The 72089-nt window shown below is 32.9% G+C and overlaps 1 protein-coding gene across 2 annotated transcripts; it reads left to right on the top strand.

The window, feature by feature from the left end:
• Positions 1-27627: 27627 nt before the first annotated feature.
• Positions 27628-63704, top strand: LOC118179831 (uncharacterized). 2 transcript variants are annotated; one of them, XR_004756524.2, is made up of 2 exons: positions 27628-30630; positions 62984-63702. XR_004756524.2 is itself a non-coding variant. In XM_035348994.2 (2 exons), exons 1-2 carry the CDS (start codon positions 27664-27666, stop codon positions 63020-63022), a joined length of 2016 nt encoding a protein of 671 aa, XP_035204885.1. In that variant the 5' UTR covers positions 27628-27663; the 3' UTR covers positions 63023-63704. The 2 variants fall into 2 exon arrangements, 1 of the variants encoding a protein (XP_035204885.1); XM_035348994.2 differs by having other exon boundaries at positions 27628-29640; positions 62984-63704.
• The last annotated feature ends 8385 nt before the right edge of the window (positions 63705-72089 follow it).

Raw genomic sequence — 72089 nt, 5'->3', positions numbered from 1 at the left:
TCGTTGCCGAATAACGTATAAGCAATTTTTTCTTACGATTCTTCAGCTTTATTTTACTAGGTAGTGGCGAAAGAAGGAACTCAAGGAGAAACTCATCGGAAAAATCCAAAAAACAAGGAAGAAAATATACAGCCTGTCAGTAATCAAAGAGATATAAACATTGCATTTAATGACTGTGCTAAGGAAACAAAAACAGAGCAAGGGATTAAGGAATTAAGCAACAAATTTAGCCCAAAATAAGCGTAACGTTCATAACAAATCCATAAATTTATCCATTCCATAACATCCATAATTCACAAGCTCCTAAAACGTAATAAACGCAAGACGCACAGACACTAGTAGGTAAGTACATTAAAGTGTTCCTATGTCCGAGAGTAACAATAGACGAGAAAGACAGTGTTTTTGAAAACTAGCTAGTCTTAATTATAGGGAAATTATCTTGTACTAATTATAACAGATTAATTAACTTGTGTCAATAATTCCTTGAAAGAAAAAATATCTTGTATAAATCCTGCTGCTTTTTATAAATACTATCTAATGTTTATTCCTTCACCAAAGTCGTTCCAAGTATTAGGCAGAGAGCTTTCTCTGAATTAACTTTTATTACTCATTTCTTGGAATTGAAGATTAGTCCTACTAGCTTGTATCTCTTATAAATGATATTCAATGTACGCCTTCGCTTCCATAAAAGCATTCTTTCATTAAGTAAACAGATCTCTATGAATTAATTTACATAAATTACCCCCTTGTACAAAGTTTTCTCCCTCCTTTCCGCGTCCCTTCGAGATGTATCTGAACAGCACATCCAACCAGCAGTCGGGGGGTCAAGTGTTCGAGTCTCGGGAAGAACATTGCACACTTTTCATGTTCCAGCCTCGATATCATCAAATGACTCTACAACAGGGCAGTAAAATATTTCTTATAAGTTAGACTGAATGTATGTCTTCTCTTCTAAAGGCATTCCTGCCATTAAGCAGAGAATCCTTTTTTACTTTCTCGTAACTAATTTACCAACCAATTAAAGTCTAGACAATTTGACGAAGAATTAATGGTTTATTTTTATGATAATAGGAATTAGAAAATAATTCGATTAAGATTCTAGATTTTGATATTAGTATTGCTTCAAAGACGAAAGTTTCGGGAGAGTAAATGTTATAAATTTATAGATTCCACATTTTAAAATAAACATGTTTCTACAGATAACTAATTTACTAAAAGGATTTTTTTGAGAGAAAGGTATTAAAACAACCTTTGATTTTTGAATAAATAATTTTAGTACGTGAAAATGATAAACTTCAAATGGACTTTCTGGTGCCAACGAATATACGAAAAAAGTTTGAAGTTTCAGAAAGGCAAATTACAATTTTCTTGAATTGGATTTTAGAAAGGTCATTCTGGTAATACGGAGCTAAAGTAAAAATACATCCATTAAACAAGAAAGTCTTTCTTACAATATAAATACAGTTTAAGTTCTTTTCCTCGCGAACTTTTCTAGTAGTAAGGTATGCATGAGAATTGAGGAACATGTAGGTAAGCTATACGTTCTTAGTTAAATAAATCAACAATTTAACATTGATGCAATTTGTCCAACGTTTTCTTAAAACGAAGTACGTAAAAATAGGCCCTCAGGGGCTCACTTTTGTGAGTACGGGTGTGGCAATCCCGAGGTACCCTAGCCCTTCAGGGGATCATCTTCTTGGTGAGACGGGTGTCACGATCCTGGAGCCCCAGTGATCTATCCTCTTTTCCGTCTCCTCTCCTCTTGGCTGGATCTTTTTCCCTTCCCTTCTCCCTTGTGGTTTCTCTCTACGGAGTTTGGGGCTTGTCACGAGAGGCTGGAACAGACCTTGTCTCTAGTTCTCGAGTGGCGAGAAAACTGCCCACGTGTTTGCCGTGCGTGGAGACCCGTGTCGCTGGAAAGGAGGGTCCTGGTAGTTGAGGGGCGAGGTACTGTCCCCAACACACTGCTTTGGCCTCTGCTTCAGCTAAACGGGAGGCACCTTAGTCGTCCTCACGGGTGTCAATCGGCTGGTCACTAGTCCTTGTGTCAGTGGCTTGGGGTCAAGCTCTCGGGAGTACCTGCTTTCGGGAAAGCCGACTGTGGGGCTTCAGTTTGCGTATAGGTCCGGCTAGCCCTAACACAGGAATCTGTGTTCCCTTGTTGGGCTCCGTGGTGGGCGGGGCCGTCGGACCCGAATCTTTTCTTATTTCAATATGGCTAATTCTCAAATTTTTCTGATCAAAGACTTCGAAGTCACTCCAGTCTCTCAACCTAGTTCTGAAACGTCCACTACTAAACCAGTCACTCAACCTAGCTCTGAACCACCTACTAATAAACCAATCATTCAACCTAGTTCTGAAAAGTCTACTACTAAACCAGTCACTCAATCTAGTTCTGAAAATTCTGCAAAAAAATTACGGACAGATGCAAATAAAAAAAATCATAACAATAGTCCCCGTTTCCTAGTCATCTCTAGTCCTTCTGGCGAAATGCATAAGATGTCTCCTTTCGTGATTAACAAATACAACCAGTCTTGTATTGGTGAGCCGAGAAATATAAAGCGTCTCCGCTCCGGAGACTTCCTTATTGATACAATCTCAGCCACCCAGTCTGCTTCTTTACTTCAAATAACTAAACTTGGGCAAGCGAATGTCAATGTAACAGCACATAAGACACTGAATTATTGTCGTGGCGTTATATCGGAATTCGACCTTCTGTATGTTCCTGAAGAAGAGATCGCTTCCGAGCTATCCGACCAAAATGTCTGCGGTGCTAGGCGGATCAAGATGCGTAAGGAAGGTAAGTTGATCGATACGAAACACGTGATCCTTACCTTCAACACGCCTGATCTGCCTAAGAATATTAAGGCCGGATATTTAAATTGTCCCGTAAGACCCTATATTCCCAACCCTATGCGATGCTTCCAATGCCAGCGTTTCGGCCATTCTAAGACGTCTTGTCGTGGCAGCCTCACATGCGCCCGATGCTCACAGATTGGCCACGATTCTGAAAATTGTACCGCTGCGCCTCTTTGTATAAATTGCAAGGGTGAGCACCCAGCATTTTCACGCCTCTGTCCAAAATGGAAATTGGAAAAAGAAGTGCAGACTGCAAAGGTTACGAGGAACATCTCATATGCCGAAGCCAGAAGATTAGTCCAAAGCACACAGCTACGACCAAATACATCTTACGCTAATGCTCTTAAAAAATCTCGCTCAGTTGCTACCCAAACATCAGTTAGTATGCAGACGCCACCAAACAAAACTCAACAGACTACAAACAACAAGAAGAAAGAAAACCCAACCCATACAGTACAAAATAAAGAAATAGTAATTCAAAGCAAACCCAAAACTACCACACGAAAAGAAACAAATAAAAATAGAAGTTCTAGCAATAGCTCTCTTGATGGAATGGTTTCTGAATCTGCGGATTCAGACGGTATGGAAGTAGAAGAGGGTCTGGAAGTTCCCAAGCATCTACTTCCACGAAAAACCAAACAAGAGCACAGAAAGAACAAAAACTATTCATAATGGCCACCCTCGTATCATGGAACTGTCGTGGTTTCCACCGAAATCTGCTCGACATCAAAGCTATAATCAATGTTCATCAACCTTTATGCTTCGCAATACAGGAAACAAATCTAAAACCGGAACAACAAGCAAAACTTCGGAGGTTTTCTTTCGTCAGGAAAGACAACATTGCAGGTGAGCGTGCCAGTGGAGGTGTAGGTCTCCTCACCTCACTGGATTATCCCTCAAATGTGCTTTCTTTGACAACATCCCTCCAAGTTGTCGCTACTCAAACAAATTTTGATTTTGTTGCTACAGTCGTTTCTCTGTATTTGCCTCCAAATGAGCATATTGATCAGCAAGATTTAAATGGTCTTTTAGAGCAGCTGCCTGAGCCTTTCATCATAATAGGAGATTTTAACGGCCATAGTCCGCTCTGGGGTAGTAAGGATACTAATTGCCGAGGAAGACAAATTGAGCAGATGATCGAAGATCATAGCCTTTGTCTCCTCAATAATGGGCAAGATACTTACTTCCATGAGCCTTCAAAAACATTCCATGCTCTCGACCTTGCCATCTGTTCACCATCTCTGTTGCCTTTTTGCACTTTTAATGTGGGTAAAGATCTTTACAACAGTGATCATTATCCCATTCTTGTGTCTCTTGCACGAAGAGGAGCAAACCCCATGTCGAGATCCCCTCGATTCATACTGGACAGGGCAGACTGGGAACTCTTCTCTTCCATTGCAGAGCTCACAGATGAAATGGTAGAAGATGCGCATATCGATGACGCTGTTGAAGCTGTTACTAATACTATTATTCAGGCAGCTATGCTCTCCATTCCTAGAACATCAGGAAAACTACTAAAATATTCAAAACCATGGTGGAATAGCGACTGTCATGAAGCACTGAAAAAACAGAAAAAAGCATGGGGTATTTTTCGTAGATATCCTACTCTGCGAAACCTCATAGCCTTTAAAAGAGCCAAAGCAAATGCACAAAAAGTAAGAAGGCAGAGCCAGAGGGATTCCTGGATTTCATATGTGTCGTCAATAACATCCTCCACGCCTAGCAAGCGGGTTTGGGAAAGAGTTCGAAAAGCATGCGGCATATATAAAGACCACTCACTTTCCTTTTTGGAAAAAGATGGCCGAGTGATTAGCTCCATAGAAGAAATTGCGAATACTATCGGTGAGACATTTGCTTCCGTTTCTTCCAGCAGAAACTATACACCTGCATTTCTTTCTATGAAGCAGCACTCTGAAATAAATCCCATCGCATTCAACTCTTCCAAATCTGAGCCTTACAATAGAGCCTTTACTATGCTTGAATTAAGGAGTGCTTTATTGCAGACACATAGGTCTTCTCCGGGTCTTGATGGAGTGAATTATGAAATGCTAAAGCATCTGTCCTGTAAGTCACTGAATGCCCTTCTCACTCTTTACAATAGGGTGTGGAAGGAGCATGCCTTTCCCAGTGCATGGAGGAGAGCTATTGTCATTCCTATTCCTAAGCCAGGGAAAGATCCAAGGAATCCCTCCAACTATCGGCCAATTGCCCTTACGAGTTGCCTCTGCAAACTGTTTGAAAAGATGGTAAACAGCCGCCTAGTCTACTTCTTGGAAAAGAATGATGTTATATCGCCTTATCAGAGTGGTTTTCGAAAGGGAAGAACAACTGTAGATAACATGCTCCTCTTAGAGACATCTATTCGAAAAGCATTTGTAAGAAGAAGCCACCTTGTCTCGATATTCTTCGACATTGAAAAAGCTTATGATAAGGCATGGATGGAGATACGGTATACTCCGGGATCTTCACGAGAGTGGCTTGCGCGGCAACCTACCAATTTTCATTCAAAATTTCTTGAACACTAGAACTTTTCAAGTAAGAATTGGCTCTGTTTTTTCGGATGTTTTTAAACAGGAAGAGGGTGTGCCTCAAGGCTGTGTGCTCAGTGTAACCCTGTTTAGTTTAAAAATAAATTCTGTACTAAAAGAACTTCCTCCCACCATCTTGGGATCTCTATATGTTGATGATCTGCAGATTAGCTGTCGAGGAGCAGACATGAGATATGTAGAGAGGCAACTGCAGATGGCTCTGAATAAGATCCAAGAATGGTCAGACAAACAGGGATTTACATTTTCGAAACAGAAAACTGTGTGCGTGCACTTTTGTAGGAAGCGAGGTCTCCATCCTGAACCTGAGTTATATTTGAATGGTACAATTATTCCAGTTGCGCCTGAAGTAAAATTTTTAGGAGTGACTTTCGACCGAAAATTGACTTTCCTTTCTCATGTTTTAAACCTGAGAAAGAAGTGTCTAAAAACACTAAATATTTTAAAAGTGTTGGCGAACACCTCCTGGGGTGCAGAGCGTTGCTCCATGCTTCGCATTTACAGAGCGCTCGTCCGCTCTAAACTGGACTATGGCTCAGTTGTGTATGGATCCGCTCGGTCATCTGTTTTGTTAAAACTGGATCCTGTTCACCATCAAGGTCTGCGGATTTGTTCAGGAGCATTCAGGACTTCTCCTGTGCAGAGCCTATATGTTGACTGTAACGAACCATCACTTTATCTGAGGCGTGAGCAATTGTCCCTTTTACAATATTTTAATATCTTATCCCAACCTGAACATCCCAATAAGCTGTGCTTACTTGATAATGAGTGTAACACTTTATTTGAAACACGTCCATCCTGCGTTCCTACCTTTCCTTTAAGACTTCGCCCTATCATTGAGGAACTTTCCCTCTCTGATATGCGCCCCCAAGCAGTACAGAACTTTGAAATCCCACCTTGGGAAAATTCACGGATTGAGCTTCTTGATGTTTTCAAACATCACGTGAAGGCAAGCACTAACGAGATCGTTTATAGACAACTCTTTGCTGAGCACAGGCACAAATATAGCAGTTATTATCCGATATACACAGATGGATCAAAGACAAATGATCATGTTGGGATGGCTTTTGTATTTGAAAATTACATAGAGGGCAGATGCCTGCACCATGCTTTCTCAGTCCTAACATCTGAACTGACTGCTATATATTATGGTCTTTTGTATATCTCAAAGCTCTGCCACAAAAAGTTCATAGTTTACACAGACTCGTATAGTGCTCTTAAATCCTTGGAAGCTTTTCCCAACACGCAGAATCCTGTGGTAGTTGATGTTCTCAAAATTCATATAAATTTAACGATTCGAGGTTATGAAGTCCTGTACTGCTGGGTTCCTGGACATGTTGGAATAAAAGGAAATGAGCTTGCAGATATCGCAGCCAAATCTGCTGTTGAACTGTCCAGTCGCCTTATCCCTTTTAGAGATATCTGCAATGTCATCAAGGGAAAGGTCCGAAAAAAATGGCAGCAATTTTGGGATGTTCAGCATCACAACAAGTTGAGAAACGTCAAGCCTAGAATTGAGCATTGGGATATTGTTGGAAATCGTAAGGAGGACGTTCTTTTGACTCGCCTCAGAATTGGTCACACTCGAGTCACACATAACTATCTTCTCAAAGCTGAAAATGAGCCTGTTTGTTTTAATTGTAATGTTTGTTTATCTGTTCGTCATATTTTAATTGAGTGTCCATGTTTTAATAGTCTTCGCCAGAAATATTTTAATAGCTGTGACTTACCTCTCGACCGTTTAATCGGAAGAGAGGTGAATTATAATTTATTTTATTATTTAAAAGAGATTGGCTTTTATTACCAAATGTAATTTGTTTTGAAGACTGTGTCTTGAATTTTAACATGTGCTTTTTAACTTGTGTTTATATGACTTCATCCTCTGGATTTGGTACATTTATCTACTTGTTTTTATTGATTGAATTTTAATGTCATCAATTGTAATCATCCCATCTTGTGTTTGGCGCGTCATAACCATCTCTGGTTTTTGCGCCATAATCACTCACTCACTCACTCACGTAAAAATAGTTTCTTGAGGATCGCTATAGAATAAGTTTCTCCCTCTTCACAGAGCTGTTCTTTTTTAGGATGCTATCCCAACAAACATACGGCGTAGTCTCTTAACTTAATGAATGAGATCTTCTAGGAGTAACGTTAACAAATGAGTCAGTATGTTTATCTTAACGGCGTACTTTTACCGGTGGCAAAACAGCAGTAAATTTAGATTGCCAATAGATCTCAGACTAAGCATTTAACTCCCGTCTTTTTAGCAAGGACCATGCAAACATGTATAAGGGAAATTACTGCAATCGTGCCATTTTTATATGCTGTGCATACTGTTAAGTCTTGTTTTTAACTAATCACTTATTGTGAATTAAATATATTACAAATTTGTCAAAAATTAAAAGAGTAGATTAATTAAAGCGCTTAAACAAAAATGTAAGACTGTGATTACATGACTTCTTAAGCGCACATTTATTGTGAATAAAATATATTGTAAATTTGTCAGATATTAAATGATATACTTACATTATTATTCCTATCGTTTCTTTTATCATGTAAACCTAAATAATTTGTTTCCCATCTTTTTAACTGCTTGACAATAAGCGTATATCACTAATCTTAAAAGTATTGAATATTCCTAATTAATTATGAAGATTGCTTTATATCTGAAGTTATTATTCTGATGACACCTTTCAGAAGTGTTTCTCTTCCCATCATCAAAGACTTTTAGATATTAAAAACAATCCTAACAATCTTGTCGTCATAACGATTCTCCACAAATTCAATATTCATGTTATTTTTGCAACTATCAATCTAAATTCCTTGTTCAGTTCTTAAAGATCTCGTGTCTAATTTTACTTCATGTGGAATTTAGCTTACATCAATATGGTTTCACACATACCGGCCAAACGAAAAGAACTTTGAAATTTCTTGTCAGATAATATGAATCGTATGCTCGAAAAAGATAAATAAATAAACTTTTGATAGATGCACATTTAATCATAGTTTGAATTTGGTTTCACAAAATATTATCCGTAAAGCTTCTTCAGTTAGTAAATTAGACTTCTTGGAACCCTTCCACTTTAACAAAAATTTCTCTTTTTTAGTTAATGGCATTAAATTTTCAATGTTTTCAGATTTCTGATAGCTTAGGTTTCTCCGTTTCATTACAATATTGTGTTCTACAGATCACGTTACATTTGATTTCGCTTTGCTCCACTCATTTTTTCCATATAAAATCGTTTCGCTCTTCAGTGCTGAAATTTTCTTTCCCACTTCTGAAATAATAATAAAAAAAAAAAAACGTATGTATCATTATTTTCGAATTTGATTTCAAAGTTTACGACAAATAAGGTTAATTTTATGTCTAGTTTTGAAAACCATAGTTTCTTTAATATTAAATAAAGTAAACAATACGGTACTTATTCGTAAACCTTCTCCTTGGGTACTCTCGAAATACCTTTTTTTCTAGATAAATATGAATAAATTTTACTAAAACATTGTTGCAAGTTTTTTATCTATATGTACATGTTATCAACTAAACATGCTGTGGGCTAAATGTCCCTGTCGGCTAAATGTCCCTGTCGACTAAGTGTTCTTATCGGCTAAATGCCTGGTCGACTAAGTGTTTGCCGGCTAAGTGTCCGAAATCAAAGACGTCAAAGGATAGGGGTTTGTGGAGAATGGTGGTGTTTGAAATATCCCGATAAATCCATATATCCGGAAACTTCTTGTTCAGATCTCGCAAATGTTTAGTCCAATAAGTGTTGTCTATTCTGATGCCAAATACAGTTTGGATTTAAATGAGTAATTTATGTTGAGGTACGGCATTTAATCATACCCAAATTAATTTTGTAATAAAAAGTTTCGAGAAAAAGAAATGTAGAATAATAAATGTTTCATTATTCTAGCAATGTCTATAATCTATTTATTCCTATCTTTCATAATTATAACTTTTGGCCTATCCTTTACTATTTATACTTTATACTGATACTTTTCTAAGGTGACATTTAGATTTGGATGAAATTCCATTGAACTTCATTTACCTTTTGCCTATTTTTTTTGGGGGGGAAAGGAATATTGAAATTCCTCCGAGCAATAACTTATGTTCAAGACCTACTTTGATCTGAATTACATGGTGTCAATCAGATCCAGCCGATGTACTTTAGACGGACTAGTAACGTGAAAGAAAACACAAGGATAACGCATAAGGAACAAAATTTGAGAACTGACATCAGTCTGAAAGAAATCCAATTCCGTTTTCCAGAATTTTCCAATTCCAGGGCGAATAAACTGATTTCGTCGAAAAGTTAAAGTTTACTTAAAGGAAACTATCGTTCGTCACCTCATTTCGAAACTTTAGATGAGTGCTAGGATTAGCATGTCCGCCAAGATCAATATGAAGTTATTTTGAGAAGAGCTTCCGTTGTCTACTGCGCAGAACAAATAGCAGAAGGGATAGATTAAGACCTGCCAAATTTAGTTTCTAGATGGTTATTTTCAGCAAAAACAAATACATTTCCCCCTTATTTGAAATGATTTTAAACTGGATTGTAAAATTCCAATTTGAGATGGTTTTAACTGATAAGAGGAAGATAGGTTTTGATAAATCACTTAGGCTTTGCTTCTGAACGCAGTAAGAAAATTTTTGCCATTTGAAGGAATTCGAAATCTAAAATTACTTTATCTTCACTAAATAGTTATAAGAGAAATGTAAAAAGAAACATATAAGTTAAATACATGTCATTCTAATTAAGAAGATTATGCTACTGTCATACGATAGCTGGTTAAAATTTTCAAGTATTCCCTGCTGAAGTCATCTTAAGATTAACAAAATTCCTAATATATGTTTATAACTTAAAATTTGTCTATGCTTTAAAAAATAAAAATGTTTTCTTTAATTTTAACTTAAATGTTTTTTAATTGTGATATCTTTCCTGTTCTAATTAACAAATTATTCTTACTTAAGTTCTCTCATAAATCTATAAAAGGGAATTTTTACAATCCTCAAAACATTTTCGAAAATATTGTTTAGCGTCAGCCCAAAGGTAAGACGACTCTACATTTCTAAGGTATTTCACATGAAAAATTGGAGTCTGTATATAAGACAGATTATCCATGAGAATATTAACGATATAAATAATGACGGATAATTAAATAGTATGAAAGAGACGTTAGAATGTCTGTCTTTTAGTCTTTCTAATTTTCGCATCATAACTTGTTAACGTTTTGTTTCAGATCTTCTTTCACTTGCTTAATAAACAGTACGAACTGATGGACTTCCAAACATGTTATTGCCATATAAAGCAGCTTAAGATTTATAAGGTATTTTCTCGCTTATCGTCTGCCTTCGTGGTGTGAATGGATAGAATGTCAGAAGGCCCGGAGTTCGAATGCCGACGAAGGCATTGCACAATTCTTTGGTTCACTGCTTAGAAAAAAATAGATGACTGTACAGATTTACTTTTTATCTTTCAAATTTTAAGAGTCCGTAAACTGAGAAAACATAAGGCTGAAAAAGCTGCTGTGATTTATTTAAGCTTAATATTTTTATTTCAGCAGCTTAAACACAAAAAAGACGTAAAGGAATTGTTTTAGTTATTATAAACTTAAAATTTTACTCTCAATACCTCCCTATCTTCTTTTATATGACATTGAGCTTGTTAGTTTAATCTCCATATCATCTTATCTCTATACAACAACATGAGAAAAATCGTGAGCTTTTACCTAAATCACAAAACCTTTCAATATTTCTAAAATTTTGTAAATAGTATAAAAGTTTTTTTTTCCTAAAATTTTTAGAATAATTTTAACACAAAAGTTAAAATACCTCTCTTCAGATTTCGCGATAAAAATAATGTTCTGCTTCCTAATTTAACACATTTTTTTTATTATTTAACACAGTTTTTTAATTTTTTTACAAAATATTAGTTAATTTTTAAATATTCCGGATATGAATGCCTGGGGTATTTATAGGATTCCTCGCCAGTGTGGTTTAATTTACATTGGCCAAACTAAAAGAGCCTTAAAATTTCGCGTCAAGGAACATGAGGCACAGAAGTCTTCTGTTGCCCAAAATTGTTGGTCCGAAAATCACACTTTCAATTTTTCTGCTGCCAAAATTATTCAAAAAAACATCTTCCATTGGAGAAGTGGAATTTCTAGAGCCATTTCACATTCAAAAAAATCTTTCTGTTCTAGTTAACAATCCTAATTCCAATCCATCTTTGCCTTCGGCCTTTAAAGAATTTATGTTTTAGTTCTGGTTTCATCAACAGATGGCGCCACTTGCTTATTCTTGTGCAGGCTTTCTTAGCTTATCTAATCATTATATCCTATCTCGTTCATTTGCGCTTTTGCTACTGAGGATGGTGGTTCGTTAAAACCATCGAAACTAGTCCTGTGAAAATTTGAAAATCTAACGCTGATTTTTGTTGTTTGACTTCTGAATTAGTAACTTAATTCTTGCTTTTTCATCAATAGTTTTTCCAAGACGTACTTGATCCTTAATTCATATTTTATAGGGAGAGGTGCCATATTTGAATGTTTTTCTTGACAAAGTGAATGTCTTATATACATTTATTATTATTATTATTTAAAGTTTTCTGAAGCTTCTTTTGCCACTAACAACAGTACCTGGCAACGTTAAAAACAGCCTTAGTTCTCTGCTTCCAAATTCAGATAAATATGAACTAATTTTAATTCGTGAATTACTTTTAAAAGATTTAAGTTAGCAGCTGCTTTAGTGCTTGGAATTATAGCATTATTTTTAAAACTAGATATTTATAATTGTGATTCTGTGTCATTTATATCATTGGGATAATTAAGTGCTAACTTCTAAGCTGTTATTTTAAATTACTTAAATCCATTGCGATTAAATTTCAGTAGTTAGCAACTAAAAATTACAGCATATTTCGCTTAAATTTTCCTCACTTCAGCTGCGAGGCTAAAATATTCAAAATTTCTTTAATTTCATCTACTGCGAAAAAAATGCCTTTCTGAAATTTGTTTCTCACATGCATTGATTCTTGATAATCTGATTCATTAACTTTTTTTTTTCGTTTATGTAAAGGTCTTTGAACTGATCACTAAAGAAAAATTTTTGTAATTCGTGAGAATACTTCTGAAATATTTTGTCTCAACTGTTGTACCGAAAGACATAATTCTACTTAAGCGTGAGGCTTTGTAAATAGTCAGTTTTTGATTGCAAGGCTTTATTCTGCTTCTTGCAGCTTTAAATTCCGTGTATATATAACAAACGTAACAATTTAAAAAATAATTTGCTTAAAAACTCTATTATTTTCATCCCACTGCAATGATTTAACATTTGATGCCAAATGTGTTAATAACTGGTGTTCTTTGGTTATTTGTAGATACAATTATTTAATAACGTTTGTGTGTTATTTAACATAAAACATCCGTGTTATTTAACATAAAACATCCGTGTTATTTAACATAAAAATAAAAACGCTGTTATAAGAAACAGGAATAATATATTCAATTTAACGATGGCCAATAGTCAAAAACACATAGACGTATCTTTACAAAATTGTTTATAGTGTGTTTTCCTATAACGGAAAGATCCCCTTCTTTAACACAAACTGTAGTTTCGATATAAGAAATTAGGAATAAATTTCTGTCACATTTACGTTTTTAACGAACAATATCCAAACCAACACTTCATTACTATTGTGAACTGAGCACGATTTTCATGTTGAAACTATTTGGCTTTCTTATAATTACCTTGACATGTTTCCATCTCTGATTCGAACTGCGCTAAGTGCAAGGAATTTTATATCGTCTTCATTTTATATTTCTTTAACTGTAACATAGATCAACAAGTAATACTTTCAATACATTTAGTAAAATTTGCAGCTTAAGTAAAATTTAATTGGTGAAGTAAACATGTAACCAATATGTCGTGTAAAACTTGCATTTTAAGTAATTTTTTCTGAATGCAAAAATTTTTCTCAGCAACTACTAAATAGTCTACACTTATCCTAGATTTTCCATTAATATTCGTGTCCAAAAGTGACAGAGTGGAAAACACTGGCAGTACGTTCTGGTAGGACTTATGGTGAATAGGCTGGTTAAGTACAGGTTTTAGTCTTTTCGCGCATGAGTAACTTGAAACGACAGAATTCCCTTAGAGCAGAGTTTCTTAAACTGTGGGTAACGACTCCTGTTGGGGTCCCGGGATCTGTAGTAGGGCGGTCGCCAAAACGTTTAGCAATTCTGATATTTCTTTAACTTATTATAATAATTTTACAATTAACAAATATGTTTGCATAATATATCTGAAATATATAAAGATAAGACAGTACAGACAAAGAAAAACGAAAACGTTCCGACGCATTTTTTATAATAGAAACGTTCATTTTAATTTAAAAATCAAAGTTAATGACCTAAAACTCCAATAGTATATTACAATACAAGTGAAGAAACTGACAGTTTCACTCACGCATGTGTCGGATTTGAACAATACTCATGAGATCTCCCCAAAATTTCGTAAATATTATGGGGTCCCAACACCAAAAATTTTAAGAAACCCTGCCTTAGATATTCCTCCACGAAAATATCCCTAATAAATAAGATTAGCCTCGTGGACTTTACTGTAATCAATTAATCAATGAACCAAAGACTTTAATATTCGCACACCGTTCTTCAGTTAAGTTCATTTTTACTGTAAGAAGGTTTTGAGCTTGAAGAGAATGGCAAGCTCAAATAATCCAGCTAATATATTATATGCTCACTAATTCTATAATTTAAGTATGGGAATAGAAACAACTGTCAGATAATATTGTTATAAGTTTTCTTCTACATGTTATTCTTACACTACAAGCACAATTAAAAAATTAATAAGCGTTAATAATGCTTCGTGCTTTATTTTTCCTTTAATATCACGTCATTCAGTTAGCCCAGGGGTATGTGCTGTAATATACGCATGTGCTGCAACCTTTCTGGCCGATCGGCCTCATGGTTAAAGCAGCCCATCCAACACAGATTAAAACAAAAATACAGTTAAAAACATCAAATTAAAATTCCCAATATTATTCTGCTGCCATTTATAAACTTCATCAAATCCTTTGCAAATCCAAACTTTTTCCTGGCGGCAGAATTCTTTTATGTTACCATGTTTTTACATGTCGCAATCATTTTTACATTAGACGAAATATCGTGAATTCCCCTCAAGACTGCAAAAATTACAAAGAATATTATTTTGCAAACGAATCTTTTCAGGTACGCCGGGAAGCGCCTGTGTCTAGTAATTATTTGGTTGCAATCAAAATCATATATCATTCTCATAGTTTAGAAATTCCAAGCAAAATTCAACAAATAATCTTTATTTTTTCCCGAAATGCTTCATTTTTCTTTCCAGCAATCATAATAAAGATCCTTGATTTTCCTGGTAATAATTAATTTTGATGCCTGAATATCGAGCGCATCTCCGGCACTATCCATAGCAACTTCTGTGGGCCAGTATGTCCTCCCTCTCATTGCCTATAACACCAATATGAGCTTTGGACACCAGTGCTGAAATATCCTCAGAGATATTCTAACAATATCGCTGTATCTCACAGTAGTTCACATTTCAAAAGAACTCAATTCAAAACAGAGAAAGCTAATCCGATTTCACAGCGAATTCGCTACAATCAACAACCAGAACTAAGTAAACAACAGAATTGAGGTGTTTTCCCCCCACTTTTATGAGCTTTTTAATCCTGCACGAGAACATTCTCGTATTTTCTTGGTTTTTCGGGATAGCCAAAGCGCACAATTACGAGATCTCTATTTATTAAAATCTTAAATGCACGTGCTCATGTGTTTTAATTTTTCCGGCGTAACTTTCCCTTTTTCTACAATCTTGTGCTGCAATGCACGAGGACATAAAACAACTTTAATTACAAATTCTGCTAAAATAACCAAATAAATACAAAAGCCGTAACAGTATGTTAAATTCTGAGCGTACTGTAGGCTTTTAAGACGAATTTCTGTTCGCAGCAATAAACAAGTTTGCAACATGGTCTAACTGTTTTGATGATTAAGTTCAGATTTGATTTTTAAATCTGTAAATCAGTATCATTATTACATTATTTTTTTTCACTCTCTTTGCACTTCAAATGTTTCAAAACTGTATTTTTAAGCATTTGTTAAAGGGAAAATATATTATTTAAAAAATATTTTTATATCGGTTACATTAGAATCAACGACACGAAGTTAAAAGTTTGAAGGCATGTTCTATTACATGGATATCAGTTGTATTAGAATATTAAACAAACGGCCTTTCTTCCATACGGGTTAAAAATTTTGAAATTTGTTTTATTTCTTGGATATTAATTCATTTTTATTAATTCATTAAGAAGATTAGGTCATCCTTGAAGAAAAGGTCATAACTTATCTTAAGTATTTACATTTCAATCTTTTTCTTGACAAAGAATAAAGAGACTAATACTTCGATTTCTTTAGTGCGTCTAGCAATATGCATAACTGCTTCAGAAAAGAAGAAATCAATTTTATATTTCTGAGGGATATTAAATATGAATTTAAACCAAAAATCCGAATCATTCATCTTGTTCAAAGCAAATTTTATACAAAAAATGAATCAAAAGTTTTCTAACACTTTATACTTCACTGTGAAACGCCCTTGCTTAGACTACCGAAGCTAGCTCAATAAATCTTAATACATTAGGTCTGCTGCAACAAGCTGAAGGCATTTGCGTCAGCGTCAATACTCAGTAGACATTGGAAAGCTTTTCTAAGAACACCAATTCAATACGTAGTATCTGTTTTAACCATAGGTTATATGATGGTCTTCTTTGAATAGCTGAACCCTAGCTGGGTATTTTTAACAGCTGAAGCAGAGGCTGGTCGCCTACAGTCGTCTTTATTTTTCAAAGAATGTCGCTCCTTCACGAACTCATTGAAGCATATTTAAACTGCGGTTTAAGCAGAAAAAGATTTACCAAAAGCGCTGCACATAGTCCAACCTTAACGTCACAACGATTATGACATTTAAATGATTAGAATTAAGGACTATATTAAATTAAGTGTCAATTAGACATTAAAATAGTATGCTCTCAAACCCACAGCTAGGTTTTGTAAACGGCATTTTTTTAAAAACCTTTTTAACAGCTTTTTTCAAATGTTGCTTCTACATAAACAAGCAAGTGCTGTAGTAAGAAAATGTTTCATGTAAAAGATTCTCAAAACATTTAAAATGACCAACGTATTTTACTTTACCGAATATTAGGTACTTACGTATTAATGCAACCACCTTAGCGCAATTTGGCGTTTTTTTTTTACAGATGAAATGGTAAAAGTTACTTACCGGGTCTAAACTGATAGTTTTCACGCTCGTTTTATATTCTTGTACGAAATAAAGGAAGTACAGTAATCACGAAAACTTTCGGGCATCATTTTTCAACGAAAATATCCATTTTGATCACTATCGAATGGAATCTAACGATATTTTTGCATGAAATCTGCACGTAAGGACAGAATAAAGGATTCTTTTTCCCAAAACGAGTTGCAAAGAGGATTTAAAAAGGATTCAGAAGTGTTTTTTTTTTTTTTTTCGTACGTGTACATATGTATGTGTGCATCTCGCATAACTCAAAAACGAGTAGTCTCAGAATATTGAAATTTTTCATATAGGACTGCTATGACATGTAGTTATGCGCCTCCCTTTTTGGTTGCAATCGGCTGCACCTAAAGTATATATATATATATATGAAATGTTGTATGATCTTAAATTCACTTAGTGCGAAATCTAGTTATTCTAATACTTGCGCAATTGTTGCAAAGTAAGTTAATAATACTTTATTTACGAAAGAAATATTGATTATATATATATATATATATATATATATATATACCCGCTCTAATACCCGGTTCCGTGAGTTAATTTGTTTTATTCTTATATGCTGGTAAATGCGTTTTTTGCTTTAAAAATGATTGAATTACGTTGTTCTTATCTTCCGGTTACGGTTTTTACGCCTTTAGTTAATCTGCATGCAAGAGTTCTACAATTAGTAACGATTTAAAAGTTGTTTAAGTGCGGTTAAGCCTAATGTTTTTACCATAGCAGCCATATATGTTTACATTTGAAACTTAGCAGACTAGTGAATTAAATCAGTTTCTGCACCTTCAGTGACTTTTTGCCAAATGGGATGAAAAGTAAACTTTCAGTTTTGTCCACCAAAATATCTGCCTTCTTTCACGCTGACCGAATTGCTTGTTTTTTGTAGAGATTCTAATTTTAATTGCAAAAACTGTTTTAATTGCTTTAACTATATTCGGTGTTTTATATTTTTAAATTTTTAATAAAGATATTTTGAGGTTTTGCGTACTTTTGCCTTGCCGCGAAGTGAGAACAGAATTAATTGAATCAAAAATATATCTCTAACGAATTTCGAGGAATAAATGAATATTATACCATATTTATAGTAAGTCGATAAATATATCAACATATGAAACTACATTAGCAGATTAGAATACATATTTTAATTATTGAACAAAGATTACATGATACATTAAAAAAAATGAAACACTTACTTCATATCATTTTGTAATTTTTTTGCGCTACTATTCTTCTCTTAAAGTATACAGCAACCTGTTTTGGCTTAAAAAAACATCAGCGAACTGCGAAGACTTCGCCTTCGTGCAACCATCGGCAAAAGCGGGTATCGACGAAACGCATTTCCTCCCTTTATCCTCTTCAGAGGAATTTCAGCAAAGGTCTGAATTTCTGAAGACATTTTACCCCAGTTTCTTCCATTGCTCGAAAATTCCACAAGCTCATAATTTAAAATTAAGTTTAAGCCAAAAATATCACGATTTGTTTATAAAAACCGTTAAAGAAAAACCGTTGGAACTTGGATTACAACAAAAACGAAGGCATACGAAAATAGCGAGGTTGCTTTGATTGAAGAACTGTTATGAGCATGGTTGCCGGAAAAATAATTATGCGCATGATTGCTAGAGTTTGGCACATTCTGAAAATTTGGCGTCTTTTACTAGGGTGGTAGCTAATACATAAGTACTGAATATTATTACATACAATTCCTGAATATATTTCATTGCACTGTTGATACTGCATGAATTTATTATAAGTTCATTATTAGAAATGCAGATTAATTCATAGCTTCACAATTGCAAAGTTGGGTCTCAAATACAAATCTTTTACCTGTCACATTAAGGTCTAAGAGCTATTCAGGAATAAAGCGTCCGCAAAGCACGAATGGACATCGTTTATCAACCGTTTTGAGCACGTTGAGCCCGATGATCAGGATATCAGAAACTGTATTCTCTTTTCCTTTCAAATAAATTAAGAAAATTGTTGTTAGAATTAAATAAAGAATTTGGTAACAAGACAGAGTGACAGAGATCGCGTACTGGCTGCGGAAAGGCTGAATGTTCTTCTGCGCACGAGAATGTAGGGTATTAACAATAAGTAACTAAAAAGTCGTATACTCTTTGTTCTGGTAATTTTTGCATAATACGAAGCTATTTCCCAAACTTAATTTCTTCCGACGACTACTTTATTCTTTCATGTCAGCGTTATGCGCACTTGAAAATGCTGAAACACTCGAAAATGCTGAAAAATGCATTATGTATTTTTTCCAAACACCTTTAGCAACATATCCTTCGAAATCTCTTTGTTAAAATATTATGCCTTATGTACCATATTCTGCATATTTTTTTGTAAATTACTAAATGGATAAAGAACAGGGACAACAATGATGGTCAATGATATTGCAGATAGTAATACTGAAATTTGCAGATAGCAACAAAATACTTCACTGAAAATTGCTATCCTTTTAGCCCAAAGACACAATTTGCCCAGAATGGATATTAATTTCGTTTTGGCATTTTGCATTGGTTCCCTATAAACGGCAATTCACTTGTCAAATTGTTGCCACCAAATAGTAGAGCCCTGCATTATATTTAAAGAAATTAAATAAGGAAGAATCTGCATGAATGTATGTATGTTTCTCGCACTCTGAAAAAGCAACGGTACCTAGAGACATCAAATTTTCAATAACGTAGTCCTCCACTCGAATATGGGCATCTGAAAGCCCAGATTTGGAATCTGGAATTTGTTTTACTATCTATTTCATATTTTGTAAACCTTTAACGAATTTTTTATTAACATACTCAACGATTTCAAAGCGAGCAATTGCAATGCTGTAGGGGATTTTTTTTTCTTTTTTTTTTTAATCTCTAGCGGCAAGACTGTGTATCGCAAATTCTATAGATATGCTCTTTTAAAGTTATTTGTGATATTGCTGTTGAATTGAATGTTACGCTTTGAGTGCGAAGAACATGATATTTAATAAATAAAGTTAACACACAAAACGTTAAAAAAATGCCCTTTTGGTCGTAATATAAAGCTTTCATATTTTGTTTTTCCTAGCAATTGTATTCCATTAAGAACATCTTATTTCAATCAAATTTCAGAAGAACTCTTAACACAAATTAAGGAAATTTTCCTGCAGTTTTTATTATTATTTTCGAATTCAAGCTGTCAAACAAGCTACGCATCAAGGTTACTTACATGCACGGTATTGTTACTGAAATAACCTTGACTGGGACTGTTCACAGCGCTTACTTAACCTTTTGTGTGATATTTATGTTTTCTTTCTTTATTTATTTTTTGAACTTCGGGAATCATAGTAAAATTGCATATTGGAAAGGATTGTAACGGAGATCGGTAATCGAAACCAATGTATCTTCATTTAATTAAATATATTGATAACGTTTTTTATTTGCAGTTTTACACCATACACGAATAATGTACATAAAATGTTAAGACAGGTTGCAATAATGTCACAAATGTTAATTATATTGAAATGAAAAATAATCTTTCATATGCAAAAAAGATCTTAATTTTTTGTGCTATTTTAGTTTTTGGAAAAAAAAAAAAAAACAGATCTGATATTATAGAAAAAATAAGAAATTTTTTATTGACTCGCCATTTCATTATTCAAATTTAAATAGAAAATACGCTTTGAAATGCAATAAATTTTTTCCAAAAATAAATTAGAAATATATACTGATTCAGATGCAATTAATAATGAAATAAGATAATAATATAAAAAAACTAATTAATGCATGAACGCCAGTGGAGGAAAATGAAAATACAATCAATTGTAAAAAAATAGTGTAAAGCAAATTATCAAAGAAAGCCCATAAAAACGGTACAAAATTATAAAATCTGTCCCACAAAAAACACCAAAAATTGAAATTTTTCGGAAGGCGCTTTTTATAGGGCTTTACTTTCTGTTTCATTTACATGTATTAATTAAGTTTTCATTACATTCTTATTTAGTACACTTATTTAGTGCAGGCACGTCTTTATTTGCGAGAGTTTATCGGCGTGCTACGAAAAGTTATTATAATTATCATTTTTAATAACGAATTACTTTTTTTCGCTACTGAATATGACTTTTTTTCAAATGACCAAACAATTGCTTCTCCAGCATTTGTAAGAAATGGCCGAACTCATTGGCCATTTAGCCGTCTCATCGGGGAGACCATTACCAAGGATGCATCACAAGAGTAAACCGATAGTGCAGTCACAAGCATATGGAAAGACATACACTCAAACAATCAAGCGTTACGTATAATTCGCACCTTGACCCCGGAATCTGAATCAGCAGCCATAATTCTATAATCATTACAATATTCAGGGCAACTTAGCATTAAATATAAATTTCTATATGCGCTTAGCAAAAACTATCGAAGCACCATGAAGGAAGTGGTTGTTTTGATGAAATTGAATATGTGTATGCGCTCATACACAGATAATAAAATGATTAAAAAAATCAAGGTCACAGTACCTGTTCACGGTTCACAATCATCCATATATTTTGTGGTGCCCGAATCTGGCTGCCTACCATGCCCCAGACATGCTCGATTGGTGAAAGATCTGGTCACCGTGCTGCTCAAGGAAGAGTATCAATCGCACGAAGAGAGTCCAGAGATATGCAACCAGTATGTGGCCTGGCATTATCTTGTTGGAAAATGGCCCCAGGATGACGTACCATGAAGGGGAATGCAACCGGCCACAGGATGGTATCAACATATCGTTGAGCTGTTAAAGATGTACGGAGGATGACTAAAGATCACCTGCTGTCGTAAGAAATAGCGCCCCACACCACCACACCAGGGATTATGGATGTATGCCTTTGTAAAACAAAGGCTGATTGGAACCGCTGGCCCCGTCCTCTCCAGACACGGACACGCTTCAAGAGTGAAGCGGAAATCATCGCTGAACAGTATAGGATGTCAGTCTGATGGTAGCCATGATGATCGATTGCGAACCACTGATTCAGCCGATGTTGCGGGGTCAAAGGCAAACGTCTGAAAGGCCTCTGTGAGCGTAACCCAGCCTCAGACAAGTGCAATGATACTGCTGGGGTAGTTGACAATGATGCTGCTGGGGCGGTTCGGGCCTAGCGAACAATCATCCTATCTTGCGTCACATTTGCGCTCCTTGGCCTTCCAGAGCCTTCATTTCGTCGGCAATTTTTTTGTAGCAAACATTGTTGCCAACATCTTCGCACGGCAGTGTCTGTACGCTGCAGGTGGCGGCCTATTGCTGGATATGACCACACAGCTTCACGCAACCCTACAATTCGAGCACGCTCGAAGTCGTTTAGTTGTCTGTAAGGTCTCCGATATCGTCGTAATGTCATCTTGAATTGCTTGTTTAGGGAATTACAATGGCAGTAACAAAAAAAGATAAATTTTCAGCCTCTTTTACTGGTTTCATACTTTGCGAATTGCGCACTAGCAATGAGCGCTATGATCGCAGTTCCTGTTCATTTGCCTTGAAAGTTTGATCATTTGCATGTTCGATCAAGATGTTTTTGCATATCAAATTTCGTCACGATCGCAAAAGACCTTCTTGGTGCTTCGAATTTTTTGCAAGAGAGTATATGTTATCTTTCCAAAAAGTGTGAATTAAGTGGCTATTGACTTCTAGTTCATTGAATATTGCACAGATCTACCAAATAAAATAAAATTTTTATTTTATAAAAGTGAATATTATAAAAAGCTTCTTGAAGCATTTAGTCTGGTATCCGGTTTTTTCAAACATGCGATTCCTCTTTATTACTAGATGACAATTTCGACTTCAAGGATTTCAGTGCGTCTTTGTAATTCTTATTATCCCCAGTTTGACATTTTTGAGATAGAAGTTTCATCTTGTCTTTTGAATTTAGTCGATTCTCTCTAACAAGGTCTTAGAGAACGAAACCAACAAATCCTTGTATCAGCTTACTGTCATTCATTTTAAATAAATCTTTTGTTATTCTATCTGCAGTCTCTCATATCCGACAGTTTTTTCTTTCAAATGTTTCGGTTATAACATGAATTACAAGAAATAATCGTATTTTGTTTTCTTTATTTTATCATTCAAAGTTCTTGTGCATAGCAGAAATAAAAGCAATAAAAATTTGCATTATTTTTATTGGCTATCCTATTTAAAAACTGTGCTTTTGATATTGGTGAAACTTAAACTACAGAACAAAGCATGGTTAAAAATTAATAATTACTTCAGTTAAAAACTATTTATTTCTTATTTCAGTTTTTCATTTAATTATAACTTAATTAGGAGATAATTGCAAAAATTATGAGGAAACATTTCTGGACATTTTTTCTCGAAAAACCCTTAATTAGATACTCTCACATTTAATTCTCATATACCGTTTCATTTATGAATGTATTAATACTTTATAATTTGTATATTTTCTATAAGGAGAAAGTCTCCGAATGTCCCAAATTATCTATAAAAAGAATAATAAATATTTTTTCAGTTAAATAATTATTTATCATTATTTTAAAGTAAATTAAAATAATTATTACGTTGAACCTAGAAAATAATTAATATATTTATTTATTTATTTATTTACCATCAGATGAGCAGCTGCACCGCCTTTAAGACATTCAACTTTTACGCTCAACTGATGGAATCATATACCAATTGTGTTGTTATGTAAAATACAATAAAATTTTAGAATTTTGATAATTACATAATAAAAATAAAATATCAAGAAATAAATATATAAATAATACAATAAATAATAAACATAAATAGATACAATAAATAAAAGTTAAAAATTTAGAATAAGATAAATACAATGTTGTTATATATGAAGTCAAATAAAGTATCAGAATTTTGAGAATTATATAATAAAAATTGAAGAAATTAAATATATAAAAACATAATACCTAAAGAAATATGAAAGTAAATGAAACGTAAATAGATAGGTAAATACTTAAGAAGATCATTACAAATTTTGAAAATGAACAACATAATGTATAAGAATAGTAGAGGCTGAGAATGTAAGATATGTAAAGAGTAAAGTATTTCATTATGGAGAATGAAGAGCAGTAATTGAATAAAAGTTGATGAGAAATAGTATTTGAATGAATTAGGATGACCTGAATGAAAAGTTCGTGGAAATTCTTGATAGAGAGTCATTCTTGAGTAAAAGACTTGACTAAAAATCTTGAGTTGAGACTTTATTAATATATTAAGGAGATGGAGTTAGAAAATATCCTTAAATTCTTGATCGAGCTTGAGAGATCTTGAAGGTTTAAATAAAGATAGTCTTGAGTGAAAGCATTAAAATGAGGTAGTAGAAAGAATGGCTTATTAAGTAAGGTAAATGAACAAAGAATAATGATTTCAAGTTCCTTTAAGATTATCGATGTTTGCGGAGATATAATTTATTATATTATGAAGATTATTTCTGAGAATATTACTTTTTAATAACTGTTGAAATCATAACTGAGCAGAAGTTAAATTGTATGCTTTAAGGTGATAATCTTTAGTAAGGTTGCAGTGAAAGAGATAATGATCTATTGTGCCTTCATTACCACAGGTACAGAGATTTGTATGCTGAAGTCCGAATCTATGAAGGTATTCTGGAAATGGACCATGAGCTGTTAGGAAAAATGTAATTGAACGGTTGGTAGATATTAATGATCTTGAAGGTTTTGATATGAAAGTAAAAGTTCTTCTGCCGGTAGTTGCTTCAGTCCAGGTTTGCTTCCATAAGTGCATTAATTCTGTTTCTAATTTTGTTTTTAGTAATGATATTGAACATGGAATTGAGTAATTTGGAAGGGAAGAATTGTTTGCAGCCCCTTTTGCTAGTTCGTCTGCGAGCTCGTTACCACTATTACCGATGTGTGCTTTAATCCATTTGAAATGTGGTCTATTATTGTTTTGAAATTGAGAAAGTAGAAAATGGATTTCTTGTACAATAGGCGATCGACTGTGTCCAATTATAGCTTGAATACCAGATGCACTATCAGAGAGAATTCAGGATGGTAAAGAAAGTTCTTTTGCGAAGCATATGGCTTCTTTGATTGCAAAAAGTTCTGCTTGAAAAACTGAGTTGTTATTGTTTAAACGAATATTCCAGTTTTTAATATTTGAATTTTTTCGTAATGCGCAATATGCACTACCAACGCCTGCTTCAGATTTCAAACCATCAGTATATATGGTGAGTTCATATTTATTGAGTTCAAAGGTTCCCAATAGGGATTTTGTGTAAAAATATGTAGGATGTAGCTCTAAGTTGTGTTTAAGATATTCAAAATCTGTGGGTTGAAATACATTATTATTCATTATGCTTTGAATTCTTAGTTTTGATATTCTTACTTTATTTGCTTCTTTTATTAGGGATAAAGTAATTGGAGGGATGGCGGTTATTATTTGTAGCGCACTAGTTGGAGTATACCTGGGAATTAATATATTAGAGAACAGATCACATTTAATATGATTCTGAGTTTTTAAAGATATTTTACCTCCTTTACAAATAAGGATTGAGCGATTAAGACAGCCTTATATGTAAGGCCTTGATATGTGCATTATATTCTGAAAGAAACGAAATACTTGATCTAAGTACACACACCAAGTACCACACTTAAAATGAGCAAATATGTTTTCTTTTTAAGGCAATAATTGAGAGTTAAGTAATAAATTACCTTAAAATGTCTATAAATGTTATGTTGAGCACGTAAGGTGCTCTGTGTTTTACAACAATAAATCAGATTAGGTTATTTGAATGCGTCAAAGCACACATCAGCTACCTGCCTAAGGGTAGGGATGCCTTCATGGAAGACTATGTAAGGGAAATTAGCTCATATGCACATTACATATGGAGAAATCTACGAAAATAGCAGACCCGCTCGCCGGCTTTCAAAGAACAAACGAAATACCAGCGTTCAGTGGCCTTGTGGGCTCAGAATCACAGATAATATTTGCTAAGAAAAACCTTTCTTATAGTTAGAACAGCATATTAATTTGAATAATTCCTTTTAATGCGGGAATTTAAACAGTTACATTTAATTAAATAATTTCTGTGAATGCTGACAGTTGGAGTATTTATTATAAGTGTTATTTAAATAGAAAAAACAATTCTTAGATAAATGGTGAATATGCAAAATTATACAAAAAAGGTAACCTAAGGCTGGCTTGGATTTTTCATAAAACTGTATCCATTTTTTAATCGATCTGATTTACAAACTTCTTTTTCAGAAGCAATATTTGTTCCTTCTAATTACATTTCTAGTTATATTGACATGTTTATTCAATTAATTTTGCTCCATTTTGACTATTAATAAAGGCAAAAATTCTGCTTTTTGTGGACTTTGATATCAGCTAAAATGTCTCATTGCTTTTCTAAACACAGCAGAGGTTTTTTCCTCTTCAGGAGGAAAGTTATTCCGTTTAAGAGCAGTAGCTGTCTTTCTACTAATAAATGCAAAGAACCTTAGGCAGATAGCCCTATAGCATAATGCATTAAGCTGCAACAAGATTAAAACTATTTTCGTATATGAACAGAACATGCATAAATAAATCTGTAAAATGAATTTTGTGTTGATCTATTTTAAAAAGGAGATTGTAAAAGCGGTTTTGATTATGTAAAATAACATTAAATTACAACAGTTTTCTAAGATTTTTTTTAAGTTGGTAATTTCCGTTTCAAAACATAAAGTCACCTTGATAATTTTTTTAAATAATTTTTTGACACTGGAGGTGACTAACATGCAAATCGATTCAATGGCATATATCTCTTCTATTTGCGTTAATTATAATATATTGCTGATTAGCCATTTGCTGTGGCCATTAAAAATAACTTGATCCATGATAATAATGAATAGTTGGGAGTTCGTTTAAGCATGCAAAGTACATTGTCTACGAATTAATCAGAAAAAATAAAACATAAAATTAATAAACTCAATAAAATAAAAAATATTATTTTATTATAATAGAAAATGTTTAATACCTTTCGAAAAACGAATCTTCAAAATATGCAAGCTGAACCAATTTAAATTAACTTTCATCTGGTATGTACGAATCCTAAATACCAGCGAGCTTTAGATTTTACCTGTCCTTGTTTCTCTCTTTTACTTTAACTGGTTATAGCAAAGCACATTAGAGCTTTCTGCCTAAGGGAAGGGATGCCTTCGTGGAAGACCTTTCTGAGGAAATAGGATGGTATACACATTACACATGGGGAAAACCACGAAAACGCTCATGTGGCCTTTAAATTATAAGCACATACATTTTATTTTACATGTTATCTTACTTATTATAAGCATGTACATCTCAGCACTTTTCCAATTTTCAGTTGAAATATAGAGCGTATTTTGAATTAAAATTATTAGTTGTTTTAAGTTTGAGGGTTCGAAAAGCGTTCGAAGATAGTAAAATGCTTACGCACAGAATTATCGCCATATATTAACTAATCATAAGGTTTTTAAGATGTAGTTTGCTCGACTTGATCTCAAAGCTACTTTTGCAAATTTTGATTGCATTACTGTTTAAGTTGACGAAACGTATTAGCGGACAAGGCCACTCCGCTTTTAAGAGGAATTACCTTTCACATCAGTGTAAATCATTGTTATGTAACAGAAAACAAAAATTGCAGATTTTATGCTAATGTTTTCCCGCTAATAACATTTACAAGTTACTTATGATATTTAAGAACTTCTAGCTCTAAATATTGATACATCCCCTAAGATGAAATGATTATTTTATTTGACGAAAACCAAGTCTTGGAAGCAGACGATGTGTTTATGTTATAAAAAACCATTAAGAAAGAGAAGGAAAGCTTGGATTTTCATTGGTTGGCAAAATTTTGCATGGGCGGTAGCCTGCCTCTGTTTGAGTTTCCTCCAGCTGAACACACATACAACACGGGAAACAACCTCAGGAGTCTGAACCAACAGAATGTGCTTGATCAGAGAAATTTTCGTCTACTTATCGTTGCTTGGTTCCGTTCTGTGTTATCGTTTCCGGCGTGATGACAGAAACAGATATTTCGCACCTTATGGAGATGTAAACATTCGCCGATTCTCTTCGGAAGAGGTCAGAAGAGAACAGGCTATATATGATGGATTCTGCGCTTTTGAAAAGTCTCACGTCCAGATTTGTGATGATATTACATCTGATCCAGTGATAGATCCCATGAATCTAAAACGTATCGCTTGTTATTGCGACGAAAACTGCGATGTTTACGATGATTGTTGCATGGATCGAGTATCGCAAAAAGATAATTCTCGACGAAGGTGGACATGCAGAGAAGTGCGTGGGGCTAATTCCGTGCGTATACCTATCTATGTTCTACAACACTGTCCTGAAGATTGGACAAGCGATTTTGTGAAGGATATGTGTGAAAAGGAAGCCACATTCCTTAAACAGCAGAGTTTGCCATATAACTACCTCCAGGATATACCAGTATTAAGTTCAAGTACAAGGATATTCTACCGGAACATTTATTGTGCTATTTGCAACGATGATACAAATATTGTGAAATGGAACATTCATGTTTACTGCAATGGTTTCCTCACTAGCGCATCCATAAATAACATTGGAAGAGAAATTAATTTTTCTGAAGCTGTCTACAATCCTGAAAGATTATTATTTAAAGACGTTTCTGTAGGCGGAGAGAGGAAAAATTGTAACATCGTACCTCGAGAGTTCATGAACGATAGCCTCGTAACAAATTACAGCGCTAGACTTTGCAAAGCTGCTATTGATACATGCGTTTCTGGTTTTGATAAAACAATGCAAGAAAAATGCAAAGCATATACGTCTTTTGTTTATGAGACACGTGGTCCTTCTCGAAGAAGCAAAATTTATAAAAATCTGCATTGTGCGTTGTGTAACAATTTGGATACAGAAAGTATAACCTGCCTTGATCCGTATTATACTTCCCTTTTCTCGTCTTCTGAAGACTCTGGTATTCTAACGGTTCTTTTTGATTTCAATTTCGTAGGTGGATGGGATAATCAGGTAGGATACAAAAGCAAATGCAGCGTAAACGATGGGAATATATGGGACCCACTTCTAAACCAGTGCCATAATTTTACTTGTGGTAAATTGTACAAAATGGAAAATGGCAAATGTTTGCCGAAGGATCAAATCAATAACATTTCGGGTCTTAGAAACAGTTGTTTGAAAATTATCCTTTCTAATGACATGTTCATTCTCCTGGAAAATGGTAGTGCGTTCGTAAATTATTCCCAAAAATTACTTTCTCTTGAAGAATACGAAGAATACAAAAAGGATGGTAAAAACGTTCTTCAGATTGCCATATGTGCTGATGATAACGATAATTTATTACCCTATTCAAACGTTCATTATTGGCTATCAGTCGTTACGCTATCCATATCTGTGATTTGTTTAACATTGCACCTTGCTGTATACGCTATTCTAAAAAAGCTCAGAAACTGCCCGGGAAAAGTTTTGATGTCTTTATCAGCATCTCTTCTTTGTGGACATCTCTTCCTTCTTTTAGGTCCTCGTTTTGTAGAAGTTTATTGGTTATGTTACTTAAACGCTGTATTCACATATTTCGGCTATCTATCAGCATTTCATTGGATGTCAGTTATGGCATTCGATATTCACAAAACCTTTTCGATGACTCAGTCGCGAAATAGAAATAGCAAAACGTTTGTCAAGTATTCTTTATGTAGTTGGATTTCCAGCCTCAGTATATTGCTGATAAGTATTATTGTCGATAACGTGTTAAAAGAGAACAATGAGTTCAGACCTAGATATGGACAACCAATCTGCTGGTTAAATCATAGAAAAGGCCTGTTAGTATTCTTTGTTGTACCGGTCACAACACTATTGATGGCAAATGTAATTTTATTTGCTGTTACAGCTTTCTACGTGCGAAAGATTTCACGGCAAGCGAGATCGGTGAGTAATTTTACAGACAAAACAAGATACTTTCTGTACTTGAAACTCACTACCATACTTGGCTTGACTTGGTTTCTTGGTATTTTTGCCGCTATTACTAGGATTGATGCAGTGTGGTACGCATTTATTATTCTGAACGGACTGCAGGGTGCTTTTATATTTATCGCCTTCACTCTAAAGAAAAGCATTTTAAATATGCTTGTCATAAAACTGAAAATTCGATCAGTTACATATCGTATGGGAAAGCCGATTGGTCTGAAGAAAGCTATGTACAGCAGTTTGTCTAATTTAACTACACTTCAGACTACAATTACCCCTAATATTCCAAATACAAGTGAACCAGAAATGTTAAAAGCGGTAAGAAAAATAAACACTGATTCAGAGCTTTAACTGAACGTCTACAGATGTTCATGGAGTCAAACAAGTAATTGTATAATAAACTGCATTATGTATCTGAACCAAGTTCTTATACAACCAATATGATTTTAAATATAAAAGATTTCTAAAATTAATACTACTTATTCTACAGAATATTTTCTATGTTAAACTATCACATGAATTATAGTTGCCCCCAAATGCAAAAATTAGTTTTAAATTAATAAGCAGACTTTTAAGTGTCATATAAAGGAATATCTAGTCATTTTGCTATCGGATTTTGTTGCGTTTGTTTCACATTTTCATGAATCACTAGATCCTAGACTGGAAATTACTGTAAATAGCATACGAATTGTAAATAGCATACGAATGAACTAAATATGCTTCATGACGCTGATGTTGATTTTCATATTGTAAAAACATAAGACATGTTTTTATGCATGAGGTTATTTATTTGAACATTGATATTCTACTTAATGTTTTAGATTTGGATTACTTTGATTGCGTTAGGAAAATGCATGTGTTTTTATATAAATATTAAAACATTTTCTCTAAAGTTTCGTAATGTTCAAAGATTTTACTGGAAAGCTTAAAATATGAAGCAGAGCTCTCTTGGTAAGTAATAAAGTTCTCAAAATATCTTAATATTTTAGTGTTAGATATAAAATTAATCATGAACTTAGATCAATTTTATAATTCTTGCAGAAATTATTCTCAAATGTTTCTAGAAATCATACATTTTTCTTCTTTCCTGTCCGTCTATTTCAACGCATATTTCGTATAATTCATTTAATTTACTTTATGTGCTGACAGTTTTTTTAATATTTGTTTTATAAATTAATGTTATTATTTGATTGCCAAAATAATTTTAGTGAATATATGTACTGTATAAGTAATCGGTGTGAATTGTTAACCTATAAATAATTACTGATCACATTTCATAGTATTTATTTATTTTTATGTTACTGGCAAAGTATGACACACTGGCATTCTATGGAATACCTGGGAATTTTATAGGATCCCTGTCGTTTTTACGCAAAGTATGAAATATGAGTATTATTATATATTTTAGCAGGCATTGTGTATAACACCTAAGCATTTTATACAATGGCAAATGATCTTTAGGATATGAAAAAAAGATCATCATAAGGCTATTATTTAAAAGATGTTCATTGGATTGGATAAAATTTCATTTATACTGAAGTTTTTAAAACGAACATTATTTTCTAGGAAAATAAATAATTTAGTACTATATAAGGATTGTTTATAAGTCAAAAAGATTAATTAGGAAAATATTTAACGTTTATGAACTATATTTTGAAACAAAGAATTTTTTTTTAAATTCCATATTAAGTTTTTGTTTTGGATATTATTACAACCAGTGTGACAACGCAGCAAAAATATTTCGTACAAACTTGTGCAAGGAAAAGGTATTAAACCTGGAAAAAAAAGTGCTAAATTTATATTTCCTTGTGCATCACTCTCTTAAGACATTTTAAGATATCATTGGCTTTATTATCACTGATAAACTCAATCAAATAATGTTAAATTAACGTACGCCCTAGGAGTGTGTGAGAAGGGAAGGAGATCTCAAGACTGGCCTGACAACAGCCATGTATTTATTTATGAACCTTGCGTAATTTCATTTCCTTCCCGTTTAAATGCAGTCATTTTAGTTATTACATGTGCAATTTTGATATAGGTGTTTTAATCATTTAACACATTTATTACATATATTCATATATAAGAAAACCACTAGAAGCATTTCTTGATTGGTTTTAGCAGTTTTTGGTAAATTAGTAAACTTTTAAGAAGTAATAAAATCTATTGCTGATGAATGTTCTAAATTTTCTTCTGACATAAAATGTCATTCCTTAAGGAGTTCGTAACTAATTTTTTATTTTATTCTTATCCACTGTCGTTTCTGGAAACACTTTTAAATTGCTGCTGATAGAAAACATTCATTTTCATATAACAGTTTTTATTTCAAAAATGTTATTCCAAAAAAACATGAATCCTGGAAATTTTATCAGTGATTCTGTAGTATCTTGAATAGAAAACATTATCTATCAAGATCTTAGTAGCTGTTTTTTTCAATGACACATGGAAATTTAAAAAACATATAGTATAATGGCATATAATGTAAAAACGATCTGATTTGAACATCCCTAAAACATTTAATAGAGTGTGTTTGAAATCTTTTCAAATGAATAATTATTATTATTTTTAAAAAGCAGCTAACATTTATCATATCTAGACAAGTATTAACGTCTGTCTTTGGAATTTAATCTAAAATCATCTCCGAAGAACTACCACCTTTGCTTCAAATCTACTCTACATGTGAAAAATGAGCATTATCAGATGGATTTATCTAGTTAAATGATATTGTTTATAATAGGTTAAGATTTTATAAAATATTTTATGATAATCTTCATTTTATTTCTTGCCGATAAAATTAAAAGCTGCAAACAGTATTAAGAAATGTAATAATCAGAATTTGAAATTAATACTTTTGGTAAGGTGAAAGTTAAGAAAACAATATGCATACATTAATTAAGGTGCTTTGTGGTATAGTTTGTAGAGTCATTAGGCTATTTTGAAGCTGGAGGTAGGAAAAATGAACAATGTCGTCACTGGGACTCTAACCGTGGACCTCTCGAATACGTGTCGCATATGCTTTAATTACGCCTCGAAGGATACAGGAATTCCATTTCATTTTTCACTATTATACTGGGCTTAGCCTGCGTGATATTGCAGTCTTTTTGCCAGTTGTCTTCACATATGCCAGTTGTCTTCAGGAAGTAAAAAATATAAGAAAGGGTGTTCTAGGGACAAGATGGGAGAATTAAAGAAAAGGTGGCTCATTGCCACTGAGGATATAGTCATCGTGGGGTGGAGTACTAATACATATCAGTAAATAACATGAATAATAATCTTGGTTAATATGAAGATAAACATACATTCAAAAACAGAAAGAAAAATAAGTCCAGGTAGATAGTTCAATTTTTCCATGAGAAATTAAGGTCTCAAGTAGAGATTCTTGATTAAGAAGGAATAAATACATTATATATATGGCCACAGAAAAATTTCTAAGTCCAGTTTTAGAGTCACGTCACGTAATGCGGGTAGAGTCATATCATTGGCTATGGTCGAAAAACAAGAAAAAACTCTATTTTTAAAATAAATACACTTTTAAAATGGAAAATCATAATTTTCTGTAGTCGGCGAGATTCCTAATTAGCCGGGACAACAGATATTTGCAGTAAATAATTCATGGAAGTGCTGAAATAATGTCAAGAAAATGAGTCCACAGTCCAATGGGCGGAGCTTTCCTCAATTAAGTTCAGTGAACGTTGAGCATCCAAAGCACGAAGGTATAATCACTTATTAAAATTAAATATGATCAGGATGCAGGAAGGAAAGAAAAACAGCTTATATACTCCCCCTTTTAAATGGCGACAGGAGATGAGGGGACCCAGTCACCAAATCCTGGTGGTGACGAATTATCGTGCTCGCGTGCCACTGTAGAGTTATTAAGATTTTGATGCAGGAGACGTGATTAATGTGTATTGCCTTCGCCGGAATTCGAACCCTGGAACCCTCGAATGCGCGTCGATTATGCTTCCAATTACACTATGAAGGTATGCGGAAAGGAAAGAGTTAAGTTAAATGTTAAAATGTTTGATATCATTGATTTTTATCTTTTGATGACACGTCAAATAAAATGAATATGAATTTGTAATGCATTTTGGAATGTGACGGCTTATATACTATATTATAACTTCTAGATTTTATAAATCAAGATGGAATTTAGTAGGTTATAGATTATTCACTGATACTCTAGGAAGTGTTGTTTGCATATCATCAAGTACCCTCTTGCATTATGAATAAAATAACACAAATTCTACATAACAATAGATTAAATTTAACTAATAAACTCTGGAGAGATATTAGGATTTTCGAAGACAAGAGAAACCTGAAAAACCGATTATACCTTCCTCGGGATCCGAACCATGACTCTTCCAATTCCTAATTTGACGTACTTCTCGATAGCACGCGTGGAGGGAATATGAAAGTTTCTTATATTTCGCATACTTAAAGGATACTTGAGAAGAGGATCAAGATTCACTCGTCCAAATCTCGATGGTGACGGATTATCATTCACTGTAGTTTAGTCAGACGCGATTTTAAAGTTATTCTAAACAATGTTGGAGCAAGGAACGTGAGAAAGCAACTACGCCCCTCGCCGGGATTCGAATCAAGGGTCTTCTCGTTGGCCATATTATCACTTACATTAGACATCACGGAGACATACTTCTCATAACTTAATACGGGGAATTTGAGATGAAACTTTAAGAATCTCCACTGCAAAATGAACACCCAAAATAGTAGTAATAATAATAAATCATTGAATAAAAATAAAGTGTAAACATGAGAAACATAATCATTTTTCTCATTAAATTGCTAGTTGATAGAAATTTATTTATTTTTACGTTAGAATATTATTTTGCCGAATAACAAGAATTTATGTTTGAAAATATTACCCAGGTCGGCGATAGCATTTTTAAAAATTTCTAATGGTAACCATTAACCCAAATATTTGTTTAAGCTTGTTTCACAGAATACGTAATAGTTTTTATTCAGGTTTATTTAACTAGTTTCGATTGATTTTTTTAAATTCAGTAGACTACATAAGTGTATATAAGCACAGCTAAGAAACGTTTACTACAAACTACAATAAAACTGCTCACGAGAATGGTCATTTTGCGATTCAGCGCTCTAAAAATTACCAATTCTCTATAAATTAAAACAAATTCACAAGTTTCTCAGTTGTACTGATTTTCTGATCTATAGGATTCAGTAATTAGCAATGCACATAATATACATTAACGCATATACTCCAGATCATAAGATATGCCAGCAGTTGAATATATCAATCATTCAATTGAAATTTAAAACAAAACCTTATTTGATGTTACAATTTTTACAAATTTTAAAGATATTATAAAACAATACATTTCTCGATCTAAAACAGAATACTGCAAATGTCTTGGGTCAGGTTTTCTCTCATGATGCTATTTTGTAAACTGTCCAATTATAGCCTCTCACAATGGGAATAGGTAAGAAGAGTTCCCAGTTCAACTTTACTATTCAAAATCCACGCTAAAGCGAAACGTGATGAAACTGATTGTGACGTGATTGTGAAGCACGTATAAAGTGATGTCGCAATGATGCTCCGCTCTTTAAACTTCGCATTCAGATATTGTTTAGATGCAACGTTGATACAAGATCCATTATCTTGTATCAGTGTTGATGGGTAAAAATGGCAAAATCTGAAATGGATTGGATTGAAATGGGACATCACGGAAATAGTGAGTTCGCAATGAAGGAAAATATTTGATAGATTTTAGAAACAAACACCTCAGAGTTAGTAAATTCTATTAACAGATCCGGGCATTTGGTAGATTATTTTTCGATCAATACGATTGTAAAAAACCTGAAATTTTGAGGTCACTAGTTAGATCGTTAAATGAGGATACGGGCGATGAAGTCGCAAAAAATCACTTTAGTATTACATTAAAAAAATCTAATGAATTTTGAAAAAAGTACTTTTAAAAGTACAAGACATTCTTTTGAAAGAATACCTGGTGAGATAATTTGTCATTCTCTGGTTAATGATTTGGTTTAAAAACTGTGTTGTTATTATTACATTATTTCAAATAAAAGAAATACAGAAATATTCGGATATCGAAGTACCGAAAATGCTTTGAAGTAAAAATCAGGAAAGCGAAACAAATTATCTTGCCTCTTCTCGCCCTTTCTTTGGTCAACTTTTCATAGTTCCGTGAGGAAAATGTCAAGGTCTGTCAGTTTCCGTTCCTAAAATGATTACTCTTGCATAGTTTCTTTTCCTCTGTGTCATTGCTTTATACGTGTTTAGGATTATACTTTTTTTAATACAATTCCTATATATTTTTTTTCCTTTTTGTTTCTTTAACGGAGAATTTCGATTTTTATTGTTTTACTGCTCCTCAATATCTTTATCAGAGTTCCAGTTGTCTTCCTACTGTTTAGGTTTTCCTATACTAAAATAATAGTTTTAAAAAATGCGTTCTTCTTTACTAATTGTTTTTTAGATATCCTAAAAATTAACTATCACTTTGCAGTTTCTTAAATGCATGTGCACCTTAGCGTGGTTATGTCATTAGATCTATGGTTTTGGTTATTATTTTAAAAAGCCATTATTTCCTCTATAGTGTTTAAACTAACGCTGATATTACATGAAACACTACAAATTTCTGCCAGAGTGCCTTTTAAAATCCTCTGGGAAAGAGCTGATTTTACTTAGCAGCTTTTTCTCGCTTAATTGAAACAGTGAAGTAGTAAATTAACATTAAAATCGATGAACACGAAAAGTATGCATGTCTAATTTTTTTAAATCAACATTTTCATTTGCTCATGATTCATTCAATAGCAAGTTTATATTTTATAAAATAATCATAATGTTATGCAAAAGTAATGGAGCGTTTAAATCTTCAAAAGTTCAGTGTTGAAAATTAAGAGAATAATCACATTTGACCGATGGCGTTCAAAACCAATGCACAGATTTTAATAAAATTTTGTACGAGCATAGGTTGATGTACTAAAGAAAAATATATGTTACAATACTAATATTACACCTGCAAAATAGAGATTACAGGATTGAATCAAAAAGAAGACTTCACGGGAGTATGGTCCCCTCTAACGTCCCTATAGCTATCACAACCGCAGTGAAATTTTCGGATCCTAGAGACTTCTGAGAAGGGTAAAGTCAGCTTCAGCTGACATACGAAGAACGTCCCAGGCGTGTTCTATAGGGTTTAGGTCTACAGATTTAGCTCACCCGTTCATTCAGCCCATTGCTTTGCTAAGTTTGGATCACTAAAATAATTTCGAAAAATACGAAGTAAAGAAAGAAAGAAAATCCGTGCCAGGATGATGCTTAACGAAGAATAATAGAAGGGATGGTTTGGTTTGGTTTATTTAATTACGGCAAAACATACGAGGGCTACCTGCCTAAAGGGAGGAATGCCTTCGTGGAAGACTTTCTAAGGGGAATTGGCTCGTATATACGTTACACATGGGGAAACCACGTAAACGCGCATGCAGCCAGCCCGTTCGCCGGGATTCGAACCCGAACCGAACTACCACTCTGCCGTTGGTGGGCCGAATAACAAATAGAACGTCAGTTAAATTACGGTTTGTGTAATATCTACTTAACGTTTTAGGTAGTTATGATTATTTGCAAACAGTACATCAAGTTAAATACCGTATTATTATAGCATGCATTAAATTGCTAAGAAATAAGAATTTGAAACTGTACAAGAAACATCCATTCAAAGAAGAAAAATTAAAGTTGTTTGCATGGACTGTGAAATGGGCGATAACAGTGTTCAGAACATCTCCGATTAGCATTCGCGAATAAGAAAGTAATAATTTTTAGAGGTTTTTCTTAACCAATTGGCTGCCGGCGTTTTTCTGCTTGATGATTTTTCTGTAATCATCAAGCAGAAAAATCATTTGTGTCATTAATTTTAATTGTCAATCAATTTTGTCATGAATTTAAAAAACATTTTGGACATTCCTGTATTTACTAAAATGGAAAATAAAGTGTTTCCTGCAGGCTGTTTATCTGGGAAAATAAATCGTAAATTCAAAGAAGACTTGACTTCTGTTAAGTAATGTCATTACAATATTACATATTCTTTTTAAATAAATATTCCCAAATTGAAAGCTGAACAATTAGTATATATTATAAAAGTTTTAATGATCCAAGAAAATTTCACATAGCGTATAAACTGATTAAACCGATAAGCAATGCTTGGGATCCATTGATGGCCTTTGCGTTTAAAATTCGACAACGAGATTTAGGAGGTAACACATTCAAGGATCAAACTAAATTAACTTGTTGATCTTATCACATTCAAGTATCAAACTAACCTCTGATACTGGTTTTCACTGATTCAATGATAAAACTCAATTCAGATACCAATTTTGATAAATGAGCAGAGAAAACTCAGATAATGATCTTAATAGCTGGTAATAGTGTTATAAATGTAGCATGGTTCAAACTTCTTGCATTTCGTTAAGCATGAGCATTTGAATGCATTTTGAAAAGGAAACACCGGCTGAGACTTAATAAATATTTTTAAGCTTATTAAGTCATCAGTTTTCAAAACACTGTTGTTATAAGCAATACGATTTGTTTACAGATTTAAAATATTAGTATTAGTTCAGAAATGAGGACAGGAAAAATGGTTTGGAGAAACAGTATTGTTACATATCAAAATAGTAAAATTCTCAAATATTTCAATGAAATACTAATTTAATGAATTTTCGTAATCATTAATTCTACCCAATTCATTAATTACGATAACGACATTTAGTCGCCGTCGTATCTGTTTCCATTATTGCGTTTTATAAGACAGATCAAAATTTTATCCCCATTTAAAAAACGCTAAAATGGCATTTATCCTTAAAATAATGCTTATCAGCCTAAAACTATCAAAATGACTCTTCCAAGAGAAACCTAAATTGCAGTGTACGTATCTAGACTAAGTTCAAATCATATAATTACTATTCGAAGTTGCAAGCTAACATAAATAAAAAGGGGAAATATATATCAGCCCTTCCCTACTTTTAAGGACTGAAACTACCAAAAAAAAAATGTAAGCAAGAAAACGGACAAGCCAAGTATATATTGAAATATAAAACTTATAATATAATCTAATACTTTACGCTTCTAATGCGAAACTGTAAACTAACCATCAAACCAAGACCACAAGTCATACAAACTTATTATAGAAATCTCAAGAAACCTACTTTCCCCGATATGGTGAAGCAATTGCTGTAGTTAGCATACACTCATATAAATCTATAATTAATAAAGATACCAACTAAATGAAACAGAACATTTAAGTTTTAATACAAAATCTCAATACAAAATTCAAATGTTTAATACAATACAGTATTGTCGAAGTATATGCTCGATATTTTGTGATATCATAGTTTAAAATCTGTATAATGTGAATTATTTAAATTAAGGATTAGTGATAACATCAGTTGCCGCTGGTGCACTATCTTTCCATTGTTAACAGACTATGAAACTAAATGTTCAAATGACACGTTTAGAATAATTTTTTGCAGTTTCTCAAATTTTCCAGTTTTTATTTATTGTAAAAATTTCCCACGAATAAATAAAAAATAGAGCTGTGTAATTTCTGCTTAGAAACGCATTTCAAAATTATATATATTAGGTAATAATATTCTAAATAATACGCATATGTAATAATAGTATTCTAAACAATTAATTTGTTGCATTACACTAGTAGTCCGTGTCTAGAATGTAATCATAGGTTTACAACAGAAAAGGAAATCGTAAGTTTGTAATTGTATAGTATGCTAAATTTCTTAGCTTTTCAGTCCCTGATATGAAACAGGGACAACCAGCGGCCGAGCGGTAAAAGTCGCTGAACATTGGTAGTTCGATCCGAGGTTTGAATCCCGCGAACGGGCTGACTGCATGGGCATTTTCGTGGCTTTTTCCACGTGTAACATGCATACGAGTCAGTTCCCCTTAGAAAGTCCTTCACGAAGGCATCCGACCTCTTAGGCGGATAGCCCTTGAGGCTTTGCTGTCATCTCATAAACGAAATCAAAGCCTGATAAAACAAATTATGCAAGCAGTTATCCAGTTATAATATTCTTTGCGGTCTGCGGATCGCATGCGGTCTCTGACTCCTTTTTCTGCAGCATTCTATTCATCTCGAGAAAATAAAAAAATAATTCTTTACATGTTCGGTAATACCAGGGATAAATAGAAAGGGCTAGCTCATTTCTTTGTTCGACTCCTCGCCGACGCGAGCCTAATGGGGAAAATTAACAGGCAGTAATCTGACGTCACTGTGATGCAACATGTTCTGATTTCCCGCGTTTAAAACTGTAGTTTCATTCAGCTGTGAGACGATTTTCTAGAGGTTACATATCCCAAATTAATTTTAATCATATATATATCTGTTTTCTAATAATGTATATATTTACAATAATTTATATATATGTAATTTTAGTCAGTTTTTATTTTAAATTCTATATTGTAAAGTACCATTTACGTAATATGGCTTTTTGCGCTGTAGTAACTTGCCGTAGCACTTGCAGAAGTACGAAAGGATGAGATATTTTATTTCATGGGACCAAAGGATCCAAATGAGGTTTTGCTTTTGACGAAAGAATGGATACACAAATGTCGAAGACAAGATTCTATTAATGCGAAGAGCGGAAAAATCTGCAGCGAACATTTTCTATGCAGTGTTTATGAAGATGATATGAAAAATCGCTTGTTTGGATAGCCAGAAAAAGAAACTGTTGAAATGGAATGCTGTGCCGAAAGTAAATTATGATGACAATAAAAAATCGAAATTGATGATGACAATAGTAAATCAAATTTTAATGATTTTGAAATAAAACACACAAATGAAAATATAGATATTCCTGAATGCCCTAAGTTAAAGGATAAACAAGAATGCATTGATAATTTGAAGAACAAAATAATATCCTTAGAAAATTGTATTAAAGTATTGAAAAATAGAGAAAAGAAAAATTTTAGAATGTTTGTTCAGCGGCAAAGAAGGTGGACGACATCTAGACAGAAATTGGTATCAGAAATTAAAATCTCAAATAGCGAAAAATTTTTTTTTGGGGGGAAGCACAAATCGGAGAATTTGAAAAAATGTCTAAAGCCTATTTTTATAAAGACGCAGATTAATGTATTACTGAAAAAGAAGGAAAAAATCAGGTGGACTAGTGAAGATATTTCACGTTGCATTGTCATAAGAGCTCTGTCATCTTAAATCTATGATTTTTGGAAAGAACAAAAATTAAGAAAAAAACTGGAATATCTTTACGTAGTATTAGCAAATTAAAGAAATGGTGCGCTAAATTTTAGTGTAGTCCAAGAATTCAAAGTAATGTTCTTACTCTAAAGAAGGAAAGAGGGGAATATTTGTATTCTGTAGAAAAAATATGCGTTCTCAGTTTCGACGAAATGCATATAGATTGAAAACTCTGCTATGACTCTAAACTGGACCAAGTTCTCGGCTCTTTTCAAAATGTGCAGTTAATCAAAGGTCTCATTTCGCGCTCTGCCTCGAATTACTGAGAAACCACGTTTTAGATAAAGGATTTGTTTTAGAAGATGTAACTGTTTTAAATTTTGTTATTATTAAAGAGGTTTTAAATAGAGATTGAGAAGAAATCAAATTATGTCACAAACTAAAACCGAATTATTTAATGGTCAAGGGAAACGAGAGACAAAAAGTCGCTCCAGAGAAAACATTATTTTCAAAAAGTACCGCAAAAGGTATACTCCACCCCACAGGAAATCAAAAAGCATCTGTAATCGATAATATCTTCGGTATTATGAATAGTACTAACAAGAATAACAAGTATTTAACAAACTAATTTTGTTAAGTACTTGTTAAAGTTATTCTTATTGTATCCTTTGTAACTAATTATTGATTAGATTTTGTGCTAAATTAGCATTCTAGATAAAATATAATAGTATAAAACATTAAAGTAATTGGCATAAAAAGACTTGCTTCCTTTACTCACACTTTTGAAAAATTAAATAACTGTTTTAGGTTCTCTGAGTAAAGCTATTTTGTCAAAATTAAGGTAACAATCTTACATACATTTATTTAATTGTAATATAGATATAAATATAAATTACAAAATTATTTAAAAAAATTATTATATTGAATCGGAAGAGAATTATAACAATGTAAAATTTACAATTAGGCAAAAAATCAAACGTAGGTTAGCAGAAATGTTGCCATATATGTCATATATGTTTAAAACTATGTCAATGTAAAATTGATTTTTATTTTTGCTTTTTGTTTTTTGAGTAAATTTAAATAGCTGCTATTATAGTTATCTTAGAAGCAGTATAAAAATTCTCTCAGTTCACAAGCAGATAAAGAAATGATTAGAAATAAACGTTAATTAAATAAAAAACCTGCAAGTAAAAATTGAAAAAACCCACGGAACTTTATGTTAAAAGAGTAGCACATTTTATCTATTATTTTAAAATTGAGTAAGTATTATTAAATTTTTTAATGATTCAGTCTAAAATGCATAAAGCAGTAACATTGTCTCTTCCAAATTATAGCTATCTTTCACACACAGCTCATTTCAAACGCTGGTTCAAAATCGCTAATTTTCAAGCTGTGAATTGCATCTGCGCGCTCAGTATCATCATGACTACGTCATCACTTCTCACTTTCTGCTTCAGGGGGAAAAGCTCTATGAGCTAGCCCTTCTCTTTTAAGTCCTGGGTAATACTATCGGTATGACCAGCTTTTCTCACTTTTGAAAGGGAATAAATCCCACACGAGGTCTAAGACAAAAAGCATTCATTTGACTTCTGAAAATCGCTAGAATAAGTAACATGCCTCTAAGCATCTGAAAGGTAGTTGCGGCGAAAAACGAAGCCAGGTGTCGGGAAAGAAACAATAGACATCCATCTGCTACGAGGATTTCCCCGCATATGTTTGCTCATTTTTTGAAGAACTACGGCGTTTGGTTTTTCTTATTTAGGTTTAGAAAATTTTGATCAGAAGATTTTGCGAATTTATTCACTTTTTTAAATACATCATCAAGTATGAAAATAGAATTTTTATGTCCCACACTATTGTAAAATGCTGACTATTTAGACTTGAGGAATTTCAGTTTGACATGTCTGGTCTGGATCTACTATATCTTTTCGCTTTCACATATTCTTCTGCATTTTATTAAAAGTTTAATTCCCCATCTAATATATTATGATATTTTAATTAAGTTTTCAATATATTATTTATCACTAAGACTGCTTACCTTTTACGCCGCTACAATTAAATTTGTTATTTTTACTATCAGATTAAAACACACGTACACACACACACACATCTCTCTCTCTATATATATATATCTGCTACTATATCTGTATATATATATATACACGTGTGTTTTTTTAATCGAATCGATTTAAAGATCTTCTTTCTTCCATTTTCAGTGACTATATGGCCCCTAAACGTATTTTTGCGTGTATTTCCGGAACTAATCGCAGGATTTCCGCTTAAGTCTCTCTACAGGGTATTTAAAGCATAAGAAATCAAATGATAATGCGAATTAAAAGTACTTCAGCTATTACTCGAAAAGGAATATATAAATTGATAGAATTAGTTTCTAAATATACCGGAAATTCTCTGAACCGTTTCTCAATTGAATGGAATTTGAATTCTCAAAATTACGGTACTGTAGTATCCCAAGTAAATAATCTAGAAATTTAGATGTTTACAAAATATTTTTAGAAATATCTTATTTTATTTAAAATTAAATACAAGCTTCAAAATTTCAGTTTAATATGATAAGATTGAAGACTTTTATAATATACTCTTTCGTTTATATGGAAATTTCTGGCAGGTTTTTAGTAATAGTAATATTGTCAAACATTCTATTTTACTAAACTATCTTAATTTAACATTTTTTTAATAAATTCCATGCGGCTTTTCGTTTAACTGGTTATTTGGCAAAAAAGCGTTTACCTCATGATTAACTTTAGTTATCACATAATTGTAAATATTTAATTATCTCATTTAATCAGTTTGTTACTGATTAATAAACTGAGCGATTTAAAAACAGTAAACGCATTTCTTAATAATTTAAATCTTTATTTTGGTTTTAATATCTAACTGACATAAAAAAATATGGAACCTTATAATAATAGATAAAAGTTTTTATCGCGATATATTACGACTTCGTGCAGAAATTGTTTTTTCTTTCATTCCCTTTACAAAATAATTATAGATTTTTTATAGTAAAGTATTTCACTTTCCGTTATTTTAATATCAATATTTTTAATAGTTATGCAAAATATATTTATAAATAAATATATAAAATATGTTAGCGTGTTTTTAATATCAAAGTATATAAGATTATTAGGCCAAAGGGACAGTTTGACCGCAAGGGCTATTAATTTCGTTTTGGCATTTTGCTTTGGTTCACTATAAACGGCGTTTCACTTTTCACGTTTTTGCCACCAAATGTTAGAGCTCTGCATTATATTTAAAGAAATTAAATAATGAACAATCTGCATGAATTTATGGACATTTCTCACACTGCAAAGGAACATCGGTACGTAGAGATCAAATTTTTAATAACGTAATCCTCCACTCTATATGGGCATCTGGAAGCACAAAATTTGAATTTGGAATTTCTTTTATTATCTTTTTTATATTTTATAAAACTTTAACGAATTTTTGATTGACAAAGTCAACGATTTTAAAGCGAGCAATGGCAATACTGTACCTAAAAAAAAAAAAATAAATAAAATAAAAATAAAAATAAAAATAAATCTTAAATGTTTCAGATTTTAAATTACGTCCAAAGGGGCGTTTTTTAACATTTTGTGTGTTACCTTTCTTTATTAAATATCATGTTCCTCGCACTTAAACCATAAGATCCAGTGCAACAGCAATATCGCAAAATAGTTTTAAAACGAGCATATCTTTAGAATTTCCGATACAGAGACTCACGCGCTGGAGATAAAAATGTTTTTTCTGCACAACGTTGCCATTGCTCGCTTTGAAATCCTTGAGTTTGTTAATCAAAAATTCGTCAAAGTTTTAAAAAATAGGAAATCGATCATAAAACAAATTTCAAATTTCAAATTTGGTCTTCCACATGCTCATATCCGTTGGAGGATTACGTTATTCAAAATTCGATTACTCTATGTACCGTTGTTTTATCACAATACGAGAAATATACATACATTTATGAAGATTTTTCATTATTTAATTTCTTCAAATATAATGCAGGACTCTAACATTTTGTGGCAACAGTTTGAAAAGTGAACCGACATTTATGAGTCCGACGCAAAATGCCAAAACGAAACTAATAGTCCTTCGGGATTCAAATTCCTTTGGACTAAAAATGTCTGAAGGCTTTCAGATTTTATATTACGTCCAAAGATGCGCTTTTTTAACGTTTTGTGTTGTACCCTTATTTGTTCAATGTCATGTTCTCCGCATTTATGCCATTCAATTCAACAGCAATATCACAAAATATTTAAAACAACATATCTTTAGACTCTCTGATACAGAGTCTAGCGCGCTGGAGATAATTTTTTTTATCCGTACAGTGTTGCCATTGCTTGCTTTGAAATCGTTGAGTTTCTTAATCAAAAACTCATAAATGCTTTTCAAAATATGAAACAGATAATAAAACAAATTTAGAATACCAAATTTGGGCTGCCCATATTCAGGTGGAGACGTACGTTATTCAGAATTTGATGGCTCTAGGTACCGTTGTTTTATCCCAATGCGAGAAACATACATTTATGCAACTTCTTCATTATTCAATTTCTTTGAATATAATACAGGGCTCTAATATTTGGTGGCAACAATTTAGAAAGTGACTCGCCATTTATAGTGAATCAAAGCAAAATGCCCAAACTGAATTAATAGCCCATCTGGGCTAACGAATGACTTTTGGGCTAAAAACATTTTTATCACCAGCACGCGAGACTGTGTATCGGAAATTCTAAAGATATGTTCTTTTTAAATTATTTTGTGATATTGCTGTTGAATTGAATTTTATCGTTTAAGTGTGTAGAACATGATATTTAATAAATAAAGGTAATAGACAACACGTTAAAAAAATCCTTTCTGTGTAATATAAATCTGAAAGTTTTAATGTTTTTTTATTTTATTTATTTATTTTTCCCTATTAATCCTTTGTAATCCTTTTATATATGAAAAAAATCGGTAAACTCGTTGTTAAGCTCTGCGATAGATATTACATTGTATTGATGCGGGTAATTCTGAGGTATTAGAAACGTCTTTTATTGTTCTCATTCGCAATACGCGTTAATCCTTTTTTTTTATAAAATTATCAGTGAATTGTATTAAAAATTATATTAATCATGTAGGGTCTTAGAAAGCAAAATGAAAGTAAGCATGTTTGAGAAGCTTGTTCATTGGTTTTATTTTACGGCAGAGAGCATTATCTAGGAGCGTGTTTATTGCTTTTCACTTATTTTGCCAAGCAATTGCAGACTGACTAAATGTAAAAAATATATGAACGATCTTTCATTTTTGCCAAACGGCAACAGTGTGAGGACTGTCTACTTCATAAATTTAATAATAAGTTTTAAATTATTCCGTTTGTTGCATTGGCAACACTTTCGAATGTCGCATAAATAATTAATATAAGGTAAAGTAATAATATATCAGTACAAAAATATTACAAAAGTACTTGATCTTTTCCTACCTTTTCTTTCAAATACTGGATAATAATCAATAATCGAAATCAATAATTGGATAATAATCAATAATTGGATAATAATCGAAAAAGAAAATAACTGAAAACCAAAAGATTCTGTACCAGTTTGTGAAATGAAAACAATATAAATATTTTGTTCTTTATACTTCGCTCAGTAAGAAATCTTGCCAAGGAAAATGGATGGTATAGGAATGGTAGTCTAACGTAACTAAACAAAACGAAAACTCTGGAAAGACACCGGTAAGGATATTTCTAATGAACAAAACTGCGTTTCCTTATTGTAAAATTTTGTATCTTAACAAATTGCGCTTAAAAAGACACATAGTTATTTATTTCAGTTGAAAGATCGACTGAAGATCGATCCGATTTTTTTACTTCTTCCTGATAATAAGATTGCTACAGAAAAATTTTCAAAGTCTCTGAATGTCTTGGATACTCAATATCATATCATATTCAATTGTATAGATTTAAAAAATAATTAAAATATTGAAAATTTGAATTTTCCCCATTTTCTCCTGAGATAGTCGTGTACTATTCAGGAATTTGTCAGGAAATTAACTTTTTTTGAAATGTGAGGCCAGTGTTGATTATCACAAGACTTATGTAATTATACAATACAGCATATATTCAGTAATCTCAAAAAAGAAAATGGCGAACCAGGTTGAAAATAGTATCTTTCTACCTATTTTTGTTGCTGGAAAAATATGTTTTATAAGAGTATCATTAACTGTTTCTCAGGAGATGTAGTTTGCTCACGTTTGGCGCCTGATTAGAATGCGCATTATTTTCAAACTTATATAATACAGTTGTCCAATTTCATTTTCGCACACAGTTTTTTAGTCGGTAATATAGAAATGTCTTAGTGTGCCAGTATAATTCAAGGTCATTTAAGGGAATCTGAATATTTTGAGATTGAATACAACACTATACAATATATTTCAAATATTTACGACACAACAGGATATACATTGCCCTTTATTACACAAGGTGATTTGTTCAAACGTGCTTCAAACTTCTGAGAGTGGTAGATTGCGCGAAGAACAAATCGAAATCATGTAGTAATGTCGGATTAAAAGTGCCGTCTTCGTCATCTAGTACCTTCAGGGACTCACTTTTGTGAGTGCGGGGTGTCACAATACCGAGGTACTTTAGCCCGTCAGGAGATCATCTTCTTGGTGAGACGGCTATCACGATACTGGAGACCGAGTGATCTATCTTCTTCTCCGTCTCCTCTCCTCTTCGCTGGAACTTTTTCTCTTTCCTTCTCCTCTGTCGTTTTCCTCTTCAGAGGTTGGCGCTCGTCATGAGAAACTGGAACATCCCTTGCCTCTAGGTTTCGAATGGCGAGAAAACTGAATTCGTGTTTGCCGTGCTTGGAGAACTGTGTCGCTGTAAAGGAGGGTCCTAGTAGTTGAGGGGCGAAGTAGTGTCCTCAACACGCTACTTTAGTCTCTGCTGCAGGTAAACGGGGGCACCTTGTCGTCCTCACGTGTGTCAATCGGGTGGTCACTAGTCCTTGTGTCAGTGGCTTGGGGATAAACTTTGGCATCTTGAAGTAACTGTTTCAGCGCACAAAATTCTAAACTTCTTCAGGGGAGTGATATTAGAGATCGATCGTCTTTCGATTTCATAGGACAAGTTTGTAACTGAGCTCTGGGATCAGAAAGTCTGTACTGCTAGGCGGATCGAGATGTGTAAAGAGGGTAAGTTAATTGATACGAAACACATAATCTTTACCTTCAGTTTGCCAGATCTGCCGAAAAGTGTTAAGGTCAGTTATATTCACTGCCCAATTAGGACCCTACATTTCCAGCCCCACGCGATGTTTCCAGTGCCAGCGTTTTGGCCACACAAAGATGTCATGCCGTGGAAAACTAACATATGCACTCTGCTCTGTCGAGGGTCACGACAGTGATACGTGCACTGCTGTGTGCCACTGTTTGTTAACTGCAAATGGGAACATACAGCTTTCTCACGATCTTGTCCCACGTGGAAAATAGATAAAGAAGTGCAGGCTGTCAAAGTTGCAAAAAAATTCATATGTTGCAGCTGGAAGACTACTTTCTGATACCCAGCCCGGTCGAAACGTTACTTTTGCTAATGCAAAGACATCTGTTCAGTCAGTGGCCACCCAAACCATTGCCCTTATTCCCCCCCCCCAAAAAAAAAAACCGCCATCCACAATCATTCCAAAATAATTACGATATCTGTATTAGAAGAGAACAAACAAATCAGAAAAAAGAACTAGTAAATTTTAATAAACCAGAATGTAAAATAGGGAAACGACCAAAATTTCATCCGAGGAGCACAAGCTCATTAGACAGCACGTGTTCTGAGGTTTTTAATTCTGATATGGAAATATAAGCGGAAATGGATATTCCAAAACATCTTCTGCCCCACGAAACAAAAAAGCAGCATAGACATAATAAAAGTTCATAATGACTACTCTGTTGTTATGGAACTGTTGAGGATTGAACAAAAGTCTTGTCAGCCTTAAAGACCTAATAAAAAATCAGCATCTAGTCTGCTTTGCAACACAACAAACACACCTGAAACCTAAGCAAGTGATTAAGCTTCGGAGCTATTCTTTTATTAGGAAAGGTAGGATTTGTAATGAAAGTGTCAGTTGTGGTATAGGTTTCTTCACACAGCTTGACTATCCTTTATAAATGCTTCCTCTTCCGACCTTCTTCCAAGGTGTTGCAATGTAGATTCATTTTCGGAAGCTGATTTCAGTATATTCAATATATCTGCCACCAAATGAGCACATAGAGTAGCAGGATCTGGGTGGTTTAATAGACCTTGGTGATTTTAACGGCCACAATCCTCTTTGGGAAAGTAAAAATAAAAACTCAAGAGTTAGGCAAATCGAGCGAATAATCAGCGATCATTCTCTTTGCATCCTTAATAATGGAGAAGAACATTAATTTTGCCATCTGTTCACCAGCTGTTTCCATTTCGCAAAATGAATATTGTAAATAATTTGCATAACAACGACCATTTTCCCATTTCTCTTACATTTACGTACACAGATATTGTTACGTTATTTTCTTCCTTCACGTTCGTACAGGGTTCATGTGGATTTGGAGTGAATAACGACGACACTTGATGAAGTATCGAAACACACATTATTGCCCAGTGTCGTCCGGACAGCTCCAAAACACGTTTTTACAGTCGTCGATGAACTACTATAAACACGCTGACACGATCAGCGACACAGCCTCCTGGTTATCAGGCTATCACGGTGGAGACAGCTTCACGGCAAAACACCAGAGTACAGCTCCCGACTCTGCTCGGTCGTTCTCGGAACTCCACGTACTCTCGAGACTCTCCACGCTACAACTCGCAATGCACTCGACGACACACAGAGCACGGCTCCCGACTCTTCGGTTCAGTCATTCCAGGAGCTCAACACGCTATCTCGACGATGCACTAACCACGATACACTAAAGACTTTTCAATGCACTAGACGACCCACTCGGCACTCGCTGGCCGGCTTTCAACTCGATCGTCTCCGCACAGACTAACTAGATGGGAACCTCTCTTTCTCGCAGTAGACGAGGCACTCTCACTCGCCCTCTCGACGAGCACTCTCGAAGACACTCACTCACCGACTGCGGACCAGCAGAGCTTATATAGCTTTCGGCTTGTGTTAGAGAACATTCTGGGATAAACCGGTAAGAATTCGTTCCAGAAAGTTCTCCATCAGTCCATGGCATATCGCCAATTTTGTCGCCAAATGGGCGGTTTCTCGCCAAAATAGGAAACCCTGCCTACCTTTGCTGTTTTATGCCAACCCTAAAAGTGCTTTGCGGTTAAGGTATCTCACCGCGCCTATAAATTTCGTAACACTGCCCCCTCCCAAGGACTGCACGTCCCGGGCAGTACAACCCTTGGTCAGAAGCCAAATTCGATACAATCAAAACGCTTTAAAACATATAGATAATATAACTAAAGAAACAATAATTTACACTATGTTCAGGTTATATATACAAATTAAACACATAACTATTTTAAATTATACAAATTAAAGTTCAGAAAGAATTTCAGTCTCAGTCTTTTCATTAAAATATACCCGGGTCAAATACTTTTGCACTGCAGTTCTGAGATGCATTTCTGTTTTGCATGTCACAGTCTGAAGATTCAGTCCTTTCAGACTTGTCATCCACAGGAAGATCTGAGACAGTTTGTTCATCACTCTGTAATTCATTCGCAGCATGCGTACAGTTCACCTCGGTATTTTCAGCTATTGGTACATGCTCATTTTCCTCTATTTCCTGAAAACCAGTTCCGATGTTTGCATTAGAGTCGCGAACGAAACCCGATTCTTCACAAACACAAGTATCCAGGTTTAGAATCAAGTCCATGTCTGCACAATCTGCACTATGAGACGCACATATAGTTTGTAAAGTGGGGTGAATTTTCTTGCAATACTGGAGCGTACTGCTTAAGCTGCACACCAGCTTCTCCCATCTCTGCATCACTTGCACTTTCAGATGGTTCAATACTTTCTTCCACTTCAGGCACTTGAGAATCAAAATATTCTTTCCCGTCTTTTATTTCTTCATGTTTTCGTTCTTTTTCTTTAATCCCGTTAGTTCCTTTATCTTTCATTTCTTGATCTTCCTCAGCCAGTTCATTAGCTACTTCCTTCATTTCTTCATGCTTTGGTCCTACAGATGCCACATCTATCATTACCATATCGTCTTTTATGGTTCCAGTTTCTTCTCTAAGCTCCACTTTCACCTGTTGGTGATAGCTGTGTGGGAAAGGTGACATTAACATGGTTTAACTTTTGGGGTCGTGAGTTCAAATCCCATAAACTTTTTCCACCCTGTCTGTAACTTTCTTAGCTTCTTGTTCCAATTTGATCTATATTTATGTTTTATAATTTATTTCTATTATTATATGCATTAAATGTAATGTTTTATTTATGCTCTTATTTAAATTTTCCCCGCAAAAAATTTATTTTGAAAATTATATACTACGAATTTAAAGCATGCTCCCTGTACATATATATATAATATGTACAGGGAGTTTCACTTTTATGTGAATGTACATACATGTGTTGAGACTTTGGGATGTTTCCTGCTCTAAATTTTCACTACCAATTAACATGAGACAGTTTTAATGCCCTAAACATTTTAAAAAAAAACTTACTATAATAATTGCTTTTAAATTCATTCCTCTCCAGTAGAAGCGCAGGAATTAATTAAATATTTCCATTTTCTTTACCTAATGTGTGTATATATGTATATAAAGAGAAAAAGCTTATTTTTATAATTTCTATAAAAGAGATATGAATTAAAAATTGTAAATTAAAAATAATATTTTGTGGATTATGCATAAAATATAACTGCGCATAGTGCATTAAAACAAACGAGATTTATAATAAATTATCCAGAAATGACCCTGATAAAATTAAAATGAAGAAATCGATGCTAAAATTTTATATATTACCTGCTTTCTCCCAAAATTTCGGCATATTTTAAAAATATACAATCTCACATGGCAGTCAGCAGTATATAAGCATAGCAAATTTTGTGTAAATATTGTGAACCTTTCTTTACAGTTGCTCTGTATTTTTAAAGTACCAACTATTTTTTTAATTCTTTTAACTTTTTTATTTTATTTTATTTATTTATTTTCAGTAACAGGACATTTTAGTTTTAATAATATATACATATGATTTTATTAATATTTAAGGCTTCTAGAAACTCAAAGAAATTTTAAAAATTTACTTCAGCTTCTATGTAATTAGTGATGTTTATAATATGCATTATAACCTTACTTATCTAAAAATTGATAGCGTACTTTACTTTCACAATTCACAAGCAGAATTAAAAATTTCCAATAACATGGAATTTAAATATCTTAAAAATCCAAATCTCGTAAGTTAAATACAGAGACATCTGGTGGCAATAAATGCAATCGACCACCGAACTTCCGTAGCGTAAATCCAACGCAATGGTCTTCCGTCTGCGTAAGTCATTGGGTGTCCTTTTGATTCTCTTTAATAGAATTTGGAAAGCGAATATTTTCCCAAATACATGGAGGAAAGCTACTGTTATACCAATTGCTAAACCGGGGAAGGATCCAAAGAACCCTTTGAACTACTGACCCATCGCGCTTACTAGTTGTATCTGTAAACTGTTTGAAAAAAATGGTAAAGAACCCTCTTGTCTACTAGAGAAAAATAAGATTATCTCCCCCTTCCTCAGAGTGGTTTACGTAAAGGAAGATCAACTCTAGATAATATTCTTATTCCGGGAACATCAAAACGAAAAACCTTTGTAACCACATGTAAGAAGAAACCACATGGTGCCTGTATTTTTCGATATGGAGAAGGCCTACGATAGAGCCTGGAGGTATGGATATTCCAAGTGAGAATTGATACCACCTTGTCAGACGAGTTCTCTGTCAAGAAGGTGTGCCTCAAGGTAGAGTTCTTAGTGTAACTCCTTTCAGGCTTAAAATAAACTCAGTTTTAAAAGAGTTTCTTTCTTACATTTTTCAGTACTCCTTGTGGCAGCACTGCCAAGATTGAGAAATAATCCCATTTAACCCAGTTTTCCGGATTCGAATCCCTGAAAAAGCATGGATGTTTGTAAATTTATAGTGTAGCCACATGGAAAGAAAAACTAGAAAAGTAGCAGATAAGAAGAGGTGAAAAGGAAAAGAACAGAGATCATTCAGACACTGGGAATGCAACCCGCGTCTCACTAAGAAGGTGATCTCTTGAAGGTCTAAGGCTGATTTACAATTTAAAAAAGATTCTCTTCATTATATAGCAACAGTAGCTAAGTGGAGCCTCTGTGTTATGACGGATTTGCCTTCTAAATTTTATAGTTCATGTATTTATAGTCTCGCATTTTATTCAATTTATTTCAGTTTTCGAATTTCTGGAGCAACAACCTTCACTTATATTTTCAAAATGGTTTTATTAGCCTTCACACGCTTCCAAGCTTCCAACGCAGCAAAAGAATTGCGAGAAGATTCCAAATTAGTCAAAATTTAGAATTTTCGAGGGGATTTCTATATTTATATGAAGACTCTCCTTTATTTGGTGGCTTTAGAATGAGAACATAGAGTGGTAAATTCAATCTATTATGCATCATATATCCCATAGAAACTCAACCTATAATGCATCATATATCTTACAGAAATTTATATATAATTATCGGTCCCCTTGTGTGCATTAAATAAAATATAATATGGTATAAAACTGACCAATTTGTTTGTTGTTAAGATCAATATTTTGTAGAATAATTAGTTTCTACTGCTCATCATATGTCAAGGATTTTAATACATTCCGCAGCCTTCCGTATACAGTTCCTTAGTATTGTTTACGTAGCTCATGAAGAGTGTTTTATATGTTTTTTATGGTTTATGTTTATTTTATATGCTTTATATGTATATTAGTCATATTTCTAGTTATTTATATTTTATGTTCTCTGTTTTATATTCTGGCACTGCAATGCATTTTTTTTGCATCCTTTGTCTCCAAAAAAGTAACCATTGTGTCGCCATCTAACCCTGTTATGGCCTTGTAACTTACTCCTAAATTCTTTAATAAACGCTGAATACTGGAGGCATAGACCTGCTTACCTTTGGTAGACACCAGGTGCCTCCGTCCTCCGTCACCTGTCACATGCATGATTCCAATGTCGTTCTAATCGGTATAATGATTAGCGACGTTGGGGTTATCACTGGGCACAGGCTCGAATCTCAGGGCCCGAATCCCAAAGGTGTGAATGTTCGGATGTGTATGGTAGCTACGGTACATGAGAGCACTTAATGTACTGGCGAGCGCAAAGCTTCTAGAGTGGTTTGGTTCTAGAGTTCTAGAGAGGAAGGGTGTACGTTCGGATCCATCTTTCTATGTATTCGCCATCAAACGTCAGCGGAGTTGTACAGTTAGTACAATAGCGCTATACCTGTATATGCAACAGTGAAATTTTGGTGTCACACTCCTTTTTTCCTTTCTGGTTCCTATTTGTCTTTATGCATACTACCTATTTCAGAACTTTGTACATGATTAGTGAATAATCCTATGTATAATTTTCGAAAAATATTATGTTTGAAGTCCTTATCTTCTGGGAAATGCTATTAAATTATTATAATTGAATTTATCCCAGCAATTATTATACTAGGAGCAATTATTGTATTAGAAGACGCACTAAAAAGCAGTTTGATTTCCTTCTGAAATTATGCTACGCGTATTAGTATGTATACGAATTTTTATCAGAATGACTGCAGACAGGACTTGTGGCTGTCAGCACTGTTGTTTAAATAATTATAAAATTAGCAAAGGCTACAGAATTCAGTAAATGTTGTAAAAATGTCGCTTGTTATTAAATCATTTATACAAGAATTTTGCATGAAATACACTTTATTTATACTTTGACGTCCCTCTACTGGCAATAATTTGACTTTTTCACACATTTATTTGCCGAAATGATAAGCTCATTTACGTTGCCTAAAATCTTGATATATTATTCATTAAGGACAATTTTTTGTTGGTAATTTTAAGAAATGAAGTTTTTACAAAGAGATTTGTAGTACCGCAGAAGTTTTTCTAATATTTTTTCAGTTAATAATTAAGGTTGGAAATTGACTAGAAAATAATGAACTGGTAAGGGAAAAAAATTTGCTTTGGAGATGCACATAAGAAAAAAAAAACAACAACAAAAAAAAAATGTGGGAGGGGGGAGATTGTAAACAACCTATGTGCTGGAAATTCTAGCGGATGGGAGAAACTCGAGGAATCAATATCCTGTAATGAAGAATGCACTCTTTGAAAACAAGACGTAGATTTTTTTAGGTATTTAATTTTTATAGAAACTGTCGGAAAGGATGATGCATTGCATTGTTGGGCTGCTCTTAATTATTTTTATTTTTTTATTTTTCCAGATTTTCATATATGTGTGTAAAAAATTTCCAGAATTTAAAATATTGCTTTTAACTACAAAAAATTCTAAAAATGAATATCTTTGAAAATAAAATCTCCTTTAGTTATAAGAAATCAGTAATATCAACATCAATGTCATCTGTATTCAAACTTTTAATGATGTTCCTTATCCACATAACATAAATAATTGCAAATATTCTACAGCAACGTTGCAAATATGCGATTAATACTCATGATATTGTGTTACTGAATATTTCGTAAAAATTCAATTACGTTGTTTAGGGTATTAGATTTTGTTCGGAAATAATACGCTCAAGGGATCAGTAACTCAATCCATCGAATTATTTTAACCAGTATTGCGTAGAACTCATTGATAGACACGACTTTATTCATCATTCTCGTAAATCACATTACGCAGTTGCTATACATCACTCTCGTATGGTACGTTTATTGTATGCCGTTACTATCTTAACACTTTGATATCAATTCAGTTATCACATCATTACATTTACTATATGTGCTAAAGACTTGGTGGCAGTTTGTTCTGGGAAGTTTTAGAACATCTACAGTTTTCTTAAGAAGGAAAAAGCTACCTGACATACCAAATCTGAAAATGTATATTTGAAATATACTTTGGTCTCAGCTACCATTTCGGATCATTGAGATGTTAAACGTACATTCGCCTCGCACCAAATGCGTTTCTTAAAAGATCAAACCAAAACAAAACTCTATCATTTAACTGCTGGAAATTAAATTTTGTATTCTTTGTTAATAATTTGCTTATCAAGAGAAATGATGTCTGGGAGAAAAAAAGCTCTTTTCACGGTTTAGCCTTACCTGTATCCTGTTAATGTTGTGTGTTTCTTAGTATGTTCATACAACTTCCAGATGTGTTAGTAAAAGGTAGTTATTGGAATGTGGTATCATTTTTTTGTTACCCTTTATTTGAAGCTCCGATATCCTGTCAAAACTCTTATCATTTTCTGTAAGATTTAACTCTAGAGAGCAAAACGTAGCTGCAGAATGTAAATCTTGAAAAACGTGAATGCTTAATAGAATTTGTTTTTCTATGAAACCTTGACGGTAACTGCATTGTGCGAAGCAGCAACAAAAATCTCCTACCTCATCGATATTTTTAGGAGATGAATTCTTTTCAGAAATCGGGCCATGCTCTTTTTTTTTTTTTTTTTTTTTTTTTTTTTTTTTTTTTTTTTTGTAGAACATGGTGACAGCATTTTCGTCAAGTAGAACGTCTTTCTAAATTACTTCTTGCTTGTTAAAAAAACACACAGAATACAATTATTTATTCGAAGTCTCTAAAAGCAGAAGTTTGTCTGGTGGAAGCTAGTTTTTTTCTCCTGGATGAAAACATCCACGCAGATGACTGTGAATTTGCCCTTTGGTTATACAGTTTTCGTCAATCATTTACTTAGACAACTTCCGACTGCTATGTATCGTTTCAACAGGTTCTTATTGCTTTTCGTTTCTCTAACTCCTTTCTTTAAGCAAATAGATATTTTATTAAAAATGAGACATAATTACAATCGCTTGTGCTAATTGTTACGTGACAAGTTTAGTGGGACTGGTCGGAAAAAGTCCTGAAACTTTTTACGTGCATTCTGAAAGACCAGTATGTGTCTTATACTAATTTAATCATCTGAATAATTTCTGTTTTAATAAGGAGTAACGGAGCATTTCAAGCAAGTTAGAAATAGCTCATGATTTGTAAAAGACAATTCCTGAAGAACTTCGGATTTTAAATCCGACTTATTTTACGCGTTTTGAAATAAACTTAGTGCTAATAAAATAGAGCTAGAAATGTTACTGGAATATGATTCATATAAAAACAGTACACAAACTAGAGGGAATCTGAGAGCCTTTCATCTTTTTTCTACGTTTTTGGCGAAAAATATGTTTCTCTGAGATGAACCCTTAACTTAAAATTCATAAATTCATTTGTTGCTCAAAGCATATAAAGTATTTAATTCCTCCTAAGCAGTGGTCTAAATTGTGCTCCTTTATCAATTAATGGGAGACTGAAATAAGGTTAATAATATAGGTGTTTATTTCAAGTAATACATTTTCGATTTATTTATCTAACTTCAAATTATTTATTAATTTTGTTTCGATATTTTGATTAAAATAAAGCATATTTTCCTCAATAGCTTTTGTAAGGAAAATATTGAAATTGTAAAATTATATTCTAAACATTAAATAATTAGATTGTTATATATTACAATGATAACTATTAATTGGAAGCTGTATTATACATACTGCAAACTGAAATCTTTTTTTGGTATTTCGTATTGTCTTTCACTTCGCTGAGAAATGCTTACTATTTGAATGTAATACTCTTTATTTAATAAGTCTAGCTGTTTATTTAGATATATAACACTCTTTATTTAATCTGAATAATGTATTAAATACTATTTCGCATATTAAATAGGATAGAACATAAAGTATTTTATTTTGTGTTCGTTAAATAGTTTATTAAACCCTGTATCAAGTAACATTTTCCACCAGTTAAATCTTTTTAGACATAGTATTGTAAAATTAAGAATTAAGATAAAAGAAATCTGAAGGGTAAGTGAAATTAATGTCGCGTCAGCGTTACAATTCAATTTCCAGTATGCAAATAACTTTATTCAAATCGAAAGTTCATCCAGATTTATAGAATACATGATTCATTTATTGTAATTTCTATTGTACAAAAGTTCCTTCATTTTCGGTAGGTATTAGATGATAAACATCTGCTATTAAATGAAAGGTAAGAACGAATGAAACCAGTTTACGTTCTAATACTTTAAAGCCAAAGGTCGTAATTTGCATATAATAGAACATTTTAAGCTCATTTTTTAAGTTCCTGATATTGCTTCAGCGTTTATTTGCACCTTTTGGGAATTTATTTGGCACCAAAAAGGAATATATCGGCATATTAAACTGTTTAGATTAAATTAGGACTCTGATTGTGGTACAACGCTCGAACAAATGGTGTCAGATAATTAGGTCTGAAAAATCATTTTGTTGATCCTAAAAAAAAATTACTTACTTTTTTTTATTCTTTAGAGTCTGAATAAGCTAGCTTTAATATTTATTTGCATTTTCTTATATCATACATCTGTTTCCTGCGCAATTCGATATTGTAGACTGCGATGCTATAATATCGCTTAGTGCAATATTGTGGATATGGTTTCGTATCCCACAGAAGATATGTATTTTTGTAAAATTATACCTTCGAATTATAGGGACACTTAAAATACCGTTGAGCTAAAAGAGCCTTCGATAAATTTATGGTAGACCGAGAAGAACAGGACAGCTGCATATCTAGTTCAGTGGTATTGTCCAAAAATACTGTGATGAAGCAACGCGAAAGTCTCACTATCACTTTTAATATACCTATGGCCTTGAACAGCAATAGGGCTCTTTTCCATCTTGGCCATGCTGATTTCCTAATTCGGAGGCCTGATCTAGACTACAGTTTTTTTACAGTTTTCAGATCAGAAGGAGAAATCTCAACACGCAACAACATACACGTCTTTAATATTCTGTTTCGTTCAGGGGATCTTATTATTAAGTTACTGTATCTGCTACACACGCTTTTTTATAATTTTTTTGTAAATTTCTTTTGATGTCATTAATTTCAATAATAGAGGTCTGTCATTTGGAAAAATAAGGCTGGAATTTTCCTGCATCAGGTACTAACTATTCTGCTCAGCCGTTATAATTCAGTTTGCTAACAAGATAACACATAAGTAGAGTAAGATAAGTTGACAAGAAGTTCAAGATTAAGAAAGTAGAGAGAGAAGTCCTTGTTATTACAGTGTGAAACATTTTCTATTCGTGATTTAGATTCTCTTAAAAACAATTGTACAGAAACATATCGAAAAGCACAGACGTAGTTATATCACACTTATCAAGCGAATATAGGTAAGAGAGGTCGTATAGAATATTATTTATAACAAATAGAAATAAATTTATGGAGTTAAAAGTACATTCGAAAGTCAGTTGTAAATGATTCCAATGTAATAATGAACTGATTTCCTATCAATTTGTAAGTATGCTTGGCTACCATATAATTGCGTGCATTTTAGTTGCATGTTCAATTGAAGCATTGTTGAATTCCGGTGATCATTGCTTCAAATTGCAAAGCTTCAGAATACTTTTACTGCAAAATTTGCCCTTCAAATAGCTACAAAGGAAGAAATCTGTTGATATCAATTCAGAGGCTGAAGCAATGGCTCACATTAGAGACCTGTTTCGGATCCCAGTTGTGGAAACATCTTGTTTGAGTTCTTCATATTCTGTTGGATAATAGATATTAGAATTATAGGTATTTGTTTGTCGTAGGCGTGCAGTTTTTTTTAATGGCTTCTTTCTGTAAAGTCAGAGTAATTGGTGGAATACCTGAAATGATTTGGTAGAGAATTAGTAGTGGTTGTTCTATATGCTTTTGTTATTGATAGCAGAAAAAGCCGTTGTATTGAAGTTGGTTGTCTTTTTGCATGCTGATTTAGATCTGTGCCCCAAGCAGAAGTGCCATGTAAAAGAATCTTTTCTATTAGTGTTGTATACCAAATTTTCTGATATTGAGAAGAAATTCCCCAGTTTCTTGCTGTGGTTATTTTTATTGAGTTTGATAATATTAGAAGTTTATTTTTGATATATTTGATATGTTGATGCCATTAAAGTCTATTATGAAGCATGATACCTAGGTATAGTAGTGAATTTAACTGTTGCTATTTTATCTTGTGCTATTTTGATAATTGGGTTTCGAATGTTTCTTTTCTTGGTGCTCTGTTTTGGTATATAAGAAGCTTTACTCTTGAGAATTGATATTTTTAACTGAAATTTCTTGGGAAATGATTGTGGATGTGTTAAAATCTGTAGGAAGGCTAACATTCACAATAATTATGGTAATGTCGCCAAACGATGTCAATAAAATGATAGCGAAGTCATTGTTTGGGTAGGCATAAGTTTGAATGGACGCCCAGAACTGCAGATCTTTACTAAGGAAATTATAACGGATCAAAGTATAAGACGGACCTTCTTGATAGCTGTATGTAGCTTTTTAGAGGTACAGTTGATGATAATTTTCGTCTCCTATTGCTCTCTAATAATTTCGTGGTACACTGAAAATAAAGAAACAGCCTGATGGTATGTGTATTCATTAGATAAAGATCTGTTTGAACACGTATGGGCGCTTTAAGGTGGCAGCTTTCATCATTGTAGCTCCAACTTCATGTTTGCAGGAGATTTAAAAAGCGAATAATCATGAATATGTCACATTTGCTCCTCGGTAATCTAATCGAAATCATGAAACATGAACAGGTAGCTTTCATTTCAATCTGATACGTTCGTAAAATGCACATATATAGACAAATATATAACATCAAAATGCTTGCGTTTCGCTATTTATAACCAAATTCACGTTAAAAATAGCTAATTTCAATTATATTTTGAAAGTATCAAGGTAAAGATCTTGAGAAATTTTAATTTTTTAATTAAAAATAAAACCCTTGAAACTTGGTGGTAGGGAAGTCGACTGCCACAAGCTTGGAGAAGGCGCAAATTTTTGAAAATGTATAGTGTCTTTGCAACATGGCTGTACTTAAAATACTATGAATAGCAAAGGTCCTGTCGGAGAGGTTAGTGAAAGGGAAAGAGAAACGTGAGAGTTTTTGAGTTGTTACCATTCGGTAAAATGCCTTCTGGGCTAATAATAATGAAAAGCGATGTTCTTTTGTAGAGAAGGCATGCTCAATATCCTAAGTTAATTTATACTCTTAGAAATATTGGTCGCATTTGCAGGTGAATTTTTACAATATATGATCGCCAGAGAAATATATTCGAAATCGGCATCGAAATATATTGCTTGATACTTTCGAAATTTGTATTGTTGGAGAAAAATCTAAAAACAGAAAAAAAAAAAAAAACTCTCATTGTCTCAAAATAACATTAACATCTAAAAAATCCGAAAGTAAAAATGTCTCAAAATAAAACTTGAAAATTCTGTTTTTATACACTTAATTTGCTTCTTGAATTTAGGCTTTTACATTTATTAATCGGTAGTTTTTGCTATCAGCAATGAAAAAATATGTTAGGCATTATGAAAACGAATGACAGCAATAATTGGCTTACTGTTATTTCTTCTCTTACCAAAAATTGTATAACGGCATTTAATTTCAGAACTGGAAGCAAAAATAATTTACTAATATGAATCACGACAGTCGTTTCCTTAAGACAATTACAGCTGTTAAGTACCAGTATTTTTGCCAATGCTATATAATAATGGTATATAAAATATAATTGTCGTTTATAAGGCAACCACAGCCAAAAACGATCCTTGGAATTTTCCTTATTGCTTGGAAACGTAAATGAAAATTTTTATGAATATATTACTTTAGTAGGATGTCAAAGAAAGCAATTCATTATTTTAATAACGTTTTGTAGAATCACATGCGGGTTCAAACGTTTTCATTATCCATATAGAATGAACATATTATGCTGCAGCTCACACGACGATCTTTTAATATCAATAAATTGAACTTAATTAGGGTTACATCGTTTGTACTTGCTACGTTATCTCACAAGCTTTTTCTTAAGCACCAGCCGTAACGTTTTATAATGTTTACTTATTGTAAGGTACTTATTTTACAGAAAATGTATAATCGTCTTCACGATAAAAATAATTTAGTTTAAAGAATAATAATTAGTCAGAACTATTATTCTAGTAACTATTCTTCTAACTATTATAGAGAAAGTTAACTATTATTCTGCGTCCGGGGGGCATAATATTTTTGAGATCAACAATATTTATCGTCGAAAAACGTTTGCAGTGATGATTTGTTTTAACAATTAAAATTCGGGAATAGAAATTGCATCAGAGAATAATCATAAAGGTGACTTTTCAGCTTATAAAACTTCATTTGAAGCTTAAGTTTATAAAAACAAAGGGATTATTTTGGAAGAACATTTTATAGAAGTTTTTAAATTTAAATTAGAAAACTGAAGTTATTAAGTTCATAAAAACCTACAGACTACTCAGTATTTGTTTACATTTATTTCCGTGAAAGAACATTTTACATTCAGCAAATGCAAAATGAGAGAAAACTGCGTAATTGAAAGAAATCATTCTGTCGGGGGGGGGAAGGCGACACAAAAATAGTTGAAATAGCTTTGGTAATTTTCATTTTAATATGTATTAAATCTTTCAGCATGTTTTGTGAAACTAAATCTATTAAAACATTATGACAAATTTAGTTTGACATAAATGCTAAAAAAATTCTAATACTGTATTTTGTATGATAGTTCGCTCTATATGTGACTGTTTTTGATGCAATAGAATGTTATTTCCTTAAGAATTGATTAAAAATTTATGAACTCAATATTTATAGAAATTTAAAATAAAAAATTCGTATATAATGGCATATAATATTAACAATATTTAGTGTGACTCATTTAAACATGGAATCTACATCCATGTTAAGAATAAGGAGTGAATGAATGAAAATGAATGAATGAATGAATATATATGAATTTATTATACGAATTCAGAAGAAAGATTTTATCATTTTTCCCTTCGAACGTTTCTTAGTAGGGACAAGAATAAAGTGCATAACAAAACGTGTACGCCTTTTGCCTGTAACATAAACTTTATTTTCTGTAAATGGATTACGTTATTAACAATATGACATGTCATTTCAGGTGCAATTGCCAAAGGCTTGGCTGTGTTCAAGGTCCTGAAACAGGAAATCAAGTTACAGAACTCAAGATATTATACAACAGTACAAGAATGACGGATTTACTAAGGAATCTGAGTCTACAGAATAAAGATAGTCAGAATTGTTTCAAATTGACAGAAAAAAATCCTGAGACGTTCCCGTTTTGTCCTTATAAACAGTTTGACGATATCTGTAACCATGAAGTCTGTTTTTTCAATAACATCTGGAAGTTGGTGCAAATACTCTCATATGTGTATATAAGTTAGAAAACATATATGTAGCAAGTACCTTTTCAAATAATGATTCCATTATCATTTTAAAACCGTTTAATTTTAAACTAATGGTTAAATAAAACGGGTATTTTATTTTCAAGGGGGGAAAAAACCTTTAATCCTTTTTTAAGGAAATGAACAAAAAACTAGCTTAAAATTCTTTCATAAAATATTAGAAATAAATAGTTTATAAGATATTATATTTTGCATATTATAAAGGTTGATGTAAAATGCGGAATTTAATTTTCTTTAATTGGTTTAATTGGTAGAATTAATATAATTATTTATATATAATTTTACAAATATATGAATTTAATTAATAATGATTAATATATGATATGTTTGTTAATTAGCTTCTGTATAATGAGATCATTAATGTAAGTAATAATAAACAGATTTGTTGTAATAAACAGATTTGTTGTAGTAATAAATAGATTTATTGATGATACCATGTTTTATTTATTCTTATGTATAGGTAGAACAAGAAATTAATGCGTGCATGTGCTTTTACTTGCGCTTGAACTATGTGAGATCACTGTCATCTAACAGGATATGATTATGTAATACTTCTGATAAAGGTATGACTAATGAATTCGATAGATTAGTTCAGAGCTTCGCGTTTCATTTTGTAGGGAAAAATACTAATAAAATGTTGGTCGCAGAGGAAGAAAACAATGCTTTTAGTTATATATTCTAATAATGTTGTCTATTCTTAAAACCTAGCATTTTTTTCTTGGATCATGGGTCAGCTACAGTGGGTTTAAAAATTAACAGATTTTAAACTCAGAAACATAAAGGGTTAAGGGCTTTGAACATTAGAGTATGTTCATGAGCACATTCTACAACGAACAATAGATTTTTTACAGAGTGTTTTTCACATTGTTTCATTCGAAAAATATATCTTCAGTTACTGTTCGATGATTCCTACATTAAAGATATCATCAGTTTCACATGCAGAATCATCAAAAAAATATACATTTTTAAATGTAAATATGATTTTGTTCATTAGATTTGTATTAATGATGTTGATGTCGAATAATGTTCAAAAATAGTCGAATAATGTCCAAATAATGCACAAAAAATTTTATTTGCCACAAAGATACACGAAAGAAACTTCCGTGATAGAATATTCTTCATTTGTTATACTGAAAATGAGCGTAAGGGAGTATTGGTTGGATTGTAATTCCTTAGTTCTTATCTCTGAGAAATGAAGAATAATGAATGAGACTTTATATTAATTAATCAAGTCTATTAGTTTCTCTTTACTTCCACTTGACCCGTCAACTTGCACCAAAAGGCGAAGTAGTTAAAAAATATATAAGCACAGGTTTCTTGATTTGAGAGAGAGCTTTACACTCGTACGCCTCTCTGCTGCTTGGATTGATTTATCGGCTCTAACTTCGGCAAGTCGCATTTGCTTCACAAATAGTTAGCCCGAACAAGGGCTTATTTAGGCGAGTGCTAACTGCATTTAACATTTTAATTTGGATTGAACATTAACCACTGGCTTTTTAAGATAAAATTTCTTTTTGGTTTTATTTTAAACTTTAACTTTGAGTATGAACTTACTGCAGTCAGAGGGTAAGATGGGACGATAAATCATGTGTCTTTCTTTACGGTTCTAACTGACATTTTTAAGTGCGTAGATGCGTACACATGTACGCAGTAATCGTCTAACTATGGCGTTCATTCTCAATGAATTCAGTATATTGATTGCAAGTTTTAAATCAGAAATTTGAAGTTATAAAATCCTAAAAGCTTACAAACTACACAGTAATTGTTTACGCGTATTTCCATGAAAGGAAATTATATATTCAGCAAATGCAAAATGAGAGGAAACTGTGTAAATGAAAGGAATCATTTTGTCAAAAAGGGAACAAAGAATGTTTGAAACAGTCTGAACAATTTTCATTTTAATATGTATTACGTTCCGACCATTCAACATTGTAAATGGCCATTGAGGCTGCACTGAGGGTAAATCAATGGCGGCAGCAGACAAAGTCACTGCAAAGAAGCTATAGTAGATTTATTTGCATCTACCCCTAATCAGCATTTATACGAAAATGAGCTTTTAGCCGAAGGTATTAAGGAACTTAGTTGTGCTACTGTGCAGTGTATATATGCGTAACTTACGTTCTTGTAAAGCTCAAATGATGAGATAACAAATATACAGACATTTACCTTGCTGATTGCATAAGTGTGAATAGCTTGGTAGCCAGTGAAGATTCGCTGCTTCAAATACGTAGCTGAGCATAACTTATGCTCAGCTGCTATTTTATAAAATATGCCAGGAGTGGCCGTGACGTGGCCGATGCGAGTGTCATGAATTTTATGCAAGTAAAATGTATGCATGAAACATGTTAAACTAAAACTACTCAATGCCAAAAAAAGATAAATAGTTTATTTCAAGTTTTACAAAGTTATTAGAAAACTTCAACTGTAGTATCCAAGCGAAATTATTTCATTTCCGTTCTTGCTACTGAGAAACCTAATACGTTTATTCAAAACATATAAAAATAAAAATATTGCTCTGATTCTATCAAACAATTTTGTCATGAAAATCTTAAAAACTTAGATTTGTTTTTAAATGCTTTTCATATAGGTAGATGAAGGCTTGTGGATTCGAAAATAAAGTGAATAGAAATAGTCTGCCGAATTTATCAGTCATTAGCAGCGGTATAAACTAAATTGGTGATGTGTGAGAAGAACAGAAAACTCACGTAATGCGTCAGTAACATTTAATATTATACAGAAATTGATACAAGTTTAAAATAAATTAGAGGATGATTCCACATTTGAATTGATGAGAATTTTACGGCAATTCTAGGCTTTGGGAATTTTTTTATAAATCTGCTGACAGTTACAGCTTAGAAGGCGACGTTATCTTTAGGAAATTCCGAGAACCCTAAACATTTGAGAATAACAGATGAATCCCTTAGTTGCCGTGGAACCAGCATGCAACGGAAATCACGGGATAATTTTGAGCTGCAAGAATGCGAGAAAAACAATTTGAGTCGCTGTAGCTCAAATTTAAGAAAATCCGAAACTTCATCAGCATAACAAAGCTGTGATAGATCAATATCGGTAAGAAGGTATTGTGGAAAAATCGAATTATTTAAAATCTGAAAGAGAGAACCTTATACAAGCTTTGATTATTTAACTACAGATTTACTTTCAAGCTGTAATTAAAGAGAAGTAGGCCACCCAAAAACTTCGCTTTGTCGCATCATCATATCCTGAAGGCGAATTGTCATTGATTGGACGTATCTTTCCATTTGAAACTGTTTTACTACTTTTAAAATGATGTAAATATGGATTTGTGGCTTTTGGAAAATCTAATTGCTTTAGAACTTTTCTGAATTGAACTATTAATCTATTGAACTAATACTAAACGAACTTTCCTGAATTCTAACATACGACTTTTACTGACATGAATTACGATCAATTCTGTGTTATGCTACAGCCTATTGTTCTGCAAGCATGCTATATACGGGCATTATAGCAAAGTTTCGAAGTTAACTAATTGGAAGTGTTTATGATGTGTAATATCACACTTTGTAAATTAAATTATTTAGAAGTCAGTAGTTTACATTTTTTTCATGTTACGTTCATTTCATATTTAGGAAATCATATAATGCAGGAAGTGGTTTATTTCTGATATAATATTGAAAGAAGAAATGATAAACTCTCTGTGAAAGGCATGAATCATACGGAGATAGCATGAAACTTTCTTCTATTCATTTTACTCAATTCAGCTTTATCATCTAACCTATCCCATTTCCATAAATTAAGTAAGAAATATGCGCTAATGTTTTTCGTTAGGCTCTGTGATTGTCCATGAACATGTATGCCTGATATACTACTGTTTGGCATTAGCAATCTACTTTAGAAATTTTCATACCGTTCAGCAAAAATGGAGTTTCCGGAGCGTTTTTTCTATATAAACTATGAATAGAAGATTTCCATTCGGTTAACATATTTATAAGGCATTAATATTCTGAGAATCTTCCCGCATCATAAATTAGACTACATTTATTCAACGAGAAAAATAACATGGTGTATAAATTTAAAAGAAAACCATTACATCTTTGTTATTCTGCTTTACATAGATGTCAAAGTTGATATGCGTTAATAATCAGCATTTTAGCATTGTTGAGACAAATGGAAAAGAATTTGTTTAACATTTTGAAACTATACGAAAATGGCTATCACATCATACATACAAAGTTGTTGATTATTTATTCAATACCTTAAGGTAACTGGTAAAGGAATATGGGAAAAAATGCCTTAGATGCTGCTTTTGTAACGTTTCAGGCTTATGATTAAAATAATAACGAAATCACATGGTCTTATATTAAATACAATTATGACACCTACTCGTGCAAACTAATGCTACTGTAGCAGGAAACATAACCACAGCATGCATCTCTCTGAACAATGCAAACTACAGTTTATATCCGAGATCTTACGAATTTTTCGATTGAGGATCCGTCACTAGGAGCGTCAAACTCAAATTGTATGTAGATTGCATGCACAATGTGGGAAAAACGGAGGGGCCATATTTATTTTAACGAAATGGAAAATGTTTACTAACAATCAATTAAAAATATTTTTAATTTTAATTTTTGCTTGATAAGCATTTATGAAAACGTGATGTAAACAATAATAATAATATCATGAAGGAAAAAATCTTGCTCAAATTTCTATTTATTTTCTATCTGAAATCTAAAGTAATTCGAACATACTAGCATATAAATATTAGACTGACATTCTTTTCAAATAATGGTAGCATGTTTAATTAATTAATAAAAAATTTACTAAAATTAAAAAAAATATATATTAAAAAATTTCTGTTTCCAAGTGGGATAAAACGGGAGAATAAATAATGAAATAAATTATATAATAATGAATAAATAAATATTGTTTTTTTCTCTTATTTATTAAAGTTTTCTTCTCACAAATAAAAAAAACATATGTTTGTATGGAAATTATTATATGTAAACTCTTTATTTATTAACACTTGATGATATTCTATTCTGATAAAGTTTGTAACCTTGGAAAGAAATTACTGAAAATTATCTTTACCACGGATTGTAGATGTTCATGGCTTTTTTTTTATCATATTTCAACTGTATAAAAAATGTTCGCACGTTAATATATTCTCGAACAAAATGACTATTCTTTGTGCAGAAGTTCGAAACTGGACTTAATTAATTTTTGACAATTACAAATAAAATTTAATGAAACCTGTATCTGGAAATTTTTTAGTAAGTTTTATATCACATTTTAAGTTAATTAACTACATTCATAGGTTTTCCAGCGATTGTTCATTTTTGTTTTTAATAGAAATAAAAATGATATAAACTTGAATTTCAAATAACTGAAATTCTGAAATCTCAAATGTATATGAAATGTATTCGTTAGTCGCATAAATTTCTTCGAGGGTCGCTTACGGTCCTCCGGCCAGTAGTTCGACTCCAATATTCTATAGAATTTATCAAGGTTTTGTATAATGTCCATTAATCTTAATTTCTAGAGTATCAGGTGATAAAACGCTTTTTAAGTCCTCATTGTGCTTCTTAAATGTTTCAGTGACGATTCTGCAACCGTCACATGGCATATTACCATATACTGACATATAACATTGCTCCACGCAAGCTGGATGTCATAAATGGGTATACCAGATCTGTGAAGGTCAAGAGGTAATGATACGAATTCAGAATTTTCTCTAGAGATGTCATCAGGCCCAAGGGAATCCGTGAGACCTATAAAACAGCGTTGCTTCCATTTATGCCAAATCTGTCTGCATTTTGAAAACTTTTGTGGAGCATAATTTAAGAAATAGCTAATATACCCCATCCGTTTCTTCGGTGAAAACAAAATCCATGATTCACAGAAAGGGCTACATTTTGACAGTCGGTTGTAGTCTAGTTTTGATGTTTCAATGCTAAGATTTCAAGCTTTTGATCCATCACAAGCTGCTTTATAGTGTTTAACTCATATGAAAAGGCTCTTCAGGAGATGATTTGATACGCTTGGAAGCCTATCTGATTCGCAAAAGCTCGCCATTTGGCTCTGACCGATTATTTTGTCCATCTGGGTCTAATGGCCCATGGGGCTCATCATTTTAATATACTAAGTATTTCCATTCTTCCAGCTGTCCCATTTCCGAAAGTATGATATATTTCCAAAACATTCAAATAGGAAAAATTAACACATATTCAAAATTCACATTTTCATTGATTATTACTAGCTTCTTGCTTCCAAATGATTTTTCCCGATATTTGAGTTTTCTAGGATTCGAATCTGAAATATTTTCAGATCCGCCAACTGGGAAGCATCAGCTTTTTTCCAACCGCTTGGAAACAAAAGTATTTGAAAAAGTGCACTTGAAGAATTAAGGGGATTTCATTTTTTCCTTTCCTTCAAGGCAAGAGCGACAGGAAACAGACATCCGCATCATTATTTTTTCATCGACATTGGTGACAGCAACGGTTTAGTGAAAAAAAGGGAGGAAAACACTTATCCACGGTTGGAGAGAAAACAGAACTTTTACCAGTGATTGCTTTTAAGGTGTCAGGAACACTTGATGTGCTTTTATTTATGTTCAATTGATGATAAAAAACCATCTTTTGGAAGCTAATTGTGAATGAAAATTTTCCTTTGGATGTACATTTACAAGAAACTTAATAATTTTAAGTGACTTTATAATGCAGCTTATCAAATTTTGTTAAAATATTTTTCAGTAATAGCTTTCGAACCTCACCTTTGGTTTTTTATTCTTTTCGAGAAGTAAGGAAAGCAGTTATTTAATTTGATTAAGTCCAAATTTTAATTTTTTTTAATGTCTTGAGCAGATAAATAACTGATTACTGCAAACCATATGCTTTTAAGAATATTGACTGCCTTTAGTCTTTAGAACATCTTGGAAAGGAAAATATCTACAAAATATGATTGGCTTTAACAATTGCGGCTTTGATCAGATTAATTTTAATTTCATATAAATTTTTAAAATGTTGTATATTTATCTCCGCATTAGCACAAAGTGAAAAACATAAATATTAGAATTTATTGAATTTGATGTTTTAAAATTTTTCTGAGAATCCTGAGTCTCAGGAACATATCGGGAATCTAAGAAAATCTGCGATCCTTTATAGGGACCCTCAGATCCACATCCCCTCGGGTTATTATTCTTCGAAAGTAGGCTTGAGTTTCCTCTTGAATGTATATCGATCTTCTCGTGTGGTGTACCTTGGGCAACGTTCTCGATGACGAGACGGCTAAATGACATCCAAACGTTCCGCCATTCCTGGCAAATGCTTAGCTAACGAAATGCCCTGTATGGTCTAAGACTATTCTTGATCAACGAAACTTGAAGAAATAAACGTAGTGCACTTGAAGCAGATGTTTAAATATCATATCACTCAAAATTATTAAATCGAAAATTTTTAAATTATGCATCTAAAGCTAGAAAGTATATAATGTTTTTATGCAAATTACAGTTGATATAAAACTGCATATAATTTAATAATTATGTTAATTGAAATAAATGTGAGTTAAATTAATAGAATACGTGCAAAAATTTTGTTATTGTTATATGTGGTAAAAACACGCATAAATTACTTTACAAGAAAATGCTTTTGGCATAACCTTCGCCGTATCTGAAAAAGCAAGTTCCTGGAAAATGGATCGAATATTTTCAAGCAAAAATGCGGCTGAGTAAGAAATAAAATAACGCGACTCCATTAAATTAAAGCCAATACATTCATTATTTATGAAGTGCAATACATGTATATCATTTAATACTTTTTAAAAGTTTTGAAACACTTAATCATCCGCTTAAATCGGAATTTTTGACAGTTTTGATGGTGCTCTTTTTATTTCTCACGTAGTCTTCAAGAGTAAGTAATTCATATGACCGGTATCAATTTATTAGGCATTAAATTTTGAATCTTTTCTCCTTGACATAGATTTTTTTCCTACAAATCGGTTTCTTTACTTGACAGGAAAATTATACTTTCTAAATGAGTAACATTTAAAATTTGGTAAGGCGTATGCTATAAGATTAAATCTCTCAGTCCGCTAAAAATTAAATATTTTAAGAATCCTGTTGGTTTATTACCATTAAGTTTTAATTAATGTTTGATGTAAATTAAGTGCATTTTATTCAGTGAATTTTTTAATTTAGTGTCACAAACTGTGACGCTAAACTAAAAACGTAGACAAGTATAGCGTCATAAATTCCATATATGCTTTAAAGAAAACGTTAAAAACTTAAATATAGAATGATTGTAAACCGAGTAGCTGTAGAATAATTGTAGGAAAAGTTTCTTTCAAATTAGAATCAAATAATCACTCATTGTTACTATTAAGAAAATCAGAAGGAAAATATTTTAAGTGAAAACCGATCAGCCAAAACTATAAAACAGTTTATTACACAAATTTAGGAACTTGTCGCAAATCTAAAAATAGGGAACGGGGTATTTAATACTTAGACCGAAGCCGTTTTAAGAATATACATCCCCTTAATCATGATGAACGCGAATGATTTACCTGATTTTGATTAAAGTCAAGATCTTGTAGCAAGAAATTATTAGACTATATACCAAGAATCTTTCGAAACAGGATGCTGGTAAGCTGTTGAGTTTGAGAAGTAAGTAGGTCTTTGGAGGACACTCCGATGCTAGTGACTCATGAAATCATCGACTTGGAATGGACAGACCGCTGATTCTTCAGCCTGTTTCATCTTGAAGACGCTGCTAGGAAGAATAATGCGTTGGATATATTTCTTAATTTCAATCACTGTGAACAGCCGAT

This window comes from Stegodyphus dumicola, chromosome 8 (genome assembly GCF_044657685.1).
Source record: "Stegodyphus dumicola isolate Sdum_Otavi_A_Nest chromosome 8, ASM4465768v1".
Lineage (NCBI taxonomy): Eukaryota > Metazoa > Arthropoda > Arachnida > Araneae > Eresidae > Stegodyphus > Stegodyphus dumicola.
The sequence above is the reverse complement of the archived record's forward strand: the minus strand, read 5'-3'. Positions and strand labels throughout refer to the sequence as shown.

Coding starts and splice junctions, on each gene's coding strand:
- LOC118179831 (XM_035348994.2), top strand. CDS start 27,664: ATGTGCTTGATCAGAGAAATTTTCGTCTACTTATCGTTGCTTGGTTCC. Junction 29,641..62,983: donor TTTCACGGCAAGCGAGATCG/GTGAGTAATTTT, acceptor ATGTCATTTCAG/GTGCAATTGCCAAAGGCTTG.